This window comes from Coenobita brevimanus, chromosome 58 (genome assembly GCF_032717465.1).
Source record: "Coenobita brevimanus isolate Jiangsu-jjx chromosome 58, ASM3271746v2, whole genome shotgun sequence".
In the NCBI taxonomy this organism is placed as follows: Eukaryota; Metazoa; Arthropoda; class Malacostraca; order Decapoda; family Coenobitidae; genus Coenobita; species Coenobita brevimanus.
In genome coordinates, this window is record NC_137011.1 from 19,849,889 (window position 1) to 19,921,977 (window position 72,089).

General features: G+C 39.3%; 1 protein-coding gene across 1 annotated transcript; it reads right to left on the minus strand.

The window, feature by feature from the left end:
- Positions 1–19,079: 19,079 nt before the first annotated feature.
- On the minus strand, positions 19,080–41,752 carry LOC145402673 (glutamate receptor 3-like). The gene is made up of 6 exons (XM_080274652.1): positions 41,713–41,752; positions 41,241–41,458; positions 31,586–31,763; positions 30,475–30,574; positions 20,715–20,844; positions 19,080–19,497 (listed from the first exon to the last, which is right to left on the minus strand). Exons 1-6 carry the CDS (start codon positions 41,750–41,752, stop codon positions 19,378–19,380), a joined length of 786 nt encoding a protein of 261 aa, XP_080130778.1. The 3' UTR covers positions 19,080–19,377.
- Between the last annotated feature and the right edge of the window lie 30,337 nt (positions 41,753–72,089).

The following is a 72,089-nucleotide window of genomic DNA, read 5'->3' on the forward strand; positions in this document are numbered from 1 at the left end:
TCCTCTCTGTTCCCAGACTGGCCGTCTGCCCACATTGGATCCCTAGGGTGGGTTTCTGGCTACTACCTCGTGTAACATTCTGTGGGTCAGTTGTTGGAAAAAAGGCTTATTTCCCTCTCAGGTGTCCCTCTCTCTCTTTTTAGAGCATGCCTCCACTCATTGATGGATCTAAGACTGATACTGGAGTAGGCTTTGGTGTTGTCTTCCCTTCCTTCTGCAGGGGGGGGGGTAGCCTTCCTGTTGTTGCATCAGTGTATGCACTGGAACTGACTGCAATTTTATTTGCTCTCCAAATCATTTTTACTCTCCCCCAGTCTGCTCTTGTGATTTTTAGTGACTCCCGCACTGTTCTGTCGCATTGGAGCCTTTTAATGCATCCCATCCAATGATTTTATCAATTATAAAGTGGCTTTTTCTTCTTGGCCGTCGTGTAGATTTCTGTTGGGTTCCCACACATGTTGGTGTGGTGGGCAATGAGAAGGCGGATACTTTAGCTAAAACTGCGTCTTCTCAACGGCCACCTACCGACTACTCGGTTCCCGCTTCTGATGTAACACCTTACTTGCGATATGCGATTCATATGTGTTGCCAGAGACAGTGGGATGGTGTTGCTCATAACAAGCTAAAAGTAATTTTTCAGAGAGTGGATGTGCCGAGGGTTCTCCCAGCCATGCCTCTGCAATTTGAGGTGGCTCTTACTAGACTTCGCACAGGCCAGTCTCGGCTTACGCGTGAATTCTTAATGAATGGTGGGATTCGGTCGTACTGTGAAGATTGCCTTTTTCCTCTTACTGTCTGTCACTTGTTGGTCGAGTGTTCAAGTCTGGGAGACCTACGTCAGAGATTCCTCCATAGGCATAAGGGGGCAGATGGTACCTACTGTCTGTCTTCGATGCGTCGAGTAGTTTCTAGTGATTTTACTGATGTTTTTGTTTTTCTTCAGGAGGCGGGCCTCCTTCCACATTTATAAGTGGTATTTTATCAATTTTCTTTTATTTTTCTTGTTTTCTTTCTAATAATGGTATTAACGTTATTTTGAGTATGCACATTTAAAATGCAGAGTCTTTTACCTTGTTGCCTGGCAGCATATGACCCTGGTAGTTGCGCCGCCAGATTTTAATTATATTCAATCAATCAGTCAAATAAGTAAGAAAGTAACCAGCCGGAAACACTCCCGGTCAGTGATGCCAGTAGAACAATAAGGATTTGAATCACGTAAACTACAACAAATGTTGCAGTTACGCAGTTCTCCAGGCACTGTACTTTGTGGCTAAGGCGACTGGACAGCTTAATATATATATATATATATATATATATATATATATATATATATATATATATATATATATATATATATATATATATATATATATATAAAACACTCCCGAGCAGTGATGCCAGTAGAACAATAAGGATTTTGATCATGTAAACGACAATGATTGTTGCAGTTTCGTAGTTCTCCAAGCACTATACTTTGTGGCTAAGGTGACTGGAGAGCTTGTTACATACATATATATATATATATATATATATATATATATATATATATATATATATATATATATATATATATATATATATATATCCCTTATTCTTGCTACATGGCCTGCCCACCTCCATTTTATAACTTCTATAATGTCTTTGTCTTTAGTCTGCTCTTTCACCCAATTTGATCTTTTCCTGTCTCTTAAAGATATTTCCAACATTGCCCTTTCTATTACTCTTTGAGAACGGATTAGTTGATTTTCCATCGATTTTGTCAGTTTCCAGGTCTCACAACTGTACGCCATACCTGGAATTATAAATTAGTTATACCAGTATACTTTTCATTTCATACCTACTGACAGGGTACTTTTCGTTATGTCTCTATTTTTGCCGAAAGCTTACCATCCAATTGTAATTCATCTTTTTATTTTGTTGTCATGGTCGTTCTTTAGTTTAAGTATTTGTTCCAAGTTATGGTGCCCCGTGATTTCTTCAAGAATTTCTTTGCTTATTCTTATGATTCTCTTTGGTGTATTTAGATTAAACATTAGTTTTACTCCAGTTCATCTTTAGCCCTGCTTTGAGACTTTCTCTATTTAGGTCATTTAACATTTATTGCAATGCCTCTGCTGTTTCTGAGATTAAGGCAATGGCATCTTGAAATCTTAAATGGTTTAGGTTTTCTCCATCTATGTTTACTGTGTTCTTCCAGTCTAGCTTTCTGATAATACTTTCTAGCCATGCTGTAAATAATTTTAGTGAAATTGTATCTCCCTGACGCGCTTCGTTTTCAGTCTTCATTTTTTCTGAGTCTATATGAAATTTAACTGTAGCACTTCTCTCCTTATACAAGCTTTCGAGCAGTTTTGCAATGGTCTCGTTTACTCCTTATGGCTGCAATGCATGTATAATTCCTATGTGTTCGACTGAGTTGAAAGCCTATTAGTAAAAAATAAATAATAATAATAATAATAAAATAAGCCTCACTTTCACCACCGAAAAAAAAAAAGAGAGAAAATGCAGTCAAAGTTTTTCGTTTGTTGCTCCAGGACTAATAAACCTATTACACTCGGATTTGTTTTATTTGATAGCCTTTGCCTTTATATATATATATATATATATATATATATATATATATATATATATATATATATATATATATATATATATATATATATATTTTTTTCCGTGGTAAAATCATCACTTTTAATTTGTAATAACTCCACCAATGACGAGAAAACTCCCCCCTTTTACATTTTTTTATATATATTTTTTTAAACTTACATGTCGTTTTTTATGATTCTCACTACAGATTGCACTCATATATCATGAATTATGGTACAGTAAACCACTGAGTGTTCAAAATCATTGTGTCATAGAAATAACTGATCAGTGCGAATGTTAGTGGATGACACGGTAATGTTTATGAATAATGACTACCATTATAATGCGATAAATTATAATGGAGTGTTCCAACTGGAACTGGTAAGTATTGGTAATTTTCTAAGCTGATAATAGGTACATTAGTTACATGACACTGAGAATAAAAGATAAATTCTTCAGAACAATAAAAAAAATATTAATGTTGTCAAGAACAATGTTAATGTTATAATTAACAGGACAGTGGATGATAACGGTGTTAGCTACCACTAACGTCAGCCATTAATAGTAACATGCTCTGCTTTGAAGAAAATAATTCGAAATTACTTCGTCACATTCTAACTTCGGGATAAAATTTGGTGGGACTGGAGATGGGAGCTAGTGCATTGGCTGGTCATTCCCATTGGCTCACGGGGAGTGTGTGTTTACCATCTCCCACCATTATTTGCTGAGCGGGAATTTAAAAGGGGCAGAAAGAGACTTACAGCTGTATGGAAATTAATAACTCTGGCTTGAGCTTCCTTCCCCATATGAGTGAGACAGAAAATCTATTTAGTTATTATTGATTTTTGACCACTTTTCTTGTCAGCATTTACCCATATCTGCTGGTGGGAAGATAGTGCTACACTTGGGGCGGCCGCCAGTAGCCATAGGTCCAGATGCCCCGGCAGTGGTGCTTACAACGTTATGGAACTGAGGCCCTCAGTTACATTCTGAAATTTCCTCAGTTGGCTGATTCACTGTATGCAGATCATCAGGAGTCGAATACCCACTTCGGAATCCTGCCTGCTCACGAGTTTGTTTTCTTCTCAATTTGTTGTTATTCTGTTCGAAAGTATTTCAGTGATGAGTTTATAAATATATGGTAATAAGCTGATGGGTCGATAGTTACTAAGATCTTGCCTCTTTGTAAAGTAAAATATCTGTTGCATTTCACCCTGCTTTTGGAATCTTCTTTTTCTTTATATACGGAGTAAATAAATGGGCGAGCCTGTTTAGTACTTCTACTCCTACATCCGACAATAAATCTGCTACTGTTCCATCTTATTCGACACGGACCATGGGACCCCCTGTAGATATATCGGGCTCCAACAAATATACTGAATAAAGTGGCACAAAAATTGCATCTCACCAGAAACTGTGTGGCAGGCAGGTGAGATTATTTGCCACAGTCCAACCAGCCAAACTTGAACTCTACAGTTAATGATTTCACGGGCGTTCCTGTAGGATCATTGTCTACTAAAGGTCCAACTGCACTGCCTCCTATGTTTATGGGCAGTGTGCCACCGAAAATGGTAGGCACTGTCCTGGCAATTCAGAGACCGGAAATTACACAAACTGAAATCCATGAAGATATACATGTATAATGTAAGAAGCCTTGCAGATGAGTACAAAATTGATACTTTCATGACTGAATTAGAAAACAGTAGTTCGGATATTGTAGGTCTGAGTGAGATCCACAGAAAAGAAGAGAAATTAATTCAGCTCCAAGACAGCAACCACCTGTTTAACTACAGAGGAAGGCAAAACGAAAGAGTTAATGGTGTAAAATTTTTAATTATCAGATATCTTGCAGAGAACATTGTTAAATTCATCAGTATATCTGACAGAGAAGCAAGGATTGTAATTAGACTAAGCAAAATAAACACCCTGAAAGCAACACAAGTAGGAGCACCGACTTCTCAAAGCACTGATGAAGAAATAGAAACTTTCTATGACGACATCTCCCAGATTATGGAAGAAAAGTCCAGAAATACTATAATCCTTGGATTTTCAACTCAAAAGTTGGCAAATTGGTAAATGCAGCATGTATGAGAAAATTCGTAGCGGGAGGTGAAATGGCAGCAAATTTTGCTGAAATGTATAACATGGGAATACGGTAAACTTTCTTTCACAAAAGGACAGGGAAAAAATGGACCTGGAAAAGTCCAAATGGAGAAACAAAGACTGAAATCAACTTCATTGTGGCAGAGAAGTTGACCATAAATGTGCCTGTTATCAACAAAGTAAATACAGGAAGTGTCCATAGCACAGTGAGTTGCACAGCCAGTTTCAATTTCAGAAGTGAAAGGAAGAAGCTGATTACAAATAAAGCTGTGCCCAATAAAAGTATGTGAAAACAACACAGCCTTTCAGTTAGAAATAAGAAGATTTCAGGCTCTATGTTATGCTGAGTGTGACAATAAGTTGAATGATAGACTAACAAAAGTACCAAAAGAATCAGTGGAGGTAGTAGGGAAAGCTAATACAACCAAAGAAAAAGAGAAACATTTATCAGATCAAACAAACCATCATAAAAGGAAAAAGTCTGAAACAGGACTGAAGTAAAGTTGCACTTGGAAAGCAACAAAATACAGTATATAACTGAAAGACAAAAGCGATTAAGTCGTTAACCCGTTGCGTCTTGATGATGTATGGGTACGTCACAACTTTTTTCCACGTTGAGACCTGCCTACATACCGGTACATTCTGCAATTGCAAGGTCCGTCATTAGCACATTTTTCAAGTTTTGCAGGTGAGTTTTGGTAGGCATATGTGGGAGACCTTCCTCTACCAGCCATCAGGCGCGACACTTCCTGACCCCGCATGAATCCCGCACACCATTGTCTTGATAACTCACCTGTTAGCAGTGACCTGGCCAGAAAAGACATGTTGCACCGCAGTCTCTCCGACGACAAAATCCGAGCTGCCCTCGATGCCTTCACAGGTGAGAGTGATTCCCCAATCGATGACGATGTGGAGGACAAAGATTACGTGGCGCGGGAGGAGAAACAAACAGCAGTGATGAGGAAGTACCATTGCCAAGGAAGGTGCAGTATGTTGATGTGTTCGGTGGGTGAGACAACGGTTATATCGCCTATATTATTGAGTGAAAACCAATATATTCTTGTACTACATATAAATTCGTATCAAATGAACAAATACATACATATTGTGAGTGGTTTGCAATAGTTACTCCCACCATATAAAACGTGACAGCAGCAGCGCTCGCCCAGAGAAGACGGTACCATGTGTTCGGAAGGACACCTGTACAGTGCACTTATAAGCTCAGGTAAGCACTCTTTTTTGGTATTTTCCAATGTTTCTCTTTAAATGCGGAGGTTTGAGCCTTTTTTCTTTTTCGGAAATCTACCGGGGTTGTGGGGGGGGGGTTCATTGGTGAGAAATCATCCGGGATGGGATGGGTTAAATACAGAGATGGGATGGTGAAGAGAGTTGAGGAATTTTTCGAAGAACTGTATGCATTAGAGACAAATGTACCAATAGCTAACTCTCCAGTTGACACAAGTAAAATACCAGATGTAACACCAGACGAAATAAACATCTCATATAAGAATGAACAGAGGGAAGACCATGAGAAGAGAGTATCTTGTATATCTACAAGACTTTCCCCTACCCGGCACCTGGGGACGCCTCAGGTGGCAGTAGGATCCTGGCCTGGATATATATATATATATATATATATATATATATATATATATATATATATATATATATATATATATGAAGAGGATGGAAGGTGGAAGACTGACGAAGAGATTGTATGTGAGTGAGGGGGGAAGAGGGAGGGGAGGCTGAGGATGAGATGGAGGGATGGGGTGGAGAGGTATATGAGAGAGGGGGGTGTGAGTTGGGAGCAGGGCAGTGAAATGGCGGGGGACAGGGCAACGTGGAGGCGATTTGTTTGTGGCCACCTCAAACGAGATTAAGGCGTCTGGCAATATATATATATATATATATATATATATATATATATATATATATATATATATATATATATATATATATATATATATATATATATATATATATATATATATCATCAGCCGTTTGAGTATCCACTGCAGACCCGGCCTATCCCGACCGAAGTTGGGACGATACAGACAATGCCTCCCTACCAAGTGGCTTAGGCTGTCTGGTAGAGACTGTATGTAGGGTGAGAAGTGCTTGTAAATGTACTTGTAGCGTTGTAGTGGCTTTGGATGTGTGTGTAGTCTGTGAACCAAGTGTAACAGGCTCACGCAAGCCGACTGGTGCAAGCATACTTTATAGCAACCGACCCTTGTTCAACCACAGCACTCCTTGTGTCCGCCAAAGTAGTACATGGCTGAATGAACATTCCCAAAGTTTATATATATATATATATATATAGATAGATAGATAGATAGATAGATAGATATACCGAGCCTGCTGTTGAAAGAGTTCTTTTGATTCCGAGAACCTTCATCAACTTGTATAAAAACAAAAAACTTAGATAGGCTTGAGTTAAAGAATTCTGTATGATTACATGACTGCCAGACTGTTTGTCAGTCCTCTAGACTAAGTAGTGGCTTTTACTTTAAAAATTTTCTGGTAAGTGATTAACAGGTTTTTAGTCGAGGGGATCGTGGGTCAATGGGTGTGGGGTTTTAGAATTAGGCATTCATTACAGTCCAACATTGCAGGTATTAAATGCTATTTCAGTTTTAGAGTATTTTTATTAGTAGCTATAATATATTTATCATTTTCAGAGTAACTCAGTGTTACCCTCTTACAAAGGTTTTATCATTTTTAATTTTGCAACTTACCAATCGTGAGAGAGAGAGTACTCGTTGTGACCTAAACTATTCCACTGAGCTTGCTTCTAAATGTCATTAGTCTTTCAGTGATAGAAATCTGTTTTTCCAATCTGTATTCAATTGCTAATACAATACACATCCTTTTGGCGTCGGTGCACCTTACACTCTTTGATACAAATTAAACCAGAGATGCCTATTTTATCCGTGAGTGCAAGTTTCACAACATGTTTTACAAAAACAAGAATGAATTCCTCAATAAATATTCATTCTATTGACCAAGCTCAAAATAGTACATGTTTACAGAAAACAAGAAATTGTACAGATTATCAAGCAAGTTCTTGTCTGTGAAGTTACGATTTTAAAGAAGCTGCTGCTGTCTTATACTGTATGCACATTCCTGCTGATACTGACATAAATATTGCGCACAGAGCAAGAATTTTCTGTAAGATGATATTTGTGACGTATGCAGCTTCATGCCATAAACACTATGCGTGTGTAAAGAAGAAGTCAGCGTTGGCGCCATCACCGGACGGTATTGTTTATCTCTGTACTTTCTGGAACGTAAGTCACCTTCCCGCCTCCACCGCCTCACCCACCTGCAGAGAGGCCAAGCCAGATTCATAAATATTCTAAACATGATGGCAACAGGCATTAGATTAAAAGTATTTCATAGTATTATTAGAAAAAGTACAAAGTAATTAGAATGTGGCCTAGATATAGAATACTGGTTTTAACATGAGCACAAGCAAAATCGGCAGAAGGCACCAAATGAAAAATTAACAGTATTGATAGGATATCTAGGTCAATGCAAAAGCTAATATATATATATATATATATATATATATATATATATATATATATATATATATATATATATATATGTGTGTGTGTGTGTGTGTGTGTGTGTGTGTGTGTATACTGGACCTCTCTAATATTAGAAAAAAGTATCAAATTTTTCTTGCTAAATATATTTGATTGTATATCTCAAAATCTGGTCCCAGAATGCTGACTTGGCGTCTCTGCCCACCTGCCCACGGTGGTGGCGCTGGTGCCGGTCTGCTCTGCTATTGCTCTTAGTGACAGACCCTCCGCCCACAGTAATACAAATTGCTCGCGTTCTGCCATCTCGGTTTTCCTGTACGATGGCCTGTCTGCCATGTTTTTCACCTGGCCCAATGGAAGTAGGTAAAAATAACTAGATTTAAATATTATAACGTATAACATGTATTGAGTGACAGTTGTGTAAGGTGGAAGGAGGGCAACCTGGATGTGGAGGGAAGGAGAACAACCTGATGGTGGGGACAGGGCGACATAGAGGTTATTTATTCGTGGTCACCCCTTCTGGGAGGAAGGCATCTGGCTTTCGATAGCTAGGACTTACCATTGTTTGGAAAATTACTAAATGCTAATTTATTCCTATTATCCACAGTTATTTATTATCTTAACTTACGTTTTGTCGAGTACGTCATCGCCAGACGTCTATTATTATAATCTTTGACACTGCACTAAGAATCATTTTCTTAGACTTTATGTTATTCTAATCAGTGATACACCACCCAATAAACAGCTCTGATTGACCTTTCATAAAGAGAAATTAATAACAAGAGAATCTGGTTTCAAAATTTTTGAATGATAAAAATTTGGCATGGAAAAATTTCGTTAAAATAATATGCCTTTTGCAGAAATGTGGGAATAAGGAAAACGCTATACAGGTACAACATTTTTCAGTTGCTAATAGCCGAAATAACTACATATTAGTGTGTCACACAGGAATCACCAGCTGATCTATATAAAGAAGATTTTTCTGCACACTTTGCAGTGTTTTGTAAGTTCAGAAAAAAATCGCTTTCGTCTATCTTTAATCTTGTTTCGATGAACGTTAGTTTGTACCTGTAATTCAATAAGTATTTATATCACGGAGTTTGTGTGTGAGCTCAGGAAATGCTTTTGGTAGCCTGAAGTCACTATATGTTAGAAATATAGACAAAAAGGTGGATACAACACAGTTACTTCTTTTATTTAAGGGCAAAATTTTGGTTCTTATTCTTAAACTATTGTGTGTGTGTGTGTGTGTGTGTGTGTGTGTGTGTGTGTGTTCTTACCTAATTGTATCTTTACAGGAAGGAGTCAAGCTCGTACTGTCCCGTGTCTTAAACCATATTTATCGAACATATCCTTAAATTTGTGAATTGTTTTGGCACACACTATTTCATTCGGTAGTGCATTCCATTGATCAATTGCTCTGTTTGGGAAACTGAATTTCCTTACGTCTTTATCAACTCTCTTCTTATGCAGTTTTTTGCAGTGTCCTCTTGCTGATGCTTCTCTATATGTTAAGTAATCATTTATGTCTATTTTCTCCTTCCCTGATATGCACTTATATAGCATTATCATATCACCTCTTTTCCTTCGCTCCTGTAGTGTTGGTAGATTCAATTTATTTAGTCTTTCTTCGTAGCTTAGGTTCCTTAAGCTTGGTATCCATCTTGTAGCGTCCCTTTGAACTTTTTCTATCTTGTTTATGTGTTTTTTGAGATGAGGACTCCAGACTACTGATGCATATTCCAGGGTTGGTCTAATGAATGATGTTATTATCCTTCTTAGCATGTCTTCATTTATGTATGTGAATGCTATTCTCATATTTGCAAGCAGTGTATACATGTTCCGTACCTTCTCGCTGATGTGGTCAGCCGGAGATAGTTTGTTATTGACAATCACACCTAGGTCCTTCTCTCTTTCTGATGTGTGTAGGGTTTTATTTCCTAACTTATAATCCCAATCAGGTCTTTTTCCACTTTTACCAAACTTGATTCCATGACACGTGTCCACATTGAATTCCATTTGCCATGTATTACTCCATTCTTGAAGTTTATTTAATTCTTCTTGTAGCTCTTTACAAGAGTCTGTGTTAGTAATTCTCCTTTGTATTTTTGCATCATCTGCAAACATATTCAGATAGCTCTCATTTCCAGTGTTACTGTTTATATCATTTATATACACTAAAAACATGATTGGTGCCAGCACTGAACCCTGTGGTACTCCACTAGTCACTTCTTTCCATTATGAGTAGTTTCCTCTTAGTATTGTTCTCATTTCTCTTTTTATGAGAAAATCTTGCATCCAACAAAACAGTTTGCCTCGAATTCTTCCTTGATGGTACAGTTTCCATAAAAGTCTTTGGTGTGGTACTGTGTCAAAAGCTTTCTTGAAATCTAAATAGATACTGTCCACCCATCCTTCTCTTTCCTGTATTGTGTTTGTTACTCTGTTATAGTAGCTCAACAGATTAGTAACACATGATTTTCCTTTTCTGAAACCAAACTGTCTTTCTGTTATCATACTGTGTTCTAGATGATTTACCCAAGCTTTTCTAATAAGCTTTTCTAATACCTTGCTTACAACACTGGTCATTGATACTGGTCGGTAGTTGAGTGGATTTTGTCTATTTCCTTTCTTGAATAAGGGGACAATATATGCTTTCTTCCAAATATCAGGTAGTTTACCTTGACTCAAGGATTTCTTGAAAATTAAAGATAATGGTTTACTTAACTCCTTTGCACATTCTCGTAGTACCCAACATGAAATTTCATCAGGACCACTTGCTTTTCCTCTGTCTAATTTACTTAACTCCTCCTGTATTACTTTTTCTGCTATTTGTATGTCTGGTAGTATGTGTGGACATGCATATTCCACATAGTTCCTTTCAAAATTTTTTTCTTTTGTAAAAACTAATTAGAAATTCTTATTTAGTGCTTCATAAATATCTTTCTCTTGCGTATAAGTGTTTCCCTCGTCCGTAATGGATTGTATTTTATCTTTTACTTTGGTTTTGCTTCTGATGTAGCTGTAAAACAGCTTTGGTTGATCAATACTTTTATTTATTATATCCTTCTCAAACTGTTTTTGGGCTTCCCTCGTTATTCTTGTATAATCGTTTCTTGCCTGTTTGTAATCATTATACCCCCTTTCACTATTGTATCTTCTGTATCTATTCCACAACAAATCTCTTCTTTCTTTTGATTTTTTACATTCTGTATTGAACCATTTCTGTATTTTCTTATCTGCTTCTTTGTGCTGTGGGATGTACTTCTGGACTCCTATTTCATAAAATTCACAGAATTTTTTATATACAGCATTTAAATCTTGTCCTCTAAGCTCATTTTCCCAATCAACTTCTAAGAAATACTTCTTTAGGTCTTGATAATTTCCCTTTTTATAGTTTAGGCTCTTTTTTTAACTTTCATTGCTGTTAACTATGTCATATGCTATCCTGAAGTTGTAATTTAGTACTGCATGATCGCTTTTGCCGAGTGGAGGGTGATATATTACACTGTCAATATCATTTTCTTGCCTAGTAAATATTAGATCTAGCGCTGAAGGTACATCGAGTTTTCTTTTTCTGATGGTTTCCCTCACATGTTGCGTTAGGAAAAGCTCTTGCAGGAGAACCAGGAGCTTTTGGTCCCAACAGCTTTCTTGGCTAATTATATCTAGAGTATTCCAATTTATATTTGTATTAAAATCTCCAGTTAGTATAATTCTTTCCGATTTCTCTTCCATTTTATGTAGTAGCCTAATGATCTTAAACTCTGAATTGTACTCTCTGCCAGGTCCTCATATTCGTCTTTTTCCCATGTGTTTGATCTGGGTGGCATGTACAAATTGGCTACAAATACTTTCCCTTCAGATGTGTTGATCTCTACTGCAATCAGATCTACTTGTGATGGTATATCTAGTTTTATTTCATTGACTTTTAGATTTTTCTTTGTTAATATTATAATTCATCCTCTTTTTTTTAATTTCTGTCTCTTCTCCATATATTGTATTCCTCTAAGTTTAGTATGTCATTGGATATCCTTGGTGTTAATTTTGTTTCAGTTAGGCATATTACTTGTGGTTCATTTTCTCTGACATAATCATTCATCTCTAGTAATTTAGATACCATTCCATCCACATTTGAGTACATCAACTTTATCATCTTGTTTATATACTTGTCATGACATGGTTTTACTACCTTCCTCTTTTTTATTCCATCCTGTTTATGTACCACTTTCGTACCTGTAATCCTATTACTTTGTAAAAAAAAAAAAATTCTTCTTCTCCTCTTCTGATCTTCCCTTATTTTTTGTTTTTGCTTCCTCCCTCTTCTCTTTCAGTAATTCCAGTTCCTCTTGTGTTAGGCATCTTTTTATCCATACATTTTTGAACTCCTTTTTTTTCCATAAGATTCCTTGCATTTTTTAGTATCTCCTCCACAGTGTTTACACTCTGGACAGTCACCTTTAGAGGTCTTGTCTTGCTTTTCTCATATTTCCCTAACCTTTTGTGTTCCTCTATGTCTTTACTACAGATTTCCTATGATACTTCTTTCAGTAAGCTCATTACATTTGCTATCTCCTTTTTGTCTCTTGTGATCTTGTTTTGTACTTCTTCCTCTTCTGTACCAGTGATTACTGTAGATTTGTTTATATCTACTGAATCTCTGACTAACTTTGGAATGTTTTGGATTATTCTTTTCACTTCCTGTTTAATGCTTTTTTCCTCCACCCTTGTTTCTAAGTCTTTCTTTACTTTCACCATTTCAGTGTATTGCCACAAATTTAGTATTCATGTATATGTTTAGAGGTACTGTAATTTCTAAGTTAGATAGAGTGTAATCTGAATACTAGTCTATAAGGCTCCTGTTCTAAGAGGTAGTTCATGTGTTAATGATTCATGTAGGGACAACATTATTTTTATATGTATATATCTCTGTATCTATGCATAGGTAGTGTAACTGGAAGTGTTGAGCTATGGGAGTTCCCCCCAACTGATTGTTAACGAATAACAGATGCGGGCAACATCCCCCCCTTGCTTGTGGTGCGTCGTTGCCGGGCGCCAAGTTTAAACCTAAAACAGAATAATAATGGGTATGCAATTCTTTCCGTATCATTGTTGGGAAATGCTTACTAATGAAGCTGCTAGAATCCAAATATGTGTAATTAATAGTCAAATAAGGCAAAGATGATGTAATTTGTGATGACCAAATAGTCCCGCTTGCCTTAGCCGTCACTAGATGGCATAAGCTACCCCAAACTCAAGGCGGGATGGCAGTAAATTCAGTATTTAAATGCAGTAAGGAATGAATCTCAAATTTTCCCCAATGCAATCAAAAGTCCTAACGTCATGTTTACTCTACTAAATAAATAGTGAAGAGAATTAAAACCCACCATATCACAAAAACACAATCTCATTTGATCTAGCAGTAGTGTCCCTACGTGCCCGATAAGCCACATTGGCTATCCAGACGTTGCGGCTAACAGACGTTGATTCAGGTGAGCTGTACACATTCCTCCTTTCTCCCCCCCTTGCTTGTTTTAATTCTTGCTTGTCGTGAACAATATGAAGTAATGTTGTTAAAAGCTTAACGTAGAGATTGGCTATCCAGACGTTGCGTATAACAGACGTTGATTCAGTTCACAGACACCGTGACTTTGGGGGGCGTGCACGAGGCCATCATGTGATATTGCCCATAGACTTGATGTACACACACACTTACACTACCCATGAATAGTTTTATAAACTGAATGTAGTAGAAATTGAATTATGAATCAATCAGGTAAACCTTTTTTTTTATAGTAGATAAGGTACAGAATTTTGAAAGTTAATGTGATCATGTAACGGAAAGGCGAATTCAAGCTCATCAACCGTTTTCTCTTTTATTAATAGGTTAGGAATATTGGGAGTGTTGAAGTGAATTTAGTGGTTGTAAGGAAATGTGATTTTGAGTTGTTCCTCGAGGCTAAACAAGCCCGAGTGATTATGAATTATTAGTGAATTGTGTGATGAGTTTAGACTGCCCCGACGAAATAGAACAAGAGTGAATATTTTTGGTTCGAGGCTATGCCAGCCCGAAAAGACAGTTCATGTCATTAAATGTCCCAGTCTTGAGGCTATTGACGAGCCCAAGAATAACTGATAACAGAGAATGTAATGTGATGAACTCAGGAGTCACTGTTAAATATTCAAATTGTTTCGCTTGGTAACAGTACTGTATTACTTTCGCCCAAACTATTACTTAATTTACAACTCTTTTACTTATTATTAAAGGTCATGAAATTCAAAAATGTCTGCTGATTAACAAGTATAGAATTATTAGTGTAGAGTAAAGTATATGCAATTTTGATACCCAACCAAGGGAATTATGTCTCTCACGCATGACTCACTCCCCTTCCAGTTCAAGATTCCTCCGCTTTGGGAACGACTAACACACGTGGTACTGACTTATTCTCGACTCGGCCAAAGATACAAACGCTACCAAAAAAATAACCTTTAAGCAATTAACCTTTATCATTCAAAGTCGAAGTTACTTCCCCCCCCCTTTTTTTTTTTTTTCTTAAGTGAATACTTTATCAGTCATTGAGGGGAGACTAAGTTGAGTACCATTTGTATTATCAACGAGTAATGTAAACAGAACCACAACAGTGGGATAAAAATACGACCGTTACATCAGCATACGTGGTTTCCACATCATTTTTGTAGCTTTGCACAGCTTCATTCACCTGTGTTATCTTCTCCTCAATATCACTGCTTTGGTCTATCAGACTGCTTACTTGCCTAATTGTCTCCGTATCATTTTTGAACTCTTCCATAACACTCTCGTGACTGACTACTGTACTTGCCATTTCACTCATTTTCTTCCTAAGTGTACTCAATTCCACTGTTAGTTCACTGATGGTTGTGTCTTTCTTGTTGGCCTCCCTTCCTAGTTTTTCTATTTCTTCCTGTTGCAAGTGCATCTGCTTCTTTATTTAATCAATTTCATTTTTGAAAGCCATTTCTAGTTTGTGTACACGTTCAACCAGTCTATTGTGCGTCTCCAACCAGTTCTTGGTAGAAATCATCATCTTGCTTTCTACCTTTATACCTTTTCTTTTCCAAATTTGCTTTACTAAAGTATGTGTCCATTTTGCAATACTAAAAAGCACAGAGTACGTGTACTTACATACCCCATGCAGTTGTAGTCTAAACAAACCTCAGCTGACTGAACGCATTCTTTCGCCTCTTGGTTCTCTTTTCTGTTTGAACAAGTTTTGTTTAAACTTCTTATTATTTTTTTTTCTTTTAATAATGAAAAATAATTTAGTCTAACCTGGTACAGAGCTTGACTCTTATAAAGATACTAATTTAGGTAATGCCACTGGCCGTGCTGGTTCAGAGCGCCGAGGTGGCACGTCTGCTATCTGTGACTCCCACTGTGTGTGTGTGTGTGTGATTATTTTCTGTTTGCTATATTGCAAATGCTGACTGAAATAATGCTTAAATTACAGTAAATTATAGGTCCTTTTGATTTGTTGAAAAAACATTCAAACCTTGAGGCCTATCTTACGAACGACGTCTTTACTGTTATTGTTACACCTCAAAATACTGTATTATTGCGATTGATGTCTTATACGAATTGAATCAGTTGGTGCTGCAGGTTACTTGTTGAAATGTATCAGCGTTGTTTATTCTGATTATTCTGCCACATCTCTCTGAAGGGGTAGGTCCATAATAAATGAGACCTTGAAATTATAGGTTTGTGTCCAAACTGGATATACAGATATAATGGTAAGGTGTATCGGCCATATGCTTAGGATGCATTTGAGGACTGCTGGGTTTTAGGGAATTATATGCTCAGATTCTGGTGCATAAAAATACATATGCAAAAAAAAAAATGCTGTACTAATACTAGTTAAGTACCCATGTTCGTTCAAAAATCACCTTCCTCATAATTATTTTACACATAAATACGAACCGAAAGGAGCTCTCAGAGTGTGAAACAAATGCGCCTTTCAACTGATGTAAGGTTTTAGTTATTCTCTTACACACACATGGGTCAGACTATGACCTGGTCCTGTGACCTTGACTTTTGACTGATTGTTCCCATTACAGAATTCCTTCATTCTTCTCTCATCCTAAATCCCTCCACCATGGTTGGTACACTTAAACCAAAATGTTTGAGTTGACCTTACCCTGTTACCTTGGTTTTTGGACTTTTTCCTGTGACGTTGACCTGCGATTGTCCTCAAACTTGCATACTCTATTGTTGCCGTATCATCAACCTTTCCACAATGTTTGTTCTAAATATGATAAAAAACTGTTTAAGCTGTCCATGCCCTGTGATCTTCAACTTTTATCTGTTATTCTAAAAAAAAAAGCAGTATCTTTACTCCGTGGTTGCCTCTCTATCGTTTCATCTAGCTTGGTTAAAATCGGATAAATTTTTTATTTTGCTAAGAAATATTTTAGCAGGTCGAAATATGACCTTTACCTGTGACCCTGACTTTTGACTGAATGTGTTCACGATTCAGTCACTCCATTCTTGCCTTATCCTCAGCCTTTCTTCAAACATTGGTCAGTTTTGGATGAAAATATTTAAATTGGTTTTGCTAGGTCAGGTTTGACCCTGCCCTTTACCTTGTCCTTTAATCTATTGTTCTCAACACCAGTCCGTTTACCCATTGGCTAACCCTCAGCCTTCCTCCAAGTTTGGTTAAAATCGGATAAAACTCGGTAATTTTCTTACACACACACACACACACACACACACACACACACACACACACACACACACACTGCTCAAAGCATAACACCTCTCTCGCTCCGCAAACGTGGTTGTAAAAATATAAACTAGCTAGAAAGCAGTCAGATCATACCTCCGCCAATGCCATTGCCTCCGGATCCGGATCCGTAGATATAGGCTCTGGATCCGGATCCAAATCAGTCCCAAAATTTAATAAATTCTTTCTTGGTCCATGGCTCACCTTTCCACAGTGTTTCATAGAGATTCATTAAGAATTTTTGGACATATTGTGCTGGATACTTCAGATCTGGATCTGGATCCGCCCTCAAATATAAGTATTTTATTCCTTGGCCCATGGCCCACCCATCCACAAAATTTAATCAAAAACTGATCGTTACTTTTTCAGTAAAGTTGCTAACAGACAAACAAACAAACGCCTGTAAAACCATAACCTCCCTGTCGGAGGTAACAAAGCTCAACAATGGGAAGTGTACTTTCAGTCAGTATAATTTTCAGAATTGTTTGTAAACATCTTCAAACGAGGCCATGTTTCTTTAGAATATACATACAGTATTAGCATCATCTCAGAGAATCAGACGCACATGCTGACAATTATCTGTTCAGTACTTCCATCTGGCTTTGAAATGTCTCTACAATATACTGTAGTTAGTTATTATCAGACTGTTCTGAGGAACACATTCATTCCTCGAGACCCAAACCTAAAAGCTTCTCAGCAGAAACAACCTTATCACGTTCAGCCATGTCTATACACTTATTATAAACGATATCGAAATGACACAGTACTAACACAGTCAGCCACATCAGCACCACAGTAACACCTTCAGCAACACCAACACCACACTAACACCGTCAGCTACACCAGCACAACACTAACATCGTAAGCCACACCAGCACGGCGCCGCACTGTCAAGACTTACTAGCGGAGAGAGGATGATCAGGCAGTGGAGACTGAGATAGTCAGCCGCGCAGGATCAGCTGGCCAGTGAGTCAGTCAGCCCAGGGACTCTGTATTTATTGTATACCAACATATCCACACTTTCGTACAGGGCTCCTTTCATTCTGCGATTAATTATCTATGACCCACTGTACATTAATGTTCTACTTGTAACTTTATCTAGACTATACGATGTCAAGAAACTGAGTATTTTTGAGTAGTATGTAGGCTGTTAATATGTGTGTGAAGGAAACTTTCGAGATTGTGCTGAATCAATTGATACTGTGTAGAAATAATGACGGAAAGAAAATATTCGGTGGTATTTTTACGAATCTTAATCTTACTTTTGGCTAACTGATACTGTCAAACACATTAACTCAGTACACTTTTTTATGGATAGTTAAGTGATGTAAAGTATTGATAACCTCTCATCAGAAATAAAAAAGTTTATCCAAACCCAAAACACACACACACACACACACACACACACACACACACACACACACACACACACACAGAATGTGACTGTGAATGTATGAATACTTCTGCACCGGATATGTTTGAGCACTTTTCTGATGTAAATGTCTCTGTTTCGGGATAATAATACATATTTATTATTAATAATGTACTTTGTCTTTAATAGTGTCACAGATAGTGTGGAATACAGTAATATATAAGTATACTGAGACATCATAATACAATTCTTGGGATATTTTTTTTTAACATAATAGCGCCACATGTACTTCATATTTTCATCACAAATAGTGTGAGTCTGCCCTTTGGTTTTGTGAAACTATTTTAATTATGATTTCCTTTTTGCTTTGGTAGAGTTACTTTCGTGTGTCTTGTATTAATTAAATTTTTGGTCTAATTATGAGAAGTACCCACTGTTTCTTTTGCATTGGTCGTGATTTGGTGTTTGCCTTAATAAAGCTATCATTGCAGGACACCCATAGCTGCTTTCCAGTGTAACAGCAGACAGCTAATTCGATTATAATCAAACATACCGTTATATTTCCATTCCCAGATGCCAAATTCTGCAGTTCATCTAAACTGACATTGTGTACTTATTATAGGTTTTGGTAACGTCAGCCTATTGATTTCAATATCGCTATTTCATATATGTATTTCAAGTATTTCATGTGCAGTTTATCAGTTTGTTTCAGTGTGGGGTGTTGGCTTCCTTGAAACACCTTGGATCAATGTCAGATTCTCTCATCAGTGGAATGAGGACCTTTGCATTAAGACCAGGTGCAGTTGACTAACTTAATTCACGATTAATGTAGGTATAGGGTTATATATTTGTAAAAAAAAAAAAAAAACTTCCAAACGCATAGCATGACTGCGTTTGCCAACAGATACCATTATGCGTTGCCGGATTCATTTAAGCCATTAGCTGAGCCAGCTGCACAGGTATGTGTTGTTCGTTCATTCTTCGATTGAGGAGCAATGAGTTAGGATGAGATACAGTCTTCGTTTGGAGTAGAGCCTTGGAGAAGCACTAGAAAGTAAATTTCCACGAAAAGCACAAGAAAGCTGGCGATCCAACCTCCCGCCAGCAACAAAAACATTCCCTGCAAGAATAACATTAAAAAAGAAGTAGTGATTTATTGAATACACATATATTCTACAGTAAGTCTCTCAGTAAGATGATGTCTGTTGAAGTTGCTCTTTTTGAACATTGTAACGATTGTAGTTAGCTTTGAGTAGATTCGTTAGTCTAAAGCGGATCTCTCTTTCAACTAACTGCGATCTGGTGGCAGCAAGAGGTTATTTAGAGACGTTTTCGTAATGAGGAGATTAAATACTGTAATTGCTAGGTCATAAGAATTAATGATACGAGGTAGCCACCCGCCCTGAAGGTCGGAATGATGGATTCGGCGCTGCTTGCAAAGTACAGAGAAACAAGTATCTTTCCAGGTCCGTCTGAAGAAAATTGACAACTGGCGAAATACAATAAAAACTCAGTCTTTACCAGTGCGTGTTTCAGATGGTTCGACTTTTCCGGTATGTATTCGTCAAACATCGGGATGATATTTGTGTCTGTACAACAATTGAAGAAAATGATGGAATTGGGTGGTGCAGACTTAAACTGGCTAGACCGGAGTCATCTCCACCATTTATCATTAAAAGTTCCATTAATCTTGCATGAATTCGCTAAAACAAGCTAAATGCAAGTCGTTTTGGTATTTAAAATCTATTTTTAAGTCAATATGTAAAATTTGTTACGTGTTTAATATGGCTCGAACCTCTTCGACCTACATGCAGTGTTACAGAATGATAAGTCATTTCCATTATGTGATTTAAAAAGTGCTAAAATATTTAGCTTACCCCCAATGTATCTGACACAGAAACTTTGGATATTTTTTGGTGGGGTGCGAGGCGCGGAGTCCCAGTAAAATGTAAGGCATATAATATAATCTATTTTAAGACTAAAAACTTGTTTCATATATGGTCATGCATTACATATGATTTTTCCCTGTCCTTATATACTACATACCTCGGGTTTTTGTTAGGTGTACAAATATTATTTGAATATATGATTGAACGACTGATAATACCTTAACACACACACACACACGACCATTACAAATATTTGGTCGAAATTCATTAATTCTTTGTCCTTATGCACAGTATGTTTAACGTTATCCTAGCAACTCTCTCTCTCTCTCTCTCTCTCTCTCTCTCACACACACACACACACACACACACACACACACACACACACACACACACACACACACACACACACACATCCTAATTTCAAGTTCGATGACACATTATAACTTACCCAGATGTTCCTAATGGCCAGAGGAGTGGTAATGGCAAACTTGGTGGGTGAGTTGAGACAGCTGGTTAGATTAGGGAAGAATTTTTTCTGCCAGTAGTCGTACAAACCGGACTGTGTCATCTGCACGATCCTGAGACAAAAACAGGTAAGAACATGTGTACAGTCGGATTTCAAATAGTTTTTTAATAATAATAGTAATAATAATAATAGAAATAATAATAATAATAATAATAATAATAATAATAATAATAATATAGTACTGTGGTAGGTGGGGACTCTCACAATCCTCTCACACGATGTGGTACTGCTCTAGGGTGTCTGCCCTTTCCTCTCCTCCATCCTTCTTTGCTTCCATCCTCGTCTGTCTTTCTTTCCTTCATTCTATCCTCTTCCTTCTGCCTGTGGTTGACAAGCCTAATTGTTTCCTGTACACCAGGAAACCATTTACTACGCTGGGTGGTAACCATATAACCAAATTTTGGCGCCTGGTGGTTTAGTGACAAATTACGGTGCTCCAATCGGATTGAGCCTGTGGGGTGGTTGGGGTTTACCGATCACGTAATTCCACTCAGGGATGAGTGAGGTTGGTCACTCTCATCTTAAATGTCAGGACCAACTTGCCTAGTCCTGGGCTCCTACGCTGCTCATGGGGCAATGTAGGATTGGATGATGAATGAATGAAACACAATAATATAGTAACAGCAGCAGCAGCAGCAGCAGCGCAGTAGTAGTAGTAGTAGTAGTAGTAGTAGTAGTAGTAATAGTAGTAGTAGTAGTAGTTGTAGTAGGAGTAATAATAGTAGTAGTAGTAGTTGTAGTAGGAATAATAATAGTAGTAGCAGTAGTAGTAGTAGCAGTATTATTACTAGAAGTAGTAGCAGTACTATTACTAATATTAAAAGTAGTAGTAGTAGTAGTAGTAGTAGCAGTAGTAATACTATTACTAGAAATAGTAACAGTACAATTACTAATACAGGTAGTAGTAGTAGTAGTAGTAGTTAGTTGTCTATGAATAACAAGACGTCGGAAGCCTGTCGCATACCTCTTCCTCACTCCATTATCCATGGGGCACTAACTTCAATTTCCCTAACACATCAGTTGTTACCACGCACTCTGTATCACAGGCATGATACTATCACAGATTATTACCATATACACCACCCAATCATACGATTTGTAAACACCATAGCAGGCAGTAAATATGACAACTTCCACTAACAGTACAACAACCACTTATATACAAGCCACCAGCAAGGACAGGTGGTATGAAAGTGTGGCATACAAAAACATTTACGTAGAGAATCTTACACACACCATAGATGACACTGTAATGTAAACACACACACACACGCACACACAGACTGTTCCTAAATTCCTATAAATCATATTTTATATAATATCATATATATATATATATATATATATATATATACATATATATATATATATATATATATATATATATATATATATATTGAAAATGAGAGTGACCAGCCTCACTCATCCCTGAGTGGCATTACATGATCAATAAACCCTAACCACCCCTTGGATATAAATTTTCACCGGCTCAATCCGACTGGAGCGCCTTAATTACCCAATAAACCACCAGGAGCGATAATTTTGTTATATAGTTACCACACGGAATAGCAAATGGTTTCCTGGTGAACAGGAAACCATTTGGCTTGTCACAGTGTATAGTCACCTATAGGCAGAAGGAAGAGGAAAAAATGAAGTAAAGGAAGACAGAAGAGGAAGTGTAAAATCACCCGTAGGCAGAAGGAAGAGGAAAGAGTGAAGGAGGAAAGACAGAAGAGGATAGAAGAATGAGAAGAAAGGGAAGACACCCAAAGTAGCACTATATCGAGTGAGTAGATAGTGAGCGCCCCCACCCAACACCAAATACCATAATAGTAATGTTAGTTTTAATATATAAATAATGAATGTAATTCTAATTACTATAATAACAAATTTAGTCATAGCACCCTAGTTTTAAATACACTTATTAATATATACAGTAGTAATAAGAGTAATTTTAATATAATTTCATTACAATAGACCTATTATAAACTGTATAATATAACAAACTAGAACTACTTACACAATCCTCAAAGAATTTCTATCACTATCTTATAATTATATTCAATACTAATTAAACCCTGCTAAGCCAATGTGCCTTACTTAACTACAGTAAGGTGCTTTTACCTTATCATAATCATCACAACTACGCATCACACATCGCCTGCTGCAACACCAACACACACACTGCCCCTACTCCACACACCACACCACACTCACCGCAACACCATAACGCCTAAACACTCAGTATCACTAAACGAGGCTGTATCGAACCACACCACACAACAACCACGCATAACACATCATCTGATGCAACATCAACCCATAAACTCTTCCTGCACCACCCACCACACTACTCTCAACCCTAGACCATAACGCCTAAACACCCATTATCATTAAACAAAGCTCTATTGCACCACACCACACCACACCACCACACCACAATCAAGCACAACACAATCTGCTGGAACACCAACGCATACGCTGTCTCAACGCATCACACCACACCACACTCATCCCTACACCATAACGCCTGAAGACCCAAAATAACTAAACAAGGCTCTACTGCAACACACCACACCACAACCACGTATCACACATCATCTGCCGCAACACGAACACAGACACTGTCCCAACACCACACACCACACCATTCTCACCCCTGCACCATAAAGTTTAGTATCACTAAACATGACCCTATTGCACAACATCGCACCACAACCACACATCACACATTGTATACTGCAACACACACACACACACACACACACACACACACACACACACCACTGTCACCCCTACACCGTGCTAGAGACCTGTGGTAGTGTTGTGCTAGTGTGTTTTAGTGATCTGTGATAGTGGCTGTGTTAGTGTGTTGTAGTGATCAGCGTTTGTGCTGTGCTAGTAATCCGTGAACGTGTTGTGCTAGTGCGTTGTGGTGACCCGTAGTGACCCGTGATAGTGCTGTGCTACCTTGAGTGAATTTGTGCGTAATGGCTTCCTCGGCAGAGAGATGTGTCCCCACTGCAGGTATTGAAAAGGACTACCTTGAATTAAAGGAGGAACTTCTCGAACTGAAGCGGGAGGTACAAATTCTCAGGCAAGAGAAGTCACAAATGAGGGAATAGTTGATGTTAGAGGAGAAAAAGAAGAAGGCTGAAGGTTGGACACTAGTTAACAAGGGTGCAACGAAGTTCACTCTTAAGAAGCAAACGGAAGTTAAGACCACTAATGTCTTCGACGCACCACGGGACGAATGTGAAGGGAAGGCAGAGAGGGAAGTAGAGGAGAAGGACGGTGAGAGAACTTCCAATAAAGGTATAATCAGAACAAGAAAGGTAAGAAAAATGTTGCTGTTGTTAGAGTCTCCCAGGTGAGATATCTGAAGAGAGCCATGTATACTTCACTCGCTAAACATGTGTGTGTTCCAGGGGCCAGGGTGGCTAATGTGACAGAAAAAATTTCAAATATCGTGAAAGATAGTGGTGACAAACCCACTGTGTGCCTCAGTGTAGGAGGCAATGATATTATTAGCCGTAAGAGTGAGGTACTGTGGCAAAGGTACAAGTTGATGTTAGAAAAGGTTAGGGAGAGGGGAGGAACCCCTGCAGTAGGTACTTAGTGTTTTACCCAGGTGGCGGGTTGGAAGGGAGTGGTTGAGCAGGGCAATAGGGTTTAATTGCCGCCTTGAAAGGTATTGCAAAGATAATGCAATACCTTTCATAGACAGCTGGGACCGGTTTTATGGACGGAGTGCCTTTTATAGTTGGGATGGGACTCATCTTAGCAGGCAAGGAGTTACTGTTTTAGCTGGAATGATAGATAGGGAGTTGGAGTGATTTTTTTGAGGTTGAGAAGTAGGTGTATAGGAAGTTGCAGCAACTACACTCAGAAATCATTATTACCATGTTTGGATAGATGCATCAAGACTTGCAAAATTAAGAACAAAAGTTCAACCATTAGTGTAGATACATCCACTCAGGCACCTCAAATTGAGCTTTTTCCCAGTTAGTAATGAAATAAATAACAGTAAATCCCAAGGTAGAGGCATAAATACTAGTAATAATCTGAAAGTGTAGTACACAAACAGCCGGAGTTTACGTAATAATATGGATGAACTGAGGGCTTTATTTTGTACAGAGAAAATAGACATTGCCGTTATTAGTGAAACTTGGATGAATACAGACACTCGAGAATTTTTAGCAGAATATCAGATAAAGGGCTATAATATTTTTGTGTCAAACCGTCAGGGAAGAAAAGGGGGAGGGGTAGCTATTTATGTAAAGGATTCATTAAACAGTTACAATAAAGCGAACAATAAAGTAAATAGGGACTCAGAAAGTGTCTGGGTTGAAATTAGTAATAATAGGGAGAAATTAGTCTTAGGAGCAATTTACAGATCTCCAAAATTAAGTAGAGGTGATAGTAAATACCTTTGGGAGGAAATTAGGAAAGCATCACAGTCCAGCTTAGTAATAATTGTAGGGGACCTTAATCTGCCAAGGATAGATTGGAGAAATCAGACAGGAGATGCAGAGTCAGAGGAATTTCTAGAGGTAGTACAGGATCATTTCCTTTATCAGTATATCAGTGAGCCCACCAGAGGTAATAATATACTAGATTTGGTTTTAGCTAATAAAGAAAATACCATTAGTGATATAGAGGTTGGTGGACGACTTCGTAAGAGCGATCATGAAGAAATTAAGTTCAAATTTATTTGGGATGTCTGTTCCACTGAAAATACCTCCACCGTTCCTAATTTTCATCTAGATTTCGATGGCTTAAGAGCTTATTTTCGAACGATATTCCACAGGGAGATTAGCTATTTGAGAGAATGCCAGGTCAGTGGGGAACCCCAGGTCATAGGTGTGGGGCAGGAAACACGTGGGAATGTCCGTCAGGTGTCTGTGAGGGGGGACGTGGTAGATGGGAATGTAGTCCAGGTGAAGGGAATTAACTCAGCTCCAGTAGCAAGCAGACGTTCGACCAGTGAGAAGTATAACGAGTTAATAAATATAATTCACGGAGGCCAAGATAGATATATCCCTTCAAAACCGTTTAGAACGAATAATACAGAACCAAGATGGTAAAAAAACAGATTAAAATATCTCATAGGCCAAAGGAAATGAATATATAGAAAAATAAAACACGGAGAGGAACACTTACGTAACCGGTACACGATTTTAAATAGAGAAGTAAAGAGGGAGATAGGAAAAGCAAAGAGAAGTTATGAAATTAAGGTTGCTAGTGAATCAAAAGAAAACCCCAAGGGTTTTTATCAAATGTACCGTACGAAAAATAAAGATAGGATAGGACCACTCAGAACAGAATCAGGTGACATTACCAGTAAAGATAAAGAAATGTGCTCCATCCTAAATAATTATTTCATATCAGTATTCACCAAGGAAAATCTAGACCTGGTTCCTCAAGTAGCAAATATTTACAATGAGAATACGGAAAATATTCTTACTAAAATAACCATTAGTAAGGAGGACGTATTGAAAGAAATTAATAAGTTAAAACCTCAAAAATCGCCAGTTCCGGACGATATATATGCAAAAATTATAAAAGAAACCAAAGAGGAATTATGTCAGCCACTTTTAACATTATTTAATGACTCTCTAAGTTCAGGAGAAGTTCCAGAGGCGTGGAAGACCGCAAACGTAGTGCCCATCTTTAAAAATGGTGGTAAATCAGCTGCGTCGAATTATCGTCCGATAAGTCTAACGTCAATAGTAGGAAATGTGTTAGAGTCAATTTTGGCAAATAAGATTAGAGAACACTTAGAAAGATTTTATCTTATAAACGAAAGTCAGCACGGATTCAGGCAAGGACGATCCTGCCTCACAAACTTGTTGTCATTCTACCCGGAGGTCTATGAGGCAGTAGATAGCGATAAAGCTTACGATGTTATTTATCTGGACTTTAGTAAAGCTTTTGCTAGGGTCCCACACGAAAGATTAGTTAGTAAGGTTCGAGCACACGGTATAGACGGCGATATCTTAAAATGGATAGAATCCTGTCTGAAAGGACGAAAGCAGAGAGTATTAATAAATGGAACTAAGTCGGATTGAGAATTAGTAACTAGCTGTGTACCACAGGGTTCAGTACTCGGTCCCTTATTATTTATTACATATATAAATGATCTAGGAATCAATAGCAGCTTCAGCAAATTTGCCGACGATACAAAAATTGGGCGTATCATTAACTCGACTGACGATTGCCATAACTTACAAAAAGACCTCGATACATTGTCCAAATGGTCTAAAACTTGGCAAATGGAATTTAACGTTGAAAAATGTAAAGTACTTAACGTAGGCAAGACCATTAGGGACACTAAATACAGCTTAGATAACAAAGAAATTAGCAAATCGAAATGCGAGAGGGATCTAGGAGTTATGGTTAAGAACGACCATAAACCAAGGCAACAGTGTATTAATGCGAGAAATAAAGTAAATTTGGTCCTAGGATTTATTTCGAGAAGCGTGAGCAATAGATCATCAGAAGTAATACTGAAACTTTATCTAGCATTAGTAAGGCCACATTTAGACTACACAGTACAATTTTGGTGTCCTTACTATAGAATGGATATTAACTGGTTAGAAAATGTACAGAGAAGAATGACAAAAATGATACATGACGTCCGGAACCTGTCATATGAAGACAGACTGAAAAGACTAAGTCTGCATTCGCTAGAGAGGCGTAGAGTAAGGGGAGACTTAACTGAGGTGTTTAAGTGGATGAAGGGTATAAATAAGGGAGATATTAGCAAGGTACTTAAAGTTAGCATACGGGATAGAACTAGAAATAATGGTTTCAAACTAGAAAAATTCCGTTTCAGTAAGGAAATAGGTAGAAACTGGTTTGGTAATAGAGTAGTAGACGAATGGAATGAGCTACCTAGTAAAGTAGTTGCTGCCTCTTCCATTGAGAGTTTCAAGCTTAGGCTAGATAAGCATATGACAAATAAGGGGTGGATATAGTAAAAAGAAAATCTTATAACCAATACTAATTCATAATTTTTCCTTTTCAGGGTACACTATGATAGTCTCTATTCTCATTTCACACTTTCCTGTAAAATGTCCACTCCAGTTTTTCTGTACTGCGTGGTGTTCTTTCCGACTTTTTCCTGCCGGCTTCGGGTGGAGGGTTTGGAGGGCGGGGGAGAGCCTTCTTTTTTGCTATCTCATTCTAGTGGTTCAGTTACTCTTCTAGGAGCTGCCTAGCATGGGCCAACCGGCCTACTGCAGTTATCCTCTCTTCTTATGTTCTTATTTCTTATGTAACCCCTGAAGACCCAATATCTTTAAACAAGGCTCTACAGTATTGTACCACACCCATTGGCTACCCATATAACTCTTAAAGAAGCAATGTTTTACTTCACTTCAGACTTTAAGTAAATAGGATTATCAGTTCAATTAATTATTAGTAAATGACAAACTAATTATATATTAAATGATATGCAGAAATAAAAAAGTAGTAGTAGTAGTTGTAGTAGTAGTAGTTGTAGTAGTAGTAGTAGTAGTAGTAGTAGTAGTAGTAGCAAAAATTATAATAATAATAATAATAATAATAACAACAACAACAACAACAACAACAACAAAGGAAAAGGGGAAAAAGAAGTGTGTGGTAATCATAGGGGCATTTGTCTTCTTAGTATAATAGGAAAAGTGTATGGTAGGATACTTATTGACAGAGTTAGAGAAAGAACAGAGGAATTAGTTAGAGAAGAACAGGGAGGCTTTAGAGAGGGAAGAGGTTGTGTAGATCAGATATTCATTCTTAGATCTTTAGTGGAAAAGTTTCTAGTGAAGGGAAAGAAGTTGTATGCGGCTTTCATGGATTTGGAGAAAGCATATGACAAGGTGGATAGACAAGGATTGTGGAAAGTGTTAAGAATATATGGAGTAGATGGGAAGTTGTTGAATGCTGTGAAGAGTATGTACGATGGTGCGAAGGCTGCAGTGCGTGTGGATGGTGAACTAAGTGAATTTTTCTCTTTGAAAGTTGGGTTGAAACAGGGATGTGTCATGTCTCCATGGTTGTTCAATCTGTACATGAATGGGGTAATAAAAGAGGTACAAGGTAGGGTAGTGGATGTTGCAGTGGCCCTGGTGAGAGAGGATAGTGTTTGGAAACTCCCTGTACTGTTGTTTGCAGATGATACTGTATTGTTGAGTGAAGACGAAGGGGAGCTGCAAGGCTTGGTGGATGAGTTTGAGAGAGTGTGTAAGAAACGGAATCTAGAGGTGAATGTAGGGAAGAGTAAAGTGATGGTCTTTGAGAGAGGTGAAGTCAGTGAATGTATAACGAGGTTGGATGGTGAGGAATTGGAAAATATGAGTACATTTAAGTATTTGGGTAGTATGATGAGTAAGGATGGAGGTTTGGAGGGTGAAGTGCTTGAAAGGGTACAGCAGGGAAGAAAGGTTGCTGGTTCTTTGAAAGCAGTGATAAGAAACAGGGAAGTGAGCATGGAAATGAAAAAGTTACTACATGACAGTATTGTGATACCAACTCTAACGTATGGAAGTGAAGCTTGGATGTTGTCGGAAGGACACAAGTCAAGAGTGAGAGCAGTGGAAATGAGTTATTTAAGATGAGCCTTTGGAGTCACATAGAAAGACAGGCTGACGAATGAGAATATAAAGGAGCCTTGTGGTGTGGATGTGGTTGTGATAGGAAGCGTTATGAGGAACACACTGAGGTGGTTTGGCCATGTGGAGAGGATGGAGGGTGAAAGACTGACGAAGAGAGTGTATGTGAGTGAGGTGGAGGGGGGAAGAGGGAGGGGGAGGCCGAGGATGAGATGGAGGGATGGGGTGGAGAGGTATATGAGAGAGGGGGGTGTGAGTTTGGAGCAGGGCAGTGAAATGGCGGGGGACAGGGCGACTTGGAGGCGATTTGTTTGTGGTCACCCCAAACGGGATTGAGGCGTCTGGCAATAGGTAGATAGACAGATAGAATAATAACAGTAGTAGTAACTAATCAAGCTGAATCTGTACAATATTAGATCAACAGCTAAAGAGTAGGTTGTAATGACGTGAAGTGTTACAGAGCATAGGACTGCACGGTGAAGAAGGATATAAGGATGGTGGTAAATGAATTGTATTATCTAGTTCATATACTATCGACGAGTAGCCTAACATCAAATCTATCACTCCTTACGCTCTAATGATTCAATGTTTTGATTTTTGTTTTGAACTTTACATCAGTTTATCATTATCCCATCCCTATAAGTAAGTAAGAAACACCATCATCATCTTCACATCATCATAAGCAGTATCATGATGAACCACATTTCCATCTAACAATAAGGTAAGGCTGGGTATTTTAAAATGGCATAATATGGGGGAACTATCGGCAGCATATCCACTTGGTTAACACAGTCATCCACCTCTACAAAAATTTATCATCGTATTCCGACTGGCTTTGGAGATTTCGTAGTACCTCATAGAGATTTTTATTCTGCATATTGTATCCCTTGTACGTTAATGATGCAAATGGTGTAGGTAATACAGCGAAATGACATGACTAAGAGAGATGAAATATGCAAAATAAATCGCTGAGGAGGAGGTGTTATGAGGCCTATTATACCACCTAGAATACGGCTCTCAGTGCAATAAGTCATACGTCCGTTCACTGGGCCTTTAAGCATTATGGAAACAAAAAATAAGGTGCGTACTTGCGTCCGAGGGCAGGAACGAGGGGACTGTCCTTACGACCCGCCATGGCCTCCACTGCGGGTATGTACCGCATATTGCCCAGGCTAAACACACACTTGCCTGTGAGGTACCAAAGGTTAAGACTGGATTGTTAATATTATACACCAGTCTCACACACACCACGCTATACCTGTAGGTTAGAATCTAAATCCTTCATGAAACTAACAAACCAAGGTGTTCACAAGAAGCGATGTCAAGACACGACAAACCCATCCCCGGCAGTCATCTTATTGCTGACGTATGAACAAAATAGGATATCTAGTCAAAAATATCACATATCGTATTTAGAGTAAATCGGGTGAAAATTGACGATTTTATGCCCACTTGAAATTTTAGGCCCAACCCACCTAACACTGACCCCCCTACCGCCAACTAGGGGTGATCCCCCTGATGTAATGACGCATGTTATAGGACGCAGATTTGAAAGATGCACCTTTAGGTTTTGGTTTCATGTCGATATGACGAAATTGAAAGACTTTATGGAGAAAAAACGATTTTTACCCTTCCCCCCCCTTTTTTTTTTTTTTTTTTACATTTTTGGGGCCTACAGCCTGGTCCTTGGCTCAGTTTGGCCCAAAATTTATTTAGGTGATCAGTACGTAATTGCCCATCATCCCTATAATTTTAGTCAAAATCGCATTTGTAGTTTTCGTGTAACGTTGTTAACAGACAGACAGACAGATAGACAGAGAAAAACAAACAAACAAACAAACAAACCGAGTGAAAACAATTCCCGTCCCCGAGCCTCTTTGGGGTGGGGACAAGTAAAAAGTTTTTGTCGAAAGACCTAAGGAAACCTTTAGAGCGTAGCAGTTTTCAGTGATTAAAATAAATAAATAAATTAATAAATAAATAAATAATTAAACTTCTTCTATCCGTAAATTAGATAACTAAGTGAGAACCTGCCAATTTAAGTGGGTTAAAAGTGGAGGAAGCGAGTTTTTACTTTCATGATTTACAGTATACTGTTAGTTTACTGCAATTGAGTTACTGAGATTCATATCAAAAGATTTAGAGGCACTGATAAGAGAGAGAGAGAGAGAGAGAGAGAGAGAGAGACATCCATAATACCTGTCTTAGTAAATTCCGATGCCATTGTCTTCTTCAGGTAGACATCGAGTGTGATTAAGGCTGACTTGCCCTCCAACAGCATGGCCTCCACGACGTACATCTCAGACCCACCAAAACGCATGATACGATTCTCCTTCCTCAGGTTCCAGATCTTTTGTTTGATGCCACTTGTAGCTGTCTGGGGAGTAGTACCAACATGCATGTCGTAATTACATGGTACCATGATTCATTTACTTTAACCTGAAGGAAATATTCATCTTTTTTGCTGCATATTACGCGTATTAGGGGAAGGAGGTGGCTCGATCGGTAGAGAGGTGGCCTGCAGTCCTGACGGACCCGAGTTCAAGTCCCCGTTGGGGAAGGGAACAGTTTAAGGATTTGAATTTCATATAATCAGACTATTAATCTACCAGAACATCCGCCAACATATCGTAAAAATACCCCCGCTGATACCAGTACACCAGTCCTGTATGAGACAGCCCTAGCACGTATTCAATATGGACGGTGGGTGTTAGCGCCGAAGTGGTGACATGTGGAGAGGCGTAATGTATGTAGGAGGACTGCTGGGCTTTGACAGCAGGCTGTGAAGCCTATGCCCAGAGTCGGACACTTATAAAAAAAAAAAAAAAATCGGTGGCAGCCAAAGATAAGACTACGGTCCTGCATTGTGTTCACAGCACTTTCGTGACCAGCACTATATTTTACTATTAATATTTATATATAGATCAGCGATCAAACTGGGGAGATGCCAATACACCTAGTTAAGGTGAACAGTGTATATTAAATGAACAGATAAGTATTACTATATTCTTCACTTTAAACATTGCCTAAAATTCCCATTCTTCCATCTTCAGTGCAAAGCTATAATAAGGGACTAACACTAGACTACGTTCCAAGTCTCGACGAATCATGTTTGGGGGACTATCCTCTTATTAACGATTTTTCGTTGATAATAGACCTAGCTTAACCAAATTTTTACACAAGATACAGAATGTAAATTGAAGACTTTTGAGTGCTTGTTTTTTGTAACTGGTCAATTAGAAATAGAATTAAAGGCAATAATTATATTATCATGAGTTATTCTTTACCCATTTTTGAATTCCTACTCCTCCAAAAGTACTGGGCTTATAATAATCATTTAGGTCTTGTTTGAAAGGGAATGAGATGTAGATTTTTGTAATACGTCAGATTTTTTCTAACTCTTCAGGTTTTGAAGTTATGGCCCGCTATATATCCTTGGCCTGCGCTACCCCATTTTTTTTGGTGTGTGTGTGTACTAAGAAGTCCATAACATTGAAACTATAATAGTTGGGAGTATTATTACGTATTACAGTAATCTACATTTCATGCCCTTGCAAACGAGACCTAAATGATTATTATAGGTCCAAAAGTTTTGGAGGAGTAGGGATCCAAAGTTTAAGAGTTATGTTTTGAGAAAAACGCATTCTAAGTTACAGAAGCGATTTTTTTTCTTATTATTTGTCTAATGGTTGTAATTCGGGCACCAGGTACCCTCTTACTGGTAAAACCCCGAAATTCAATATGTCATATGAACTACTGAGCTTAGAGTTGTGCCAGTAATACATTCAAAGGGTATCATGGGTCACCACTCCCACTCATTGTCACGAGGATGAGACACTAGAAGGCATCTGGGCAGTAGTCACCTGAAGTCGACACCTGACGCTTAGCTGATGCGTGTTGTCTTATGCGTTTGGAATCTTTTTCCATTTTCTTGAGTTGCAGAGATTTGCTCTCTGTAGCACCAAATCCAAGGTGGGTGAGAAGGCTGGCATCTTGAAAACTAAAGTTCACTCTGTGAAGTCCATCAAATTTGTGTTTGGAGACTTTCATCCACAACCTGGAATGCAGAGATTCGTTGTTTTGGGTCCTCCGCTTCAGGCATCTCTGAAGAAGTTCTTCTGCTGTGAGATCATTGTACACTTGTCTAATGTGGTGCCGAAGATTGCTGGGGATGTTACTCAAATATCCAGGCTTCTCACTGTGTGTCCTGCAAGGCTGGCCTGGGTTGAACTTTGCCCTTTAGAAGAAGGACCAGGAGTCTCGTCTTGCTGTGCAGAGTGTGTGCATGGGCTGCTTGTCTGTAGAGATGTCATGAAAATATGATGTCATGATGATATTCCTCATCTCCCGAATGGTCACATAGGGCTGTTCAGGTTTCCTCACACAGCCAGACCATGGTAACGAGTAAGGTTGTTGTTTAAATTGTCAGTCAACATCCCTGGCCCTTCTAATAGACTTATCTTATAGGTCTTGCCACTCTTGTATACTTCCATAGTAGACATCTCCTTCCTCAGTTTCCTAAGGCGAGTCCCGAGCCTTTTGCAGACATGGTTTACACACTCCTCCTTGACCACTGGCACATCATATGGCTTGAGTTCCTTGATCCCCAGGTATGTGCTGGAGTCTCCGTCACCCATGAAGGTAGTGTATTTTAGTCCCATAGCAGTACTTTACTGCCATATTCGACAGGCTGCTTCCTTCTCCATGGCTGCTGAAATTCTCTCAAAGTTTTTGTGACACTTCTTGCACGCCTTCCTCCACACAAGAGTCATGGCGGTCTTGTCAGTGTTCTCACAAACTCGGGAAAAATTGGAGAGCACTTCACCATCGATGATAACACCAGTGTCAACTTCTATGACGAATCCTACTCCTATGTGTGAAGTGTGTCCTAGCTTCATCCACATATCGTCATAGGAAACAGTTATGTCTAGCATGCCAGTAGTAGGGTCACAAAGGATATCATATTTCCTGTAGTAGGTCTCGATGCCCTCGTACCCCTTCTCCATCATCTGTCTGTAATGCAGCTTCATGACTTCAAAAAGGTTGTTTGCTAATCAGGAGAACTTGCTGGAGGAACATGGTTGAAATCCTTGAGAAGTTGATAGCCGATTCGGTCCTGCAAGACCAATGTTGTTGTTCAGGGACTCATAAACTCCATTGATGTTTAGTTCACATTGACGTCCTTGCCTTGTAGGTAGTTGGATTGGTTTGTCTGTCAATTTACAGGAAACGTTGCAGCAAGAGCAATAAATGGTTGATGAAGTGCTCACATCTACAGACAAATCGTTGTAACAGCCCCTGCACACAGCCAGTGTTCAGTACGTCTTGTAGTGATGTTTTATTTGCGATAAAACACTCCCTCTGGTCTCTCTCAGTAGGTTGAAAAGTATTCTCTCTGTATAGCCAAATTAGATGTGGAGAGCGCCTCTGAGGTAGAAGACAGTGAGGTAGACTGTGAAGGTGAAGGTGGTGGTGAGGTAGACAGGGAGGCAGACTGATCTGATAAGCTTGACTGTGATGCTGAACGTTGTAGTGGGGATATACTCTGTGAGTTAGAATGTGAAGGTGAAGGCTGTGGGGAGGTAGAGTGTAAGGTTGACGGTCGGGTAAGATAGGAGAGGCAGGTGACGTGCAGGAGAGATGGGTGCGGTCAGAAACTGGTGTTGCCACGTTTGGTGTTGCCACACTCTTTTTCCTTGGATTGTTTATAATATTCTCTCTCCTTTGAACCATTGCTTTTTCTTTATCCATGCCTTTCTTCTGGGCATGTTGAATGCAAGAAATAAAGTGCCTGGGATGGAGGATAAGAGAGAGAGATGTCGTGAGGAGTGCACAGCATACCTCCCATCTCTAGTCTTGACAGGCACTAAAGGATGGTATATGTGGTAGCCTTGCCAGTCCTCCCTTCCACCAACACACAAGGTGCCAGTGAGTGACTTCTTACTTCTCTTTTAGTTATGTGTTTTAAGAAATAACACAATTTTATATGATTCTTTCACAGACGATGACAGGCATCATCCTCGCTATCCACGACACGCTGGCACCAGCTGGCATATGCGATAACATGTAATAAAGATCGATTTTCACCAACTTAGAGGAGTTGGATGGGGATATTTAGCCTCGGGTGATATTCCATGATACTTTAGGCACGCTTCTACACACAGCAGGAAATCTAAAGATGATCAGATTTTTGACCCAGGTAAGCAGATTGTCCTCTTAGGCTCTCTTCAGTGTGTCTTATATTTGCCTACTCTCTGTCTTTGACCCCTTAATGGCCAACAGCGTCAAATGACGTTTAGCTAATAAATGGCCGCAGGCGTCATTTGAGCACGATCTATAAAAAAATGCAAAAATTTTTGGGAAGTGAACGAATGTTCTGAACGTCTTCAGACTGACCTACACTGCACTCCCATACACATCATCAACCAGTTCAGAGCCTGCTGCTGTAATGAGTGGATTTTCAATTTTTTCGCTCCTGGCCATGCCTAAAGAAGCACAACTACAACCATTATCTCGACCCAAACAACACCCATTATCTCACTTGCAAAACACACACAACCACCTGTTTATGATATGAATTAATACAGGCACAAACAAAAAAGACATGATAATAAGTGAAAAATAAATTTTTGTCTTTGTATCTTTTCCTGTTTGCTCAGGTTTGTTGTACTGGTTTGGATCATTCGATGCAGTGCAACTTGTAGAAAACTGTGAAAACTTTCAGGAAATTAACAAACATCTGGGACATCAGACTGACCTTCGCTTCATGCTCTCACACCTCATCTGTCAGTTCACCACCTGCTGTCATGACGACTGGATGTAAGATTTTTTCGCTCGTGGCCATGCCTAAACACACATAGTTGCACCCATTAACTCGACCCAGACAAAATATCTTTTTCCTCTTGTAAAACACACACAACCACCCTGTTCAGGATTATAAATGAACCAAGGCATAAATAAAAAAGACATGAAAATAACAGAAAAAATAATTTTTGTTTGGTATCTTTACCTATTTGCTCAGGTTTGTTGCACTGTTTTGAATCAATTTCATATTCTTTGCCTTTTACAAGCAAAGCAGGGTAGTTTTCTGCGTTCTCGTGATGCTCTCGTGGATGAAAAGAACTTCCTTCCCTTCATGCTAATCAGCTCATGCCTGGTGCGAATGTCAGGTCGTCTTGCAATTCTGACCGTGTAAAGTGTTGGGAAACATCCAGCTGTACCCTTTTTCCTTACCCAGGCAGAAAATATACTTTCCCACACTCGCAATAGACAGACAGCAATATATATTGTGATAATAACAAAGTAAAACGATAGAGAAAGGTGAACGTGTTATTACGGAAAAAATACGTTTCCCCTCATCTGTAAACGTATTTATTTCTGCTTTGTCTCTTTATTCGTAATGATTAGACTTATTCGTAGTTTTGAAACTGCATTACGATTCTATTTTTAGCCATGCACGTGGTGTGGGAGCAGCAAGTTGCAACTTAACTTCCCTATTGCTAATCAGATCTGACCCCCCAATTTTATATCCCGTGGGAGAGCCTAGCCTCGGGGGACAGGCAATTTTCTCATTTAGGACTGAAAATTCAACCCTTTCACTCTCTTTTCCAAGCATGGGCACAACCATACAGTAAAAATTAACTCGACACTAACATAACCATATTTTATATCAATAAGGTGAAACAATGTTCATAATAATTTTTTTCAAGCCAATCCTAACATAATATGTAGGTACTGAACTCATTTGATATCATCATATCTAATATGTACACAACATTTCAGCACCATTCACATTATTTTGTGGAGTAACAAAAATGATAACAACAAGTGTGATGTTGCAGTGTGGCAGCATCTCTCGGTGGCGTATTTCGGTTGCCGATATTTCTTTAATTTTCACGCTCCATTGCAAGCCACAGAATGGGTCTAGGAAGCTGGGATTTGCACTGTCAAGTGCATCTGAACATTCTCTTCAATATGACAAGAAAAAAAAAATCAATTATCGACACCTCAAAAACAAGATCCACGGCCTTGGAGGGGATAATGCAGAGTTGTAACAAGAGATAAACACTAATATTTTATGCACCCGATATTAAATGCTATGGATCGGATGTAGAACTTAATACTGTCTTATTCTACCACTGAAATGAGAGAAATAAGCTTCAAATGAATAAAATTTCCACTTAATCAATTATGACAAACTAAAGACTGTTTGTATTCCTAAGAATATTTCTATATATGCAAGTCACTAAAATTCCCATCCATCTTTTTCACATTACCTCCCCCAAACATCAAGTTGAAATCATTCGTTTTCTTCTCAGAATTAAAATGTAAAGTCTTTTGAAAATTTAACTGGACTTATCTGAATATTTTTTTTTTTTTTTTAATGCGAGGAAGAAGGAACCAAACGCCATGAGCCCGCAGTAACAGTTCCCTCCAAGAGAAAAACAAAATACAATAGAGAGCCAAATTCAAGATCCAATCATTATGAGATGCCTGGACACACTGCGTTTGAAAGACTGGAGATCATAGGCAGCAGGAAATACAGACAGAGGGAGACAGTTCCAGAGCTAACCTGTTGCATAAAATAAAGACTGGGAGTAACGGTTAACTCTTGCATTAGAGAGTTGGACAGAAAAGGGATGAGAGTTTGCTGCCAGACGGGTGATACGCACCCATCGTAGAGGTGGAGGAATGCAAGCAGACAGTTCAGAGGAGCAGTGACCATTAAAGTAGCGATAGAAAAGAGATAAAGATGCAACAGTGCGGCGAAGAGACAGAGGTTGAAGGGAGTCAGTGAGAAGAGGAGAGTTAATGAGACGAAAAGCCTTTGACTCCACCCTATTGGGAAGAGCTGTATGTGGGGAGCCTCCCCACACATGAGAGTTGTACTCCACACAGGGACGGATAAAACCCCTGTATAGAGTCAACAATTGGCAGGGGTAAAGAAAGAGCGGAGTTGGCTTAGCACACCCAATCTCTTGGAAGCAGATTTTACAAGAGATGTAATATGATCTTTCCAAGATAAGTCCCGAGTAAATGAAACCCCAAGCATGTTCAAGGATGATGCAGGATTAAGCTGAATATTATTAAACATTAGTGGGTATACCTGTGGAAGATTTTGTCAGGTTGATAGGTATAAGAACTGAGTCTTAGATGCATTAAAAACACCCATATTATTTTTACCCCAGTCAGAGATACGAGCCAAGTCAGACATTAGGTGTGCCATAGCCTCATTCCTTGTTTGTTGAAGTACCTGTTGAGATGGGCATTGCGGGAACCGAATGGAAAGGTGAAGGGTGGAGTCGTCAGTGTATGAGTGGATAGGGATAGATGTACAGCTTAGAAAATCATTGATGAATAAAAGGAAGAGAGTTGGTGATAGGACAGAGCCCTGAGGAACACCAGTGTTGATAGATTTTGGAGAAGAACGATGGCCGTCTACAACAGCGGCTATAGAACGACCAGAAAGGAAGCTAGCGATGAAGGCACAGATAGGAGGATAGAAACCGTAGGAGGGCAGTTTGGAAATTAAAGATTTATGCCAGACTCGATCGAAAGCCTTTAAGATGCCAAGTGCAATGGCAAAGCTTTCGCCAAAGTCCCGAAAGGAGGATGACCAGGAGTCTGAAAGGTAGGTGAGCGTCCCTGACAGAACCCGTACTGACGATCAGAAAGAAGGTTGTGATAGGAAAGATGCCTTAAAATTTTTCTATTGAGAATTGACTCGAAAACTTTTGAAATACAGGACGTTAAAGCAATTGGATGATAGTTGGAGGGTTGGGAGTGGTCACCCTTCTTTGGGACTGGCTGAATGAGAGCAAACTTCCAGCAAGAAGGAAAGGTACAAGTTGACAGACAAAGGAGAAAGAGTTTGCCTAGGCAGGGTGTTAGCACAGAAGCACAGTTCTTGAGAACAACAGGAGGGACCCCATCAGGCCTATATGCCTTGTTAGTACTGAGGCCAGTGATGGCAGAAAATACATCAACTGAAGAAATTTTAATGTCAGCCATGAGGAAGTCAGAGGGGGGAAGTGATGGAGGAACAGCACCGGAATCGTCTAAGGTGGAATTGGAGGAGAAAGTCTGTGCGAAGAGATATGCTTTATCAGTAGATGAAATAGCTACAGAACCATCAGAGTAGAAAAGAGTAGGGAAGGATGATGAGGTAAAGTTGTTAGATTTTTGGCAAGGTGCCAGAAGGAGCGGGAAGAATTCGAGTTGGAGAGTTGAGAGCATTTAGTATGGATGAAATTATTTTTAGTAGAGTGAAGAACAGACTTAGCACGATTCCGGGCAGAAAGGTAAAGATGATGTGATTCAGAGGTGGGTTGGCTCCAGAACCTTTTGTAGGCCCTCTCCTTGTTGCGGACAGCATTAGAACAAGCGTGATTAAACCAAGGCTTTCTTGCGTTAGTCAAAGGATATGAGAAAGGAATGTATGCTTCCATGCCTGAGAGAATAACCTCCGTAATGCACAAGGCACACTCAGATGGCTCACGGCCATGGAAGCAATAATCATTCCAGGGAAAATCAAAGAAGTACTGCCTGAAGGCCTCCCAGTCTGCAGCTCCAAAATGCCACAGACAACGTTTCCCTACAGGGTCCACAGGCCGTACCGGATTGATAGGACAGGTTAAGATAATAAGGTTGTAATTGGAGGAGCTCAACGGAGAGAAAAGATTAACAGAGTAAGCAGAAGGATTAGTTGTGAGGAAGAGGTCAAGTATGTTGGCGCTCTCTCCAAGGCAGTCAGGGATATGGGTAGGGTGCTGTACAATCTGCTCTAGGTCATTAAGGATAGAAAAGATGTAGGCTTGTTCACCAGGTGGATCTGTGAAGGGAGAGGAGAGCCAAAGGTGGTGGTGAACATTGAAATCTCCTAGAATGGAGATTTCAGAGAAAGGAGAAATGGATAGAATGTGTTCCATCGTAGAAGTAAGATAGTCGAAGAACTTTTGATAGTCAGTAGAATTAGGGGATAAGTAAACAGCACAGATATATTTAGTCAGAGAATGACAGGAAAGCCGAAGCCAGAGTGTAGAGAATTCAGAAGAATCGAGTTCCGGAACACGAGAGCAAGATAAGTCGTTGCGTATATATACACAACAGCCACCTTTGGCATTGAAATGAGTATAGAGAAAGTAGGAGGATACAGAAAAGGGTTTGCTGTTAGCTGCCTCAGACAGCTGAGTCTCCATTAGAAAAAGAAGGTGAGGTTTAGAGGAGGAGAGGTGGTGCTCAACAGAGCGAAAGTTAGAGGAAAGGCCGCGAATGTTGCAGAAATGAAGAAGAAGAGAGTCAGACAGTGGTTCCAGGCACCTTGAGTCATCAACGGGAGAGGGGCGGATGGTGGGGGCATTTATGGTCACCCCCCCCTGGGGACTCCGAGACTTGGTGAAGAGACGCCATTTTTTTTTTACTTTTGAATAGGAAGTGTATTGTGTACTGTGCATGTAGTTTGGTGTAGAAAGTTAGAGAAATTTGTACTGGAGAGCATGCTGGCCTACTTTCTGTGTAACTGAGACACTGAAAAAGTTCAGCAAAGGGGGATGGTCAGGAACTAGTCCTGAGGGCTGATGAAATGGGAGCTCCAGCACTCCCTGTCATCAGCTTTCCATCCACCTCGGGAGTACTTCCCTGCTCGACTGGTGCTACAGTCTACTCCTTGTTAACTTTAATGCGTTATCTTGTCTTCTACACTCATCAAAAAAAAAATAATAATAATAATAATAATACAAACAGAGATAGATAGATAGATAGACACAGATAGATAGATAGATAGATTGAGATAGATAAAGAGAGAGAGAGAGAGAGAGAGAGAGAGTCTCATGAACACAAAATATCAGAAACTCACTCTAAAAGTGTGTTCTTCGGCGGTTCCCTTGATTATAATGATCTGAACCGGATGTTCGAGCAGGTCTTCGAGCGCCTGGAAGGGTTCAGGAATCTGCCTCACCGAAAGGAGAGCCATAAGGTTGCCGGAGTAGCTCCGCGTCAGCACCAGTGTCATCAGCATCCACACCCCCAGCACCACACGCTCCCACCACCACCAGCTCGAACCTTCATCCACATCTAAAGCAGAGAGATGATGCAAATTTGATCCAAGGTTGGGGCAGGAAATAATTATAGTGCATAGTTTCAAAGATATTTCTCTATAGTACACTGAACGAGTAGCCCAGTCATCTCTAGTAGTTTAAACTGTATGCCCAAAGCAAGGCCGTCCCCCTGATTACCGACCTCTAAGCACTTGACTACCAGAAAGTAAGCATTGCTTTTTCTGCTTACTTAAAAATACTGATAGGTGGTGGCGACCATCATAGTCTCACTTGATGTAGTGCTACCTAGTTCATCCTTCACTGTTATCATTCTTTTTCTGTGTCTACCTTCCTCTCTTCCTATTTCATCCATCCTTCCTGTCTTTTTTTTTATTACGATTCTTTCTACTTCAGGTGGCTCTACACTGACTACAAAGCCTAGTTATTTCCTGTAAGTCAGGAAAACATTTACGACAGTGGTCGATAGCCATACAACCCAATAAAGGGGTGATGTGGAAGCTTTAACCCCTACACCGCGGGCTTGTTTACCAATGACTTGCGTGTGCCGCGGGGTTATTTGGGCTCCGACAGACTCTCAAAAAATATTTGCCAAAAATCAGTTATTAGTCCTAGAATAATAAAATTACATATGCTTATGGCACATACCTTCAGCTTTCTCTTGGAATGATTGTTGAGCCTTCGTCTGTTACCGTAGGACTTGTGGAGACCTCTGAAGTAGGGTAACGAAGTCTCCACTTTACACTTCCCGACAACCCGTAATATGATTACCACAGCCAGATACAAACACTATAAACACTATTCTACAATTTTCAAGTAGTTTGGGATCTATACTCAAAAAAAAAAAAACACTATGAAAGCAATGGAAATTACGAGCGCGTTTGATCGTCGCACTGGCACTAGTTCGCTTTTGTTACTCTGTCATTTATTATTCATAAAACCCTTCACACTTTATATTTCTATTACTATATAACACTTATATATATCTACAGTCTTTATCCATAAGTTTCCTTCAGTAGTATTAGTTTATTGTCACTGCAATTTCTTTCAGTAAAATACGTAGCATTCACTTTCTCGTCCTGTATACTAGCATTGAGAGTGAATGTCACTTTCATCTTCACTCTCATAACTCATAGCATTCATACATGCTAGAGTGAAACTTTCACTTTCCTTACTCCTAGGGTATATACTCGTATTCTTATAATACTACTCATTTACATTTCTATTTACGTTCTCTATTTTATTTACGTTATTTACATTTCTATTTTATTTACACTGTGTTGTGCACTGTCACTTGAAATAACTTATAAAACTATTTTCCATTGTTCACGTATATTTACATTCATTACTTTCACTTGCTGTTTACACATTATTTACACATTATTTACAATTCCACTTGCACTGTTTTACTCAATAGAAAGATCGTAGTCACTCTTTTATCAATTGTCAGCCCTTTACCTCTTTCCACACGAGGTTTAGTAGGGGGTAAAGGTCACAGGGCCATTTGCATGGGGGTAAAAAAAGGCCTTGAAGTCAGCAAGAAGAAACATACGTACCCTCACTTCGGAAGATGAGAGTAAACTGATAACGGAAGGCCAGCATGGAGGCCTGCTTAGGGGTTATTCAGAGTTACCAATATTGGTTCTTGAAACAGCTAAGTCTAGCACTGATATGATTGGCAGGAAATCTAGACAATACATTATAAATTTGGTAGTTCCTGGTGAATGTAAATATCACTTAGGCTTCTCCCTTCCCTCCTTACATGTATATTTATTACGAAAATAGATTAGAGGCCTACTTAGGAGATATATATTCAGAGCTACCAATGTTAGATCTTGAAACAGCTTTGTCTAGCACTGATATGATTGGCAGGAAATCTAGACAATACATTATAAATTAGGTAGTTCCAGGTGAATGTAAATATCACTTAGGCTTCTCCCTTCCCTCCTTACATGTATATTTATTACGAAAATAGATTATACGGCATATTTCAAGGGGAAAAAAACAGTGAAAATTAGCGAACGAGTGCACGTGAGGTGTTGTCAGGTGATAATTAGTCAATTCCAGGTGTATGGCACTCTCACTTACCTTATTTCTTTCTTGTATATATTATTTGGTATAAGAATAGGACATAGGGCTTATTTCAATGGATGAAATCAGTGAAAAATTCCAGGGAAGATTTACTTAGCGTAGCACGGCCGGGCAGGCGAGAGGATAGGGTAATGGAGGGGGGGTAGGGAGGGGAGTCAAGAACGGGGAGAAATGGTTAAATTGTCAACAATGGATGGGAGTACAGATGAGATTAGGAGTGCTGACTAGTGTTGGACATTGGCAGTACTGATAGATGATACAAGCCCCCACTTGGAAGCCCGGGTGAATTCAAAATAACACAGAATCACAAAAGCGACGCCCCGCAGTATGATCCCTTGCTCCCAAGCGTCACGAAAGTGACGCCCCACGGTTAAGGGGTTAATGAATGTCATTGTTAAATGGGTAGAGATAAGGAAATGTGTCACCCATCTGGGAATCAAACCTTTATATTCTTCCTCACGACTTGCTGTGGCAAGGCGTTGCCTACCACATGGAAGCATCGATTTACCGCACAGGGTGGCGCTGCAGGGGCAGTTGCTTGCCTGCTGTCAAAGGGTCCGCTTGACCATCAGACTAGGATCATACTCTGAAACAACTGCAACTTACTTGTGATTAAAAAGAATTCGTTAAAGTGCGTTGGAAGACTGTACCTTATGAATCAGTCATATCTGAAGTATGCTGAGTGTGTTTGACCCTACCTTGCTGCAGCAATACACGAACACAGTGGAAAGAGCTTCTCATTAGTCTGGAGCGAGTGGGAGTCTTTTCGTGGATACAAGAGGGCATCACCATCATCAACATGCATACAACCAGCGCAGCCAGGATGCCAATCTGTATTGGATTTATGATATGATATAGTTTGTTTGTTGAATTTGTATTTGTTCAGGTACTCTCAACAACAAAAGTTCGGTTGCCTCTTCAGCTTTTCTCTCCACAGTCTTTGAAAATTTACGTAGTAAATACAAAGCAAAGGACACTGATGAAAATTATCTTCATCCAGCTGAAATCATGTGTTGCTTGCAGCTGATTTGTCAAACGAACTGGGAGAGGCAGCAGGAGTTTTGTTGTCGATTACTTAGATTAGGTTGTTTGACTAAATAACAAGTTTTAAAAGCAAAAACATTAGGTAGTGCAGACCATGAATATGTTATTTTGTGTTGGCTATCATATATCCATTGTTTCGAGCTTTGTTCCAGAAATCGATTATATTTTATCCCAGAGATAACTATTTTTTACAAACTCTTGGTAAAACAGAGCATTCATATTTTTTTGTCGTATGGTGTTCACTCCGATGCCATCGGCCTATAGCCAAATATATACTCTTCAACTGATCCCAGGAATGTCTCATTAATCTTATTTTTGTCAAAATCTTGAATATTTGAATCAGCTTCAAGTATAGTAATCTGGACTAGAAATTTTAGGTAAAACGTTAATGAAGCACTTCAGTACACAACAGACCTTTCCTAAGTTGAATAAAATCGTCTGTTAGAAGAAAAAATACTGAAAAGAACGTCACCAGATTCACTGAAATAGAGAGAGAGAGAGAGAGAGAGAGAGAGAGAGAGAGAGAGATCCTTACCCACACATTCGTCGTCAGGGGTTGCAGGAACCCCCACAGTGTAACCTCGGGACTTCCTCGGGCTGCTAAGATTCGTGCGTAGTTGATGGACACGTGGTCTGTGAAGTCGACTGCTGTTGCTCGCTCGGATGTCATTGTAAACAGTCCTAGGGCAATGTCTGCTTCCTATTGAGGTTGGCAATATACTAAAAGTTATGATCCTTGAATTGTGCGGCGTCTTCTATTTATTTTATTCAGTACATTCCATATCCAAATGATTCTCTTCAACTTAGGGTTCACCTAACACCTCAACTGTAATTCTGTCTTCTGTTGGGGTGAGGAATATGGAGGCTTGAAGCATTCTATAATATTTTCACTAACGTATCTAGCAGTATACACGTCGAGGCGATGTTAATGACTGATTTACAAAATGGAGAGAAACGTTCCCAGGTGCAAAAAATTCCATGGAAAGAAATGTAAATCGTAATAGCTCTTAGAGGTGCCTATTATACTGCTTGAAGGTAAGATCCATCTCTCTCCCCATGAAGTTTGTGGAGAGATGTGAATGACTACAGAATTAGAGGCTAAGCAAGCAAGTCAGTAGTGTTGTGCTAGTGTGTTTTAGCGATCTGTGATAGTCGTTGTGTTAGTGTGTTTTAGTGACCCGAAGTGACCCATGATAGTGCTGTGCTACCTTGTGTGAATTTGTGTGTGATGACCTCCTTGGCAGAGAGTCGTGTCCCCATTGCAGGTATTGAAAAGGAGTACCTTGAATTAAAGGAGGAACTTCTCGAACTGAAGTGGGAGGTACAAATTCTCAAGGCAGAAATCACAAATGAGGGAATTGTTGGAAGAGATGTTGGAGGAGAGAGAGAAAAAGCCTGAAGGTTGGACACTTGTTCACAAGGGTGCAACGAAGTTCACTCTTAAGAAGCAAGAGGAAATTAAGACCATTAATGCCTTGGACGCACTACAGGATGAAAGTAAAGGGAAGGCAGAGAGGGAAGTAGAGGAGAAGGACAGTGAGAGAACTTCCCGTACAGGTAAGTATAACCAGAACAAGAAAGGTAAGAAAAATGTTGCCACTGTTAGAGACTCCCAGGTGAGATATCTGAAGAGAGCCATGTATACTCCACTCGCTAAACATGTGTGTCTTCCAGGGGCCAGGGTGGCTAATGTGATAGAAAAAAAATTCAATATCGTGAAAGATGGTGGTGACAAACCCACTGTGTGCCTCAGTGTAGGAGGCAATGATATAGCCATAAGAGTGAGGTACTGTGGCAGAAGTATAAGGTGATGTTAGAGAAGGTTAGGGAGAGGGGAGGAACCCCTGTAGTGATCGGTGTTTTACCCAGGTGGCGGGTTGGGAGGGAGTGGTTGAGCAGGGCAATAGGTTTTAATTACTGCCTTGAAAGGTATTGCAAATATAATGCAATACCTTTCATAGACAACTGGGACCGGTTTTATGGATGGAGTGCCTTGTATAGTTGGGATGGGACTCATTTTAGCAGGCAGGGAGGTACTGCTTTAGCTGGAATGATAGATAGGGAGTTAGAGGGTTATTTTCGAGATTGAGAAGTAGACGTACAGGAAGTTACAGCAACTGCACTCAGAAATCATTATTACCATATTTGGATAGATGCATCAAGACTTGCAAAAGTATGAACAAAAGTTTAACCATTAGTGTTGATACATCTGCTCAGGCACCTCAAATTGAGCAGGCGATGACAGAGGACAGAACAAGCAATGATAGAAGGGCGATAAGTGATTGCAAGTGTTATATTAGTAAAGTAAAGAGTTTTGCACTTAGTAATGAAATAAAAAAACAGTAAATACCAAGGTAGAGGCATAACTACTCGTAATAATCTGAAAGTGTACTACACAAACAGCCGGAGTTTACGTAATAAAATGGATGAACTGAGGGCTTTAACTTATACAGAGAAAATAGACATTCTCATTATCAGTGAAACTTGGATGAATACAGACACTGGAGAATTTTTAGCAAAATATCAGATAAAGGGCCATAATATTTTTGTGTCATACCGTCTGGGAAGAAAGGGGGGCGAGGTACCTATTTATGTAAAGGATTCATTAAACTGTTACAATAAAACAGACATTATATTAAACAGGGACACAGAAAGTGTCTGGGTTGAAATTAGTAACAATAGGGAGAAATTAGTCTTAGTAGCAATTTACAGATCTCCAATATTAAGTAGTGCAGATAGTAAATACCTTTGGGAGGAAATTAGGAAAGCATCACAGTCCAGCTTAGTAAAAATTGCATGGGACCTCAATCTGCCAAGGATAGATTGGAGAAATCAGACAGCGGATGCAGAGTCAGAGGATTTTCTAGAGGTAGTACAGGATAATTTCCTTCATTAGTAAATCAGGCAGCCCACCAGGGGTAATAATATACTAGATTTGGTTATAGCTAATAAAGAAAATATCATTAGTGATATAGAGGGTGGTGGACGACTTGCTAATAGCGGTCATGAAGAAATTAAATTCAAATTTATTTGGGATGTCTGTTCCACTGAGAATACCTCCACTGTTCCTAATTTTCGTGTAGGAGATTTCGATGGATTAAGAACTTATTTTAGAACAGTATTTCATAGGAAGAATAGCTATTTTAGGGAGTACCAGGTCAGTGAGGAACCCCAGGTCATAGGTGTGGGGCAGGAAACACGTGAGAATGTGCGCCAGGTGTCTGTGGAGGGTGAGGTCACAGATGGGAGTGTAGTCTAGGTGACGAGGAATAACTCAGGCCCAGTACCAAGCAGACGTTCAACCAGTGAGAAATATAACTAGTTAGTAAAAATAATACATGGAGGCCAAGATAGATATATTCCTTCAAAACCGTTTAGAACGAATAATTCAGAACCAAGACGGTTAAACAACAGATTAAAATCTCTCATAGGCAAAGGAAAGGGCTATATAGAAAAATAAAACATGGAGAAAACACTTGCGTAACTGGTACGCGATTTTATAAAGAGAGGTAAAGAGGGAAATATGGAAAGCAAAGAGAAGTTATGAAATTAAGATTGCTAGTGAATCGAAAGAAAACCTCAAGGGTTTTTATCAAATGTACCGTGCGAAAAATAATGATAGAACAAGACCACTAAGAACAGAATCAGGTGACATTACCAGTGAAGATAAAGATCTGTGCTCCATCCTAAATAATTATTTCATATCAGTATTCACCAAGAGAAATCTAGACCTGGTCCCTCAAGCAGCAAATATTTAGGATGATAATACGGAAAGTATTCATAGTAAAATAACCATTAGTAAGGAGGAAGTATTGAAAGAAATTAATAAGTTAAAACCTAAAAAATCGCCAGGTCCGGATGATATATATGCAAGAATTATAAAAGAAACCAGAGAAGAATTATGTCAGCCACTTTTAACATTATTTTAATGACTCTTTATTTCAGGAGACGTTCCAGGGGCGTGGAAAACTACAAACGTAGTGCCTATCTTTAAAAAGGGTGATAAATCAGATGCGTCGAATGATCGTCCGATAAGTCTAACATCAATAGTAGGAATAATGTTAGTGTCAATTTTGGCAAGTAAGATTAGAGAACACTTAGAATGATTTAATCTTATAAACGAAAGTCAGCGCGGATTCAGACAAGGACGATCCTGCCTCACAAACTTGTCATTCTACTCGGAGGTCTATCAGGCAGTAGATAGCGATAAAGCTTACGATGTTATTTATCTGGACTTTAGTAAAGCTTTTGATAGGGTCCCACACGAAAGGTTAGTTAGAAAGGTTCGAGCACACGGTATAGACGGCGATATCTTAAAATGGTTAGAAACCTGGCTGAAAGGATGGATTGGGGATTAGTAACTAGCGGTGTACCACAGGGTTCAGTACTCGATCCCTTATTATTTATTATATATATAAATGATCTACACTTAGGAGTCATTAGCAGCATCAGCAAATTTGCCGACGATACAAAAATAGGGCATATCATGAACTCGACTGACGATTGCCATAACTTACAAAAAGACCTCGATACACTGTCCAAATGGTCTAAAACTTGGCAAATGGAATTTAACGTTGAAAAATGTAAAGTACTTAACGTAGGCAAGACCATTAGAGACACTAAATACAGCTTAGACAACAAAGAAATTAGCAAATGGGAATGCGAGAAGGATCTAGGAGTTATGGTTAGTAACGCCCATAAACCAAGGCAACAGTGTATTAATGCGAGAAATAAAGTAAATATGGTTTTAGGATTTATTTCGAGAAGCGTGAGCAATAGGTCATCAAAAGTAATACTGCAACTTTATCTAGCATTAGTAAGGCCACATTTAGACTACACAGTACAATTTTGGTGTCCTTACTATAGAATGGATATTAACTTGTTAGAAAATGTACAGAGAAGAATGACAAAAATGATACATGACGTTCGGAACCTGTCATATGAAGACAGACTGAAAAGACTAAGTCTGCATTCGCTAGAGAGGCGAAGGGGAAAGGCAGACTTAATTGAGGTGTTTAAGTGGATGAAGGGTATAAATAAGGGAGATATTAGCAAGGTACATAAAGTGAGCATACAGGATAGACCTAGAAGTAATGGTTTCAAACTAGAAAAATTCCGTTTCAATAAGGAAATAGGTAGAAATTGGTTTGGTAATAGAGTAGTAGACGAATGGAATAAGCTACCTAGTAAAGTAGTTGCTGCCTCTTCCATTGAGAGTTTCATGCATAGGCTAGATAAGCATATGACAAATAAGGGGTGGATATAGAAAAAAAAATCTTATAACCAATACTAATTCATAATTTTTCCTTTTCAGGTTACACTACGATAGTCTATATTCTCCTTTCACACTCTCCTATAAAATGTCCACGCCAGTTTTTCTATGCTGCGTGGTATTCTTTCTTACTTTTCACTACCGGCTTCAGCTGGAGGGTTTGGAGGGCGGGGGAGGGCCTTCTTCTTTGCTATCTTTATCTCATTTTAGTAGTTCAGTTACTCTTCTAGGAGCTGCCTAGCATGGCCGAACCGGCCTACTGCAGTTATCCTCTCTTCGTATGTTCTTATGTTCTAAATTATCAGTTTCCATTAAAAAATCAGTCAGGCTAAGCAGGCAAGTACTTTCCTAAACTTCCAATTTTCATTTTGTAAAATCATTCATTTTCCTCCCTGATCTGTTCATACATATATAAAATAATCAGTACCCTCATATCAAAGCTAATCTAATTTCAAAATACGACTTACTATGTGAAATCTCCTTGAATATCCAGTATTGTAAGAGTCAATATTAAACGAGGGAAACTTTGCCCACCTCTCTATACACCATGCCAATCATGCCTGTCCACTGCCCGTCACTGGTCAGGTACCCCCACTCCCCATCTACTGATTCGATAAATTTGATCCTGGAAAAGTTGAGAGAGAGAGAGAGAGAGAGAGACAGACAGACAGACAGACAGACAGAGAGTAAACTAGGTACTGTACAATACGTCTTATATTTCAGTCAAATCATTGCCTTGTGAAGAACTGTGACACCTTCAAGCGATTTTATTCGTCACTGGGAAGCATCTCGTCCTTTTAATGTTGGTATAACGAGAATGAATAACACACCTGGCAGTTCAGTGCTGGCGAATGTGGAGAAGATTAGCTAAAATTTAGGAATTAAAAATAATCATGTAAGTCAATTTATATACAGTACTGAGACTTACATCCACTGATTTGATTTATATATCGAGATACCACGTCCTTGACTATGACTTGCACACATGCTGCTGTTGTTGCTGCTGCTGCTGCTGCTGCTGATGATGATGATGATGATGATGATGATGATTACAACTGTTTATGATAAAAGTCTGCCACAGAAATTACCGAAGCAACATTATGTGGATAGTTTAGGATGTAGGCTTGAAACTAAGTAAATAATAATTGACATTATCGCCTATGTCACTGGATAGAAACCTCTTTTCGTTTCTTTTTTTATTTCTATCTTTAATATATAATGTATCTAACTCAGTCTACTCTGGAAGGTGAAATGTAATGGTAAAAAAGATTTATAACATTTCCAATTGTTTAGCAACTGTGGTACAAACACACACACACACACACACACACACACACACACACACACACACACACACACACACACACACACACCTCCGTCAAAATGTCAAGGCTTACTTATCTTACGTGAAGTTCATAGATTTGGCGATGGCCTCGATAAGAGCGTTTTCGGCGTTGTAGGCGATGATTTTCTTCTCCCCAGGGTGGTCCGGGTCGTCCACGGTCTCAGATTTCTCAGTGGGAATCACGACTCTGGACACTGCTAGCCTCGGTCGATGGACAAACCTAAGCAAGGGATTTGTTACATAAAACTTTGTCACCACAGTCGGCTTTTCACATGACACTCATCCGCATCCCCTTTCACATTAGATGATGGTCAAGTGTAGTCAGACTGGAAGTTAACTTTGACTAGCAACCAAGGAGATTCATTCCTTCCACGAAACAAAATTCATCCAATTCCTTACAACCACGTCTTAAACAGATTGTGAGAGGCCCATTTCCCTCTGATGAAAACAAAGCAGCTAAAGTCTAACACACTCCCTGCTGTTTTCACTTTAATATGACCTAATATGCTTTATGCCCATCTTGATTGCTCAGGTGTAACAATAACGCAATACGCTAGTCATGAAGAAGTGCTGTTTAATGGATGAATAACCGTATCATCGTGTTATTTACGCATGACCTATGTGAAATAATCTACACAAAAACTATAATCAAGCCAGGTTAGCCAAAAAGATCTACAAAAGTACCAGATGCAGGTACAAGTACAGGGCACTCAGAGCGCATACCTTCACCAACGCCATTGTAACCAAAACTTTAAAAATCAGACGGCAGTTTTCAGGCTACGCCATGACAAAAAGCATGACAGTATCAGTTTTTCATCAGACGAAGATCATCAGTGATGGTTTTAGAAATAACTACAGTATATCCGAGAAAACAGGAAAACAATTATTTTCAAAATTTTAACAGTTATTATTGTCAGACAAAAAAATAAATGAAGTTCTATGCATTAGTTTTATATAGATTTAATAAAATCCGCAAAATTGCCCCATCTCGCAATGTTAACAAAACCAAAAAAAAAAAAAAAAAATCCTGGATCCTAATCTGGATCCAGATCCGTCTCAAAATCTAATAAACTTTCCCTTGGCCTGTGAGCTTCCCCTCGAGAAAACTTCATGTAAATTTGGTGGTAAGTTTTTGAGATATTTTGTGGATAGACAAACAGACACACACGAGTGATCACATAACATTTGCAAAACTTCCATGGCAGAGATAACAGCACAATTCAGAGTAAACCACAAACACGTCATTCACATAAGCAAATACAATAAATAAGTATCGGTAGCCTACACAAAACTCTACTACACAGTAGCGTATGCAATAAAATTCTTAGTCACCTACACACACACACACACAATACATATATATATATATATATATATATATATATATATATATATGATCATTTGCTTTAGCTTTCATCTTATATACATAACAGGAAAATTTCTTGTAGATTTGATCATAAATTTACTTTAATTTTCATCTTCTGTAACAGGAAATTGCTTGTAGATGCGATCACTAGTACATTATTTAATTTACCAAGGTTAATTATAATTTACACTTAGATAGACAAAAAATTACTAACTCTCCACCTTGATTTCCATGGTGTACCAGCAGATTAACGCTTGAATTTAATGCTAGCCACAATGAGCCGTCGTTCTTACCTGATTCTGCCACAGAGTTACGGAAAATATGCTGCCATAAGTCGACAACCGCCGCCCTCTTAAAGTGAACACACTGTACAATAACATAGAATAACTATGACTTATTAGAAAATACTATGTTACGTGAACCTACTCGTAAAATTTATCTGGATAATATGGAATGCGTGTTTTCTTAGATAATCCTTTATTAGACAACCAGCGCGCCATAGCCACTGGAGGGGTTTCCAGAGGGAAGTAAGGATGGTCCAGAAAGACATTCATTCTGAAATACATAAAATAATCTTAATATCTTTAGATGTCTGCATTGGTATATTGTGTTTCTCTGGCCTAAAACTGCCATCTCTCCAGCTTCAATGCTGAGGTGTAACAGAAGAATAATACTGGAAAATAATACTGATGGCGAAAAAGTGCTACGAAAATGGTCCAGATCCGTAATAATGTCTATTACTACCACAGGCATAGTGAAGTAAGTAGAAAGAGTACGTAAATCTGGGCCAAGTTGCCGTAAATCATTTAAAATAAATGAACGGTAACACATAAACGACAGCATTTCAGTTGAAGATTTTTAAAAACCCTCTTAGAGACATTATACCGAATGGTAGCACATCTTACACCTCACAGACTCCAAACAAGAACCGAAAGACAGTGGCATAATTGAACAAATTTACTGTTTCTATAATGATTAGATAATACAGCCAGATGCAGATGCGTTTCGATGTAAAAACAAAAATAATAATATATATCTCTGCCTATTAATTAATAAGAAGGAAATATTTGTTTTTAGCTCATCACGGGCTTTGACTACTCAGGAACATTCATTCTAGAATGTATGCTTTTGTTGCGTTAATATCCTGCTGTAATCAGTCATACTATCTTCTTCAGCAGTTCTCTTTTCAAAAAAGAAAACTTACTGATTCTCTTGCTGTTCAAGAAAATATAAGTAATGAATGTGGTCACTCATCATGCGGCAAAGAATGTACCTGATCATCTCCTTATGGCATCTAGTATTCACAAACAATAGCTCGTAAGAGTAAATAATGGTGAATGTAGAAAGGCAGTCTTGTATTTCTACATTCAAAAGAAGCTAATGAAGAGGAACCTGTGTTAGACGGTATTTTAGCAGCTATGGAATCAGTAAGCCTATAAAATATGAGAGAGTAGTGCTAACCAAAGGTGTTCATTAAAAGAACACAAAGTACTCTGGTGAATTTGTGGACAGGATTTGAATGAAATTTGCAATCTATTTGCATTCTGTGCTTGTGAGCTTACTCAAGTTTCATCCCACTCCACCAGAAACTATCTGTTTTACCTAATTTAACAGTGGTAATAATTTGTATAAAGCTTTCTTTATTGTTGTGATTCTGAAATCAGTCATACTGGTTTCTTTCACAGTTGTTACACATGTTATGGATTTGTTTTGCATAATGCAACACCTTATGGGTATAGGAGCAGTTAAAGAAAAGGTTGTCAAAAACGTATTCTCTCTCTCTCTGTCTCTCTGATAAATGGATATTATATATATATATATATATATTGTTACGGACAGACAGAGATAATCAACACTTCAAGTGACAATACTAAAATCACTACTGTCCCGCAAAGTTCCAGGTTCAAAACAAAAGAGTTAGGTAAAATTACAAGTTAAAGTTTAATGCTCAAACTAACAACTAAACATTCAGGACTCATAAGGATAATGTAATGGCAAAAAACAGGTTAAATATATGGTTAACTGCAATAGCCTCTATTAACACGAAATTAGCAAGAGTAAATTTATCTAAGTCAGCCCTGATAAAATGAGAAAACCGGATAATGCTCAGTTAATGCAAGATATATTATTACAGATACAAAATATTATTAATAATGGCTGACATCAAAAACTCCACATGAATCACAAAAACCTCACCAGGCCTATGAATTAACACCTTATGCTATACAGTACAAGAACAAAATGTAATAACACTTATACTCAAATTACACAGCAGCTAGATGGTTGGAGACTTCCTGAGCACTCACAAAAATAATTACAACTGTACAGGGGAGCACAGAGATGTGAACAAGATGAGGAGTAGATCTAAGTGGCAATTAATGCAGAGACTGAGCTCAGTATATAGGAGCCGGCAGAGCTTGATACAACTTGTAAGAAGGACGCGCAAATGAAGCCATAGGGGACAAAGAGTTGACACTCCTGCTCTGAAAAACAGAAAGAACGACTTACTCTACTATAAGGGAGGAGAAGGGGGAAGTGAGGTAGAACACAGAAGCTTGGTCACTATGGAATCCACGAGGCGAATCGTGATCAAACATGGAGCATACTGTACGTTAGAATTATACAAAGGATGATGAAATCATAGGCTATGTAACACCTCCTCACACACACACAAAAAAAAAGAAATTTACAAAGGAATTTTCTTATTACTCTAAAACAATCTGTCTAATGTCTAGATAAGCAATCTGCAATAACATTTTCTTTCCCCTTGACATGTTGTATGTCTAATGAATACTCCTGAAGAAGTAGACTCCATCTTGTCAATCTCTGATTTTTATCTTTAAACTTACTAAGGAATTTCAGTGGGTTATGATCGATATAAATGACTATGGGGTCAAAACCAGAACACAAATAAAATGAAAAATGCTGTAAACCCAAAATCGAGGCCAAAAGCTCTTTCTCAATAGTTGAGTAGTTCTTTTGAGGTGGAGTGAACTTCTTACTGTAATAAGATACAGGGTGTTCAATACCCTGATCATCCTCTTGCAGCAAAACAGCCCCAGCTCCTGTATCACTAGCATTAACAGCCATCTTAAAAGGCTTAGCAAAATTTGGAGTAGCGAGCACTGGCTGACTTAATAGGATAGCTTTAAGTTTGCTGAAAGACGATTCACAGTTATCGGTCCAGACAAATTTAACTCCCTTTTTCAGTAGGTCTGTAAAAGAATTGAAAAGTTAAGAACAAATCTCCTGTAATAATCTACCATTCCCAAAAATCTTTGTAACTCTTTCCTACTTTTAGGTCTGGGAAGATCACTTATAACCTGAACCTTAGCTGCTGGTGGTGCAACGTGTCCATCACCAATTACCTACCCAAGGTACTGAACTTTAGCTTGACCAAACTCACACTTTGATAAATTAGCTACAAGATTAGCCTGAACCAAACGCTCAAGAAATTTACTGACATGGCATAGGTGATCTTTCCAGTTGTCACTGAAGATTAATACATCATCAATATAAACAACACACCCTGCCAAACCCTCTGTTACAACATTCATGAGCTTCTGAAATGTGGCTGGTGCATTCTTCATACCATACGGCATTACAGAATATGCAAAAGTCTTTCCTAGTGTTACAAAACATGAGATCTCCCTAGCACGTTCAGTCACAAATCAAACTTACTTATCTACCTAGCCTTTCCGATCTTGTTTATGCAATCTTCCACGCGAGGGAGAGGGTAAGTGTCGGTTTCGGTTATCTGATTAACACGTCTGTAGTCGATGCAAAGCCGCTGTGACCCACCTGGCTTAGGGACTAGAGTGACAGGAGAACTCCAATCGCTCTGACAGGGCTCAATCATCTTGTGGTCCAACAGGTAGCCAAGCTCCTTCTGGATGAGAGGAACTTTCACTGGGTTCACACGGTAAGGAGGCAGTTTAATTGGCTTTGCGTCTCCAACATCGACATCATGCATCAACACAGTGGTTCTTCCTGGAGTGGCACGGAACACTTGCGGGTACTCCTGCAGTAATGCCGAAAACTCCTGCCTTTCCTCGGGAGGTAGATGAGAAAGCTTAGTCTGGAGATCATTCATGATATCAGGATTCTTCCCCAAACTATCACTCAGGCTCATGCTGCATGGGAGAACCTCACTTGCAGACTCGGGTGGAACTTTAGCATCTTGATGTGACAAAGTTGCTTGTTCTTTCTACGATCTGGTGTGGCGATGACATAGTTGACATCACTGAGTTTCTTCTCCACGAAATAAGGACCACTAAACTTGGCTTGAAGAGGTTGCCCATGCACCGGTAGCAGAATCAAAACCTGATCTCCTGGCTGAAAGTGGCGTAACCTGGACATCTTATCATACCAAGTCTTCATCTTCTCTCTTCTCCTGAGCAGCTCCTAAATTCTCTCTCGCCAGCTGTAAAGCGGCGGACAGCCGTTCTTTGAACTTCATCACATACTCCAGCAGGTTGACGTCATCTTCCTCCGACAGCCAGCATTCCTTGAGGAGCTTAAGGGGTCCTCTTCATGGCCAAACAGTAGTTCAAAGGGTGAGAAGCCCAGTGATTCGTTTGGAGATTCTCTTGCGGCAAATACAACGAATGGAAGACCTTTATCCCAGTCTTTCTGATGTTCCAAACAGTATTTCTTGAGCATCGATTTGAGTGTTTGATGATATCTCTCCAACGCTCCTTGGGTCTGGGGATGGTAAGCTGAAGACGTGATCTGGGTGATGCCCAACTCTTTCAGAGACTGCTTGAAAACATTTGACATGAAATTACTTCCCCGGTCTGACTGTACCTCCTTGGAGAGATCAAACTTTGTGAAGAACCCTAGCATTTCCTTAACCACGTTCTTTGCTGAGATATTTCTAAGTGGAATGGCTTCAGGATAACGAGTAGCCATATCAATCAGGGTCAACACATAAGAAATTCTGAAGAAGTCTTTGGAAGAGGGCCCACAATATCCACCAACACACGGGTGAATGGCGCCTGAAAAGGAGGAATGGGAACTAGAGGTGCAACCTTTTCGGTCTGATTACACTTCCCCACAACTTGACAGGTGTGACAACACTTACAATACCAGGAAACATCTCTGAAGATACCTGGCCAGTAGAAGTGTTTCAAAATGCGTGCTACAGTCTTCCTCACTCCAAGGTGTCCTGCCAAACTGGAATCATGAGCCACTCTAATGATATCCTGCCTACAAACACGAGGGATGACAACTTGATGTACAACCTCCCATTCACAGTCGGCTGATGCTGTTGGGGGTTTCCACTTTCTCATAAGTACTCCTGACTTTATATAATAACAAGTAGAAGCACCAGCTGACTCTTCCTCACTGCAAGCAGAGTTAGCTAGACCTTTCAACTCAGGGTCAGCAACCTGCAACTCAACCAACTCTTGACGAGACAAATTATCAACACTACGGGGTACTGCCTCATCTGGTGAGTGGTCCAAATTAGCAAGAAAAGTGTCAGCTAGGATAACATCATCATCATCATCATTATCCTCTAAGTCACCAGTAATTTTAGACTTAGCCCTAGTGACAGCACATGCAGAGAACACATCAGGGACATCACAATCCTGGGTCGCAGTCACTGGTTCACTAGACAACTGAGGAGCTGGACACACTTGACTTCCACCAATATCATTTCCAAGTAAGAAAGTTACACCTGACATTGGGAGTGTCTCAACCAACCCAACCTAACGGAACCATTAACAAAACCAGACTCTAAATTCACTCTGCATAGAGCGACAGAGAAGTAATTATTCCCTACACCTTGTAAGATTACAGTTTCATCAGAGGAATTAACATTAGAGCCTAGAACACTGGTCAGCATAAGGGATTGGCAAGCACCTGTATCACGATATATTTTAACTGATTTCCTGTCATTACTGTCCAGAGGACTGACAAAACCATCAGACAGGAAATTAGCACATGAACTCTTGAGAGTGTCACCCACGTTACTGCTCAAAAGAGGAGCTCCATCATGACAATTTAATTTACCCCTCAAAGCAGGTTCAGTTAACTCAGTTAAAGAATTCTGGGAACTCTCAAGGGTGGACACTAGACCAATTGACTGAATATTTAAAGATTCCTTTTTGTTCACATCACGCTGTCTCCTGAAACATTTCTTCGTAGTATGACCAAGCTTACTACAATAAGTACATTTACTTTTCTGAAATCTAGAGGTGGAGCTGGTATTTACTTCCTGAGAAACATCATCTTTATTCTCTTTCCTGTTACCTGTACTCTGAGTAGAGGCAATGTACTTACTCTTGGCTTTCCTTTTTTCTTTACAATATCTCTTGTGAGTGAGAACATATTCATCAGCTAAAACTGCAGCATCAGACAAATTATCTATTCTTTTCTCATCAAGATATAGGCTTACATCTTTATTAATACACCTTTTGAAGTCCTCCAGCAAAATCATCTGCTTAAATTTACCAAAATCAGAATTTACATTCTTAGAATTTAACCACTGCTCTAACAGATCTTCTTTGATTTTTGCATACTCAACATGGGATTGCTTATCTTGCTTATAAGTTGTCCTAAATTTTACTCTACAGGCTCAAGAACAAGCTCATAGGCCTTAAGAATCAAGCTCTTAACTACATCATAATTATCAGATTGATCCTGAGGCAAAGATGCATAAGTTATTTGAGCTTTACCGGTGAGAACACTCTGAAGGAGTACTGGCCAATACCTTTTAGGACAATTAAAACCTGTAGCTACCCTCTCAAACAACTGAAAATACTTTGTTAAATCAGATTCATTAAAAGGAGGGACAAGTTTAACATTTTTAGCCACATCAAAATCATCAGAGCTAGATGATCCAGTTCCACCTTGTTTCATGCGATACTCATGGTCTGCCTGAATCCTAGCTAGTTCAATTTGTGCCTGAGCCTGTGCCTGTGCCTCCTGAATACGAGCCTGAGACTCAGCCTCCTTAGCAATTGCCTGAAACTCAGCCTTCTTAGCACGAGCCTGAAACTCAGCCTCCTTAGCACGGGCCTGAAACTCAGCCTCCTTAGCACGAGCCTCCTGCAGGGCTAGCTGTAACTTAGCTATTTCAATCTGCGTTTGCTCATCTGGAGGAGTTACATTAAACAAGCTTTTATTAATCATGTTAACAATTTGATCTTTAGAATGATGAGAGCGAACAGCAATTCCCAATTGTTGAGCAACAAGTTTAAGTTCATTCTTTGTTCTGTTTTCTATATCACACACTGTTTGCACATTTGACAAAAAATCTTTGGCTTCATCAAGAGTAGTAATAGTAGACATCATGAATAAATCACAGTCACAAAATATCAAGCAATATCCTTATGATAATATCATGAATATCCTGATAAGAGGTCGCCAAATTTATGTTACGGAAGAGAGAGAGATAATGAACACTTCAAGTGAGAATACTAAAATCACTACTGTCCCGCAAAGTTCCAGGTTCAAAACAAAAGAGTTAGGTAAAATTACAAATTAAAGTTTAATGCTCAAACTAACAACTAAACATTCAGGACTCATAAGGATAATGTAATGGCAAAAAACAGGTTAAATATATGGTTAACTGCAATAGCCTCTATTAACACGAAATTAGCAAGAGTAAATTTATCTAAGTCAGCCCTGATAAAATGAGAAAACCGGATAATGCTCAGTTAATGCAAGATATATTATTACAGATACAAAATATTATTAACAATGGCTGACATCAAAAACTCCACATGAATCACAAAAACCTCACCAGGCCTACGAATTAACACCTTATGTTATACAGTACAAGAACAAAATGTAATAACACTTATACTCGAATTACACAGCAGCTAGATGGTTGGAGACTTCCTGAGCACTCACAAAAATAACAACTGTACAGGGGAGCACAGAGATGTGAACAAAATGAGGAGTAGATCTAAGTGGCAATTAATGCAGAGACTGAGCTCAGTATATAGGGGCCGGCTGAGGTTGATACAACTTGTAAGAAGGACGCGCAAATGAAGCCATAGGGGACAAAGAGTTGACACTCCTGCTCTGAACAACAGAAAGAACGACTTACTCTACTATAAGAGAGGAGAAGGAGGAAGTGAGGTAGAACACGGAAGCTTGGTCACTATGGAAGCCACGAGGCGAATCGTGATCAAACATGCAGCATACTGTACGTTAGAAGTATACAAAGGATGATGAAACCATAGGCTATGTAACAATATATATATATATATATATATATATATATATATATATATATATATATATATATATATATATATATATATATGTATATATATATATATATATATATATATATATATATATATATATATATATATTCTTAGCATATATAGGTAGATAGATAGACAGATACATAATTATTTATTCACTTACTCATTCATCATCTGCAGCTTGTAACATTCCACTGTAGGATACAAGCATTTCTGGGTGGGCTCTAGCCCATGAGGATCTCGGGAGACGTGTGGGATATATAGTTCTGCCATCCTCCTCCACAGGTTCCTCATCCCCCATCCCAATAAGGCCACCACTCTTTCCGGCTTGGGCTTCAGCTCTAGAAAGTCTATGAGAGGTGAGGAATAAGATGGCTTTGCCATTCACCTTCGCGCCCTCTCCGTTCCCCACTTCCGCAGGGGGAATGGGGGGGTGGGAGGAGTGTGTTTAATCTGACTGCTGCTAGATCTGGCTGCTAGTAGTCTCACCGGTATAGGTCAAAGGCTCGAAGCAGCACTTAAGTCTGCACACCTCAGCAAGATATCATTAAATAATCTTGGTAGTTGGATAGTCTATCTAGTGCCAGATGTCTCAGTGGAGTGGTTGACAGGCGATTTTTTTTTTTTAAGTAAACAATTTATTTGGATGATAAATGTGATGAATTATCCTATGATATGGTTAATTTGACAAATCAAAGTAGAAATTTGGAGATACAAGCCTTCAAAGTTGCACAGAAAGAGGTTGATGGCAACGCCAGCCTCAAGTGACCGTGACGTTATAAATCGTCAAGCCTGGGGACAAAACAAGACTGTGATCCCCAGCTAAGTTGTGTGATTGTGATTCTGCTGATTAGCCAAGATTTACTCTGGCATGGCCAAGTCAGCAAATAACCACCATTGGTGCTTTGTTCAACTGTGCAAGAACCAAGAACACAGGTAGAATCACACCAGAAACAAGATTCATCATTGTTCCAATAGACATGAAAACCAGGAATATGCGGTGGCGAGCAGCACTTCAGGAGTACCCTATCACATTGGGCAGTTCCTTCTGTTGCAAAGCGGTGCAAGGAAATACGGAATCGGCGGTTGTTTACTGAATCGACACAAGTATATGGAAAATATTATAATTTTTATCACCATATAGATTCATGTACACCTTATGTGAAATCCGATAAAAAAAATTGTGCTTAACCCTTAGCTGGCCGTGGAAAAATCTACTGTGCAATATCTACTGAAAAATTGCAGGCTATGTATAGAGGCTTCCCCCCAAATTGTAACCTACCCTGTAAATCATAGCAGATAATATAATTACACAGTCCGCAATGTGTAAGTGCCCTAAAGCCTCGAATATCTGTAACTAACAACATACGGGTCGCAGGTGTCTAATACAAGGTTGCTCACTAAGTAACCCAATCAGTCTGTTCCTAGCTCATTGAGGGGATACAACATCCCTTTGTTTCTCCTGTAGACCTTCATTTCTAATTTTCTTTTGAGATTTGGATATTGTAGACATAATTATGGCCCACACGAGGAGGAACATTAGTGATGATGAGATAAAACTTATGCTAGATCTGGATTTGGATGATGATTACACTGATGATATTACTAGTGATTCTACATCAGATAGTGATGGTGATGACACTGACAGTGGTGATGAACCACAACCTGAGATTGCTGAGGAGCTAGATGATAATCTGTCAAGTGTTGAAGTTCATGGCAAAAATGACAGTGCTCCAGTTGGGTGGTTAAGTTATTCTCCAGTTAGTACAGAACGACTGCCATTTACTGGAGACACAGAGGCCAAAGTAGTTTTGCAAAATCCTCAAAACCCACTGGAGATTTTTGTGTCTTTTATAGAGAGGGATAGTGAGAGAAACATACAACTAAGCTGCCAAGGTCTGTGAAGAAAAGAGAAGGAAGGGGAAAATGATGAGAAAGAGTAGAGACCTGATGTGATAGGAATGTTGGAGAGATGTATAAATTTTTAGGTTTGGTCATTTTACCATGCTTTGTAAAGAAGCCTACAATCTACTCAAACCACTCCACCAACCAGATGCTTCCAACACCCTTTTTGCTATGTTAATGAAACATAGCAACTGTACCACATTGTGGTAGAGTTTATGTATTGATTATGTTAAAACCTAACATGCGGTAGAGTCCATATATGGATTATGTTGAAACCTTACATAATGTGGTGTAACTATATTTGTTTCAGTCCTGTGGAAGGGAGCGTCTATACAAAGACGTTTGTTTTTAGGTGCTTCTCAGCAACTGCTGCCACAAGCTAAGGGTTAATATGATTATTAATTTTTAAAAATCAGGTTTCAGAACTAAAATATGCCGAAGTTAGGGGATATTTACCTTCCAGATTGTAAACACGTATTGACGGACTTCCATTTTGCATAAATACTGATTAAAAACAGAAATAAATGTGTTTGCATTGTAAATCAATATGTACATAAAACAGAATTCTGTCAAGGGGAGATGTCAAACTAGCGGTGAATCTATCTATCAATCTATTCCCAGACGCCATAATCCTGTAAGGGGTGGCCATTTGGCTTTAAGTTATTGTTTTACGAGGAGGGGCACTAACCCTTCACTAACCCACTTGCTGACACGTAGGGAACACGTATGGTTTGGTTGTATGGTTACCACCCAGCGTTATAAATGGTTTCTTGGCTTACAGGAAACCATTTGACATGTCACTCAATGTAAAGCCACCTGTAAAGGAAAGAAAACCAATAAGAAGTGACAGGAAAGATGGGAGAAATAGAAAGAGAAGAGGGCAGGCTAAGGAAGAAGTAGGCAGCACAACATCAAGTGAGTGGATGATGGTTGCCACCACCTACCACTAAGCCAGCGGTGAAACACTTCTGCTATATTTAGCAAATTTTTGCACTGATTCCTTGAATAATTATTAAGCCAAATTATACACAATTTTTTGACCGGATTTCAGATAATTAGGTGTTTATGACCCTAAATGGTGATAATAATTTTAACTCCTGCCATGCTCATCGCCTCACACGAGGCAATGTGCAGACCACCCCGGGCTTCACTGATTGCCTCATATGAGGTGATGGGCCTCTGCGCCATAATTTCAAGCATGAGGAAGTGTCAGTGGTTTCCATGGGAATGGTGAGTCTCCTTCTACACCATCAGAGCTGTTGCCAATTCCTGCCACACCGCAGTTGCCAAATACCGAATATTTAGTAGTTCAGATATGCAAGTCACCCCTGGCCGCGCTGATCTCCCATATGAGGCGATTGGTCTCCTCGCCATAATTTCAAGCAAGAGGAAGCGTCAGTGGTTTCCATGGGAACATTGAGTCTCCCTCTACACCATCAGAGCTGTTGACAATCCCAGCCACACTGCAGTTGTCAAGTACAGCATATTTAGTAATTCATTTTTTGTCTGTAGCCCAGCAATGGCGGATTCACGCCTCTCTACCTCCGATGGTGCTGGTGACTCATTCCCACCCTAACACCCACCCAAAAGGCATAAATTACAAAATGACAAGGGTGATGAAGAGCTTGAGATCAGAAACACTTGATCTGATGACAAAAAATCAACTTAATATTAAAATGAAAAGTCCAAAATATATACGGAAGGTAACTGGGTTGATAAAAATTAGTGTGGCGGGGGTTAATAGCCTAACATACACAGCTTAACCTACCGTAACTGTCACCTGTCAAGTAAAACTAGCCCTGACTTTGGCTGTAAGTCATTGGTAGGAATGTAAAAATCTTATTCTCCAGATCAGACTGGACGTTACTAAAAAGATGTTCAAACATCAGGAGTACATAAGGCAAGGAAATCTGATAACTAAATACTCCACGCAGGTCTAAGTGCACACAGTCAGACTAAATTGGAAGAAAAAACATTGAAATATTTTGGTCTTTGAGACATCTTCCCTATATACTACTGCCCAATTTCAGGGCTATATGCCTCTGGAGTCAGGATCTAGCAATACTTATACTGATTCAGTTCATAAATCACTTCATAACGACTTTATCAACTCTAATCAATGTGCTACCGAGGTGACCTACATGTACTGTACACTCACGATCACAAATTTCTGCCCAGGGATGCTCCCTTCCTACTCCTGTATTCCCAGGTAAGAGGGTAGAGGGGAACGAAACGAGCTTCACCCCAGCCGCCAATCCCCCCCCCCATACCCCTACCCACCTATCCCCCACTCGTCATTCTTAACTCGCAGTTACATCTGAAGCTGATTTCATGCTTAACATTCTTGATCCCACTACAAACATAAAACACTACGACGTGTTAAAAGTATATAATATAACCATCAACACGCTGCAGCAAGAAAACAATGCATTATGATGTTGACGATAAAACAAAAACGTCAACATCGGCCAACTCAGGCCTTGTGTGTTTGGTGCACCGCTTAGCAAACAAATACACACACACGCACACACACACACACACACACACACACACACACACACACACACACACACACATACATACAAGCACGCACGCACGCACACGCACATGCACACACACACACACACACACACACACACACACACACACACGCACGCACACGCACTCGCACACGCACACACACACGCACACGCACACAACACGCACACACGCACACAAAGACATGCGCACGCACCTACGCACCCGAGGCACGAGGCCTGGGATGGCCGTCGTTTTAATTTTTTGTTTTACTGTTGTTACGGAACCGAGAAAGATAATGTACACTTTAAGTGAGAATACTAATAATCACTACTGTCCCGTAAAGTTCCAGGTTCAAAACAAAAGAGTTAGGTAAAATTACAAGTTAAAATTTAATGCTTAAACTAACAACAAAACATTCAGGACTCATAAGGATAATGTAATGGCAAAAAACAGGTTAAATATATGGTTAACTGCAATAGCCTCTATTAACACGAAATTACCAAGAGTAAATTTATCTAAGTCAGCCCTGATAAAATGAGATACCAGATGATACTCAGTGAATGCCAGATATATTATTACAGATACAAAATATTATTAATGATGGCTGACAACAAGAACCCTCACATAAATCACAAAAACCATACTAGGCCTAAGAATCAACAATCTATGCTACACAGTACAAGAACAAAATGCAATAACAGTTATACTCAAATTACACAGCTGCTAGATGGTTGGAGACTTCCTGAGCACTCACAATAATAACCGTACAGGGGAGGACAGAGATGTGAACAAAATGAGGAGTAGATCTAAGTGGCAATGATGCAGAGACTGAGCTCATTATATAAGGGCCGGCAGAGCTTGATACAACTTGTAAGAAGGACGCGCAAATGAAGCCATGGGGACAAAGAGTTGACAATCCTGCTCTAAACAACAGAAAGAACGACTTACTCTACTATAACGGTAGAAGGGGGGAGTGAGGTAGAACACGCTCGTGATCAAACAGGCAGCACACTGTACGTTTGAATTACACAAAGGATGATGAAATCATAGGCTATGTAACACCTCCCCACAAAGAAAAAAGAAATTTACAAAGGAAATTTCTTATTACTCTAAAACAATCTGTCTAAAGTCTAGATAAGCAATCTGCAATAACATTTTCTTTCCCCTTGACATGTTGTATGTCTAATGAATACTCCTGAAGAAGTAGACTCCATCTTGTCAATCTCTGATTTTTATCTTTAAACTTACTAAGGAATTTTAGTGGGTAATGATCGGTATAAATGACTATGGGGTCAAAACCAGAACAGAAATAAAATGAAAAATGCTGTAAACCCAAAATCAAGGCCAAAAGCTCTTTCTCAATAGTTGAGTAGTTCTTTTGAGGTGGAGTGAACTTCTTACTGTAGTAAGATACAGGGTGTTCAATACCCTGATCATCCTCTTGCAGCAAAACAGCCCCAGCTCCTGTATCACTTGCATTAACAGCCATCTTAAAAGGCTTAGCAAAATTTGGAGTAGCGAGCACTGGCTGACTTAATAGGATAGCTTTAAGTTTGTTGAAAGAGGATTCACAGTTATCGGTCCAGACAAATTTAACTCCCTTTTTCAGTAGGTCTGTAAGTGGTGATACAAGAATAGAAAAGTTAAGAACAAATCTCCTTTAAAAACCTACCATTCCCAAAAATCTTTGTAGCTCTTTCCTACTTTTAGGTCTGGGAAGATCACTTATAACCTGAACCTTAGCTCCTGGTGGTGCAACGTGTCCATCACCAATTACATACCCAAGGTACTGAACTTTAGCTTGACCAAACTCACACTTTGATAAATTAGCTACAAGATTAGCCTGAACTAAACGCTCAAGAAATTTACTGACATGGCATAGGTGATCTTTCCAGTTGTCACTGAAGATTAATACATCATCAATATAAACAACACCCCCTGCCAAACCCTCTGTTACAACATTCATGAGCTTCTTAAATGTGGCTGGTGCATTCTTCATACCATATGGCATTACAGAACATGCAAAAGTCTTTTCTAGTGTTACAAAACATGAGATCTCCCTAGCACGTTCAGTCATAGGTACTTGCCAGTATCCCTTTAACAAATCAAACTTACTTATGTACCTAGCCTTTCCGATCTTGTCTATGCAATCTTCCACACGAGGGAGAGGGTAAGTGTCTGTTTTGGTTATCTGATTAACACGTCTGTAGTCGATGCAAAGCCGCTGTGACCCACCTGGCTTAGGGACTAGAGTGACAGGAGAACTCCACTCGCTCTGACAGGGCTCAATCATCTTGTGGTCCAACAGGTAGCCAAGCTCCTTCTCGATGAGAGGAACTTTCACTGGGTTCACACGGTAAGGAGGCAGTTTAATTGGCTTTGCGTCTCCAACATCGACATCATGCATCAACTCAGTAGTTCTTTTTGGAGTGGCACGGAACACTTGCAGGTACTCCTGCAGTAATGCCGAAAACTCCTGCCTTTCCTCGGGAGGTAGATGAGAAAGCTTAGTCTGGAGATAATTCATGATATCAGGATTCTTCCCCAAACTATCACTCAGGCTCATGCTGCATGGGAGAGCTTCACTTGCAGACTCGGGAGGAACAGCTACATTGCAGACTGGGTTATTTTCGTCCCGCCTGTGATATAACTTTAGCATGTTGATGTGACAAAGTTGCTAGTTCTTTCTACGATCTGGTGTGGCGATGACATAGTTGACATCACTGAGTTTCTTCTCCACGAAATAAGGACCACTAAACTTGGCTTGAAGAGGTTGCCCATGAACCGGTAGCAGAATCAAAACCTGATCTCCTGGCTGAAAGTGGCGTAACCTGGACTTCTTATCATACCAAGTCTTCATCTTCTCCTGAGCAGCTCCTAAATTCTCTCTAGCCAGCTGTAAAGCAGTGGACAGCCGTTCTTTGAACTTCATCACATACTCCAGCAGGTTGACGTCATCTTCCTCCGACAGCCAGCATTCCTTGAGGAGCTTAAGGGGTCCTCTTACTTCATGGCCAAACAGTAGTTCAAAAGGTGAGAAGCCCAGTGATTCATTTGGAGATTCTCTTACAGCAAACACAACGAATGGAAGACCTTTATCCCAGTCTTTCTGATGTTCCAAACAGTATTTCTTGAGCATCGATTTGAGTGTTTGATGATATCTCTCCAACGCTCCTTGGGTCTGGGGATGGTAAGCTGAAGACGTGATCTGGGTGATGCCCAACTCTTTCAGAGACTGCTTGAAAACATTTGACATGAAATTACTTCCCCGGTCTGACTGTACCTCCTTGGTCAGACCAAACTTTGTGAAGAACCCTAGCATTTCCTTAACCACGTTCTTTGCTGAGATATTTCTAAGTGGAATGGCTTCAGGATAACGAGTAGCCATATCAATCAGGGTCAACACATAAGAAAATCCTGAAGAAGTTTTAGGAAGAGGGCCCACAATATCCACCAACACACGGGTGAATGGCGCCTCAAAAGGAGGAATGGGAACTAGAGATGCAACCTTTTCGGCCTGATTACACTTCCCCACAACTTGACAGGTGTGACAAGACTTACAATACCAGGAAACATCCCTGAAGATACCTGGCCAGTAGAAGTGTTTCAAAATGCGTGCCACAGTCTTCCTCACTCCAAGGTGTCCTGCCAAATTGGAATCATGAGCCACTCTAATGATATCCTGCCTAAAAACACGAGGGATGACAACTTGATGTACAACCTCCCATTCACAGTCGGCTGATGCTGTTGGGGGTCTCCACTTCCTCATAAGTACTCCTGACTTTACATAATAACAAGTAGAAGCACCGGCTGACTCTTCTTCACTATAAGCAGAGTTAGCAAGACCTTTCAACTCAGGGTCAGCAACCTGCAACTCAACCAACTCTTGACGAGACAAATTATCAACACTACGGGGTACTGCCTCATCTGGTGAGTGGTCCAAATTAGCAAGAAAAGTGTCAGCTAGGAAAACATCATCATCATCATTATCCTCTAAATCACCAGTAACTTTAGACTTAGCCCTAGTGACAGCACATGCAGGGAATACATCAGGGACATCACAATCCTGGGACGCAGCCACTGGCTCACTAGACAACTGAGGAGCTGGACACACTTGACTTCCACCAATATCATTTCCAAGTAAGAAAGTTACACCTGACATTGGGAGTGTCTCAACCAACCCAACCATAACGGAACCATTAGCAAAACCAGACTCTAAATTCACTCTGCACAGAGGGACAGAGAAGTAATTATTCCCTACACCTTGTAAGATTACAGTTTCATCAGAGGAATTAACATTAGAGCCTAGAACACTGGTCAGCATAAGGGATTGGCAAGCACCTGTATCACGATATATTTGAACTGATTTCCTGTCATTACTGTCCAGAGGACTGACAAAACCATCAGACAGGAAATTAGCACATGAACTCTTGAGAGTGTCACACACGTTACTGCTCAAAAGAGGAGCTCCATCATGAGAATTTAAGTTACCCCTCAAAGCAGATTCAGTTAACTCAGTTAAGGAATTCTGGGAACTCTCAAGGGTGGACACTAGACCAATTGACTGAATATTTAAAGACTCCTTTTTGTTCACATCACGCTGTCTCCTGAAACATTTCTTCGTAGTATGACCAAGCTTACTACAATAAGTACATTTACTTTTCTGAAATCTAGAGGTGGAGCTGGTATTTACTTCCTGAGAAACATCATCTTTATTCTCTTTCCTGTTACCTGTACTCTGAGTAGAGGCAACGTACTTACTCTCAGCTTTCCCCCTTTTCTTTAGAATATCTCTTGTGAGTGAGAACATATTCATCAGCTAAAACTGCAGCATCAGACAAATTATCTATTCTTTTCTCATCAAGATATAGGCTTACATCTTTATAAATACACCTCTTGAAGTCCTCCAGCAAAATCATCTGCTTAAATTTACCAAAATCAGAATCCACATTCTTAGAATTTAACCACTGCTCTAACAGATCTTCTTTGATTTTTGCATACTCAACATGGGATTGCTTATCTTGCTTGTAAGTTGACCTAAATTTTACTCTATAGGCTTCAGGAACAAGCTCATAGGCCTTAAGAATCAAGCTCTTAACTACATCATAATTATCAGATTGATCCTGAGGCAAAGATGCATAAGTTACTTGAGCTTTACCGGTGAGAACAGTTTGAAGGAGTACTGGCCAATACTTTTTGGGCCAATTAAAACCTGTAGCTACCCCCTCAAACAACTGAAAATACTTTGTTAAATCAGATTCATTAAAAGGAGGGACAAGTTTAACATTTTTAGCCACATCAAAATCGTCAGAGCTACATGATCCAGTTCCACCTTGTTTCATGCGATACTCATGGTCTGCCTGAATCCTAGCAAGTTCAACTTGTGCCTCAGCCTCCTTAGAACGGGCCTGAAATTCAGCCTCCTTAGCACGAGACTCCGCCTCCTTAGCCTGAGCCTCCTGCAGGGCTAGCTGTAACTTAGCTAATTCAATCTGCGTTTGCTCATTTGGAGGAGTTACATTAAACAAGCTTTCATTAATCATGTCAACAATTTGATCTTTAGAATGATGAGAGCGAACAGCAATTCCCAATTGTTGAGCAACAAGCTTAAGTTCATTCTTTGTTCTGTTTTCTACATCACACACTGTTTGCACATTTGACAAAAAATCTTTGGCTTCATCAAGCGTAGTAATAGTAGACATCATGAATAAATCACAGTCACAAAATATCAAGCAATATCTTTATGATAATATCCTGAATATCCTGATAAGAGGTCGCCAAATTTATGTTACGGAACCGAGAAAGATAATGTACACTTTAAGTGAGAATACTTATAATCACTACTGTCCCGTAAAGTTCCAGGTTCAAAACAAAAGAGTTAGGTAAAATTACAAGTTAAAGTTTAATGCTTAAACTAACAACAAAACATTCAGGACTCATAAGGATAATGTAATGGCAAAAAACAAGTTAAATATATGGTTATCTGCAATAGCCTCTATTAACACGAAATTAGCAAGAGTAAATTTATCTAAGTCAGCCCTGATAAAATGAGATACCAGATGATACGCAGTGAATGCCAGATATATTATTACAGATACAAAATATTATTAATGATGGCTGACAACAAGAACCCTCACATAAATCACAAAAACCCTACTAGGGCTAAGAATCAACAACCTATGCTACACAGTACAAGAACAAAATGCAATAACAGTTATACTCAAATTACACAGCTGCTAGATGGTTGGAGACTTCCTGAGCACTCACAATAATAACCGTACATGGGAGGACAGAGATGTGAACAAAATGAGGAGTAGATCTAAGTGGCAATGATGCAGAGACTGAGCTCATTATATAGGGGCCGGCAGAGCTTGATACAACTTGTAAGAAGGACGCGCAAATGAAGCCATGGGGACAAAGAGTTGACAATCCCGCTCTGAACGACAGAAAGAACGACTTACTCTACTATAACGGTAGAAGGGGGGAGTGAGGTAGAACACGCTCGTGATCAAACAGGCAGCACACTGTACGTTAGAATTACACAAAGGATGATGAAATCATAGGCTATGTAACACTGTCAACTTTTTAATGCATTAATTTCTTGCTGCAGCGTGTTCATAGTTATAATATATACTTTTTACATATCGTAGTGTTTTATGTTTGTGTATTAGTAACGTGACTGTGAGTGTAAATTATGAGGTTAGCTTGAGATGTAACTGGCAGTTAAGAATGACGAGTGGGGGGTTGGGTGGGGTAAGGGTATCGGGGAGGGTTGGGTGCTGGGGTAGAGGCGGGTGGAGCTCGTTCCGTCCCCCCCTCCCGTCGTCTTCCCTGGGTATATAGGGGTAGGAAGGGGACACCCCTGAGCAGAAATTAATGATCGTG

Excerpts from the sequence above, each read along its gene's own strand:
- LOC145402673 (XM_080274652.1), bottom strand. The coding sequence starts at position 41,752 with ATGATAACAGTGAAGGATGAACTAGGTAGCACTACATCAA. Across the intron at positions 31,764-41,240 it reads CCGAAGAACACACTTTTAGA|ACAGCTACAAGTGGCATCAA; the intron begins GTGAGTTTCTGA and ends ACTACTCCCCAG. Across the intron at positions 19,498-20,714 it reads TGGCCATTAGGAACATCTGG|GGAATGTTTTTGTTGCTGGC; the intron begins GTAAGTTATAAT and ends TTATTCTTGCAG.